Source organism: Indicator indicator, chromosome 16, assembly GCF_027791375.1.
Source record: "Indicator indicator isolate 239-I01 chromosome 16, UM_Iind_1.1, whole genome shotgun sequence".
Classification (NCBI taxonomy): domain Eukaryota; kingdom Metazoa; phylum Chordata; class Aves; order Piciformes; family Indicatoridae; genus Indicator; species Indicator indicator.
The window spans coordinates 17,703,513-17,768,269 of record NC_072025.1 but is presented as its reverse complement, the minus strand read 5'-3'; the positions used below and the strand labels follow the sequence as shown (position 1 = coordinate 17,768,269).

Genomic DNA, 64,757 nt, shown 5'->3' with positions numbered 1-64,757 from the left:
TGCTTTTTTGTCTAAAAATAAATGTGTAAATTTACTACTAGAAAAACTCATTTTAATATTCAGCTTGTCTGAATAATAGCCATAACAGCCATTTCCTTCTGTAAAGCATTCCTGTAGACTTTTTAAAAGTACTGTACATATTGGAATTTACATTGTGCATAGATTCTTAATTGGTAGTTTTAATTTAAAAGCCTAGTTACAAGAAACTGCAAAATTCCAGTTTGTATATGATTGAATACATTTTGTTAAGATATGTTTTTATCCCTACATTATTTTGCTATTAAAGTTTTATAAAAGTTTCCAGGACAAAAAAAAAAAAAGGTAAAAAAAAATTACACATTTCTGTTTTGATGAATTTCTGTAACTAAATTTTCATTGAGCTGATCTTTTTAGTTGAGAAGTAATTTGATTCTCTGACACTGGAATCGCACAGCTGAAGCATCAGAAATGCAAGACACTTACCAATTGTTACACTACTAGCATAGGTCGGATTTTTTTCCAAATTTCAAGGCCTTAAATGTACTGTAAAGCCTCAGATCGTTGTATAAATTGATCATGGTCGACTGCAGTTTGTGTCCTGTTGCTGGAATGCAACATAGTGATTGTAATGGAATAAAGGATGCATGGATTAGAGTTTGCCGAATGTTTGGATTTTCTTTGGGCATGACTTCTGTACACAAGGAGAAATGTTTAAGTACAGCTTGGCAGAGTAACTTGGATTGCATTATTTAATTGCTTTGTTTCAAGGAAAACTTCCCTACAGTGCAGAGCCACGTTTTGGTGAAGCTTGGTATGTAAATCAGATGTAAAAAAGATTTGCTTTTCAGTGGTGTTCAGCTGGTTTATGCAATGAGCGACCGTGATTCACTGCCTAGAAGAAATGTTGGCGCGTTGCTGTCAGCAGTCCTCACCAGGCCTGCAGTTAATTTCCAGCACAGTGTCTATTGTCTTTGACTGTTGGCTTGGCCCCATCGCTGTGAAAGGAGATAAATTGGTATTTGCACTTACAGTGGGGGCAGATGAGGACACCCCTCCTACTGCAGGGCATCCAGAGCCTTAGGATCTGGATCTGTGCTGTCCAGTTGTCACTTTGCAAGGTCCCAAGCAGCAGGCCCCCAGCTGTTCTCGTGGTGACTGTTCAGACACGACTTGCAGGTTTTGCCTAGCCGTGGCCTCAGAGTTGCAGCTTCTGTCTGCTGTGTTGTAAATAAGCAGCTGGGTGCCTGCCTCATGGCTGCTGTGATTTGCCATCTCTGTCAGCTGCTGCAGCCGGGTGATGCCCTGCTCTGGCAGGAGGGTAGGATGTGGACAGCTGTGCTTCTGTCAGCAGCTGTCTACTGTTTGCACTTTGAAAAAGCCAGAGGAAGATACTTGTTACAGCTTTCAAGGCAGCATTTTCCAAGGGTTTTGATCAATTTTGTTTTTCTGTAACTGTTACAAATTTGTGTTCACACGGAGCCCTGTTACCTGTGTCGCTGCTGCTGCGTTTTCTGTGCTTTGTTCTTCGGTGTCATTCCTGTAACTTGTGGCAGTTCTGCTCTGGGTGCCAGGCCTTCAGCTTTCTCAGGGCCCAGAGCTGTCTTTACGCTGAGTGGTGCAGCTTCTTTTATGCACTCTGTGTGGTGGTATTTGCTTTTTCTGAAGGATGCTAAAGATGGGAGTAGAGGAGTGATGTACTTTCTGCACCTGGTTATTTGTTTAGCAGGGAAACATTGATTGTTCTCCCTTGGAAAATGTTTTCTTCCCTGGGTCTGTTCTCGTGTATGTCAATTGGTGATCTTGTTTAAGTCCATTTAACTGATTTCTTGATATCCCTCTTTGTGGAAGTCAGCAGGCTAGTTTTAGCTCAGGAAGTTCTTGTGCTGGAAAGGCAGCATTTTGTACTTGCAGCTCTGGTTAAGGGTAGGGTGGCTCTTTGATGGTGGGCACTCTGTTCCTGGGAATGAGGTCAGGTACAGAAACTGCCTGCTTAGTATTTATTGCTTTCAAAGTCTGGCAGTCATTCTTAGATCAGGTGGGTGTGAATTTCAAAGCAGGAGGTTGTATTTCAGCTGTGCAATATTTGGGTCTCTTAACTTTGCTCGTTCTGGGCTGGTTCACTCTGTCCCCTGTGCGTCCCCTGCACTTGTGGCTTTGCCTGGGGGCTGCTGAATCTAGACGTGTGCTCGCTCTTCTACTCGGCGTGGGACGTGGCTCGAGTGTTTCCCTTCGGCACAGCCCAGAGCATCTCTCCTCCTCCCGTGCCACGGGGCAGCTTTCGACGTAACCGGCCCTGGTGTCCAGGTGAGGAAATCCCTCCCGCCTGGGCTCCGCGCTGAGGAGAAGCCGGCCTCGCAGCGGGACCGGGCAGCCGAGGGAACACCGCCAGCGATGCCGCTCCACGGGGCGCAGCCAGGTAAGGAGCTGCCGCAAGCGGCTGTGCGGGCACGGGGGCAGCCGGGCGAGAGAAGCTCTGCGGGGCCAACCTCGCTGTTTGTGTTGCAGGTGCCCTCCCCGGGCAGGGCCCCCCGAGGAGCTCCGCCGCCGCCCGGCTGCTGCTGTCGCTGCTGCTGCTGCTGGTGTGCGCCCGGCGCGGGGCGCAGGCGATGGGCGTCAACAGTCAGTAGTGACACGGTGGCGGTGTCCCCGCAGTGGCGGGCGCGGGGTGGACAGCGCTGGCGGAGGGGAGGGGACGGGACGGCCATGCTGCAGCCGCCCCGGGGCCGAGTCCCGACTCCCGCAGCCTTGGTCCCTGGGATTTGTAATGGCGAGGCTGGGGCCGCAGGGCAGCCGTCCAGGGGAAGGGGAAGGAATGTGGCTAGGAGGGCGCAGCCTTGCTTTTCTTCGAGGCGCGACCGGAGAGAGAGCACGCCTCTGCTTCCCGGTTTCATTTCAAGACATAGATAGCATGGCTTGGCGGTGGCTTTGGCAGTGACCGTATGCTATGGGCCCTGAATTTCTTTTCTCCTTTAGATCCTTAAGTGTTGTGGGGTTTTTGGTGTGTTTTTTTTTTTTGGTTTTGTTTTGTTTTGTTTTTGTCCTTTGAAGACAAGAGATTGATTCCTCAGTTGTTTTATTTATTCTAAATAACGTTTTCCACAGCAGTTTTGTTCTCTAAAGCTTGCAGACCCACTCAAAGACCAAACCTGCTTTTCAAGCTATTCTGCTGTAGTGGTGCAGTTAGGGACACTTGGGGTCTGCTCCAGAGCCCTTTCCCTTTGGCTCAGTCTGGCACCAGTCAGACGGCAGTGGCATGTGCAGTCCTCTTGCAGAGACCTTCTGCCACCCTAACGTGTCTGTACAGGGCAGGTAGCATGGACCCCATATTAGTAGGGTCTTCCTGGAGCAGCTCCTCCATCCTCTCTCCCTGTTCCTCCTGAGGATCTCACACTCTCACACAGGCAGTTTGCTCCCCTCCACATCAGCCCATGAAGGGCAGAACTGCACGGGGCCCTTGCAGCAGCTGTTGATGGCACTGACAGCCACAGTCAAGGTGCAAAATGCTGCTTTCACTGTGAAGTTCCTGAGTTATTTGCTGGCATCTAATCCTAGGAGTAACGTTTTTCAGTTTCTAAGCAATTAATTGTTACATTTCAGGGGTGAATTGCAGCCATGAATGTGCATTTTGATACGTACAATTCCAACATAATAGCAGAATGCTTCGTACAGTTACAATGCATAAGCAATCCCCCAGACCGTAAATCACAACTACTTGCAGCTGATCATCTTGAATCAAATTTCAAAACACATACCTGAGGCTTCTTAGGCAAGCTGGACTGGGCTTCACCTCTGGGAAACAGAAGAACATTCTTAAAAATCTTGTTCTCTGCTTAAAAATGAAAGGGAAGGCTGTAGGCACATTCCAGGGCTCCCATGAGGTGACCTCCAGCCTTTAGCTACAGCATTAACTCTTTCCAACACTTTTGGCAAGATGCACTTAAGTGTTGGGTTCTTTGCCCCTTTTAACTGTTCAAGCTTTCTTGTGTCTTTGCAGCCCTACTTATCAGGAACTTGCAGCTTACTTATGTTGCATTTAATTGTTTTATCGATCAATTCTCAAAGTGGAAATTGAACCTTCAGGCACAGCCTGGATGAAGCAGAGCTAGGTAGAGCCACTAACTTAGAGGCAGATTGAAGCCCCAAAGTCCTGTTTCTCCCAGACTGGTGCCTTCTTGTCTGCAGGATGAAGCTACTGTGGCCTTCAAGCAGCCACAGCTTAACCCTGTCACACCAGGCTGATGGTTTAAATCAGCAGGAAGATCACCTAGAAATCAGCCTTTCACTTAAACCCAGCTGATACCCACTGGAAATCTGGAGGCTCTGCTGGGCCTTGGGGCAGGACCCAAAATACGAATGGCCCAGCAGGAGTGTGAAAGTTGCCTTTTTTAGTAATGTATGGAAAAGGCTTTTAGAGTCTTCAGAAAGAGTCATTGTTTTTGTTAAGCTTTCTCTGAAAAAGGTGCTCCTTAGGAATCTCTGTACTCTGGAGTGCAGAGATAACTAAGAGTTTTCCTGAGCGTTAGAGGAACTATTAATTGAACTAAAAACTTGCAAATACCCATTATTACATTGCAGCCCCTAACCCCTGGCCTATAGCACATCTGTTGTTTTGGCCTGCCAGGGCGCTCAGCAAGTGCAACAATCTGCACTGTATCCAAGCTACAGCAGAGCACTGATAGATGTGAGATATAAATATCTTAAAGAAACAAAGCCCCTGGGATCCTTTGCTGTTTATGTTTCATGTCTTTTACTGTATTTATCTGATTATTTCAGAATATAGCCTGAATCCCAACAGTTCTTTGTGGGACATGGATTATGAAAGGCTGCTGCACAGTAAGAAAACCTTTCCTGGGACCGCAAGCTCTTATGAACCCTCCAGCCTGTTCAAGAGCAGCTCTCTCCTGAGTCGCCGGGGAAGAAGTTTGCTAAGTCAGAGCCTGGGCCAGAACCCACAAGAAAAGCAGTTTTCCTGTGACATGCTCCTTAAACTTTCCAGATACATATTAATGGATACCTTCAGGCCTGGCCTGGCCTGGAATCTCTTCCGGTTTTATAACTGTGATCGAGAAGTCAATTGGCCCAAAATTCAGATCAGTCCTCTCAGGCTGGTCCAGCACAAGGTAAAGCCAGTCCTGCTGCGCAGGGTGCTGCAGCTCCTCAGGAGCAGGGGAGTGTTGTCTGAAGCACAGCAGTCCAAGGCCTTCTCTCTGCTCAAGGAGGAGATGTTTAAACCGAGAAAAACACCATTAAAGCCCAAAGTGGAACAAAGTGGTAGGTATACAAGGAGAAGATGTGGTTTGGGTATTTCAGATGTATTCCAGTGCTGGCTGAGTGATAGGACCAGGCTCCTTATTGCCAGAGCAAAGGGTGCTGGCAAGGTTGGACATCACTGGATGCAATTCAGTATGCAGTGGTCCTGTGCTGTGCTGAGAACTGTCACCAAGCGTACAGGCTGAGCTAGGGCCAGGTCTGAGCCCTAAGCAGGTGGTCTGTGGTGAGGCAGGGAGGAGGCAGCTGCTGTCTGTGGAAGGGGAGATGCTAGATGAAGGCTGGTTTGGTGTGAGAGGGCAGCTGCCACAGATGGGCCATTATAGAGAGACCTTCTCTGGCAGCTGAGCACTAAAAGCTGTGTTGTGGTAATGAGGTGCTCAGCTTGGTGAGGCTGCCAGACACACGGCAGCCCTGAGCACAGCTGTAATGCCAGCATTATCAGGGTGTTGCTCACTGCTCCCCAGGGCCAGTGTTCCCAGCTCCCACCAAAACTGTAGAACTCTAGAATCATTTCCAGTTGGAAAAGACCTTTAAGATCATTGTGTGCAACCATTATCTGCCAAGCCTGCTGCTAAACCATGTACCTTAGCACCACATCTCTGAGTCTTTTAAACGCCTCCAGGGATGGGGAGCCTGTTCCAGTGTTTAATAACCCTTTTAGTAAAGAAGTTTCTTCTAATGTTCGATCTAAATCTCCCTTGGTGGAATTGAGGCCATTTCCTCTTCTCCTGTCACTTGTTACTATGGAGAAGAGACCAACCCCCACTTCACTCCAGCCTTCTTTCAGAGAGTTGTAGAGAGCAATGAGGTCTCCCTTCAGCCTCCTCTCCTCCAGGCTGAACAACCCCAGTTCCCTCAGCCACTCCTCACCAGCCCTGTTCTCCAGACCCTGCAAAGGGTCGTTGCCCTTCTCTGGACCTGCTCCAGCCCTTCAGTGTCCTTCTGGGAGTGGGAACCCCAAAACTGAACCCAGGACTCCAGGTATGGCCTCACTAGTGCTGAGTGCAGGAGGATAATCACTTCCCTACTCCTTCTGACCTACGCTATTGCTGATCCAGGCCAGGATGCTGGTATCCTTCTTGGCCACCCGGGCACACGCTGGCTCATCTTCAGCCGCCCCCAGGTCCTTCTCTGCCAGGCAGCTTTCCAGCTACAGAGCTGATGTGCTCCACTGCCCTGCTCCGTGCCGGGAGCAGCCGGTGGCCGTGTCCTCTGCCGTGCTGAAATCATAAAACGGATGCAGAAAGCAGCAAGGCAGAGCACTGGCGGAGCCGTGGTTGGGGAGCGGAGCACAACCCAACAGAAGCCCCTGGACTGCCAGTCAGGGCAGCTGGCGCTCAGGGCCTCCCAGCTGCCGGGGCCGCAGGCGCTGAGCAAGGCTGGGGAGGGCAGCGCCTGTGCAAGGGCGCCACCCCCCGGCTCGCTGCGGCGCCGCAGGAGCCGGTGTGGCCCTGCCGGTCGCTGCCCGCGGGTGTGGGGAACGCTCCGGGCAGCGAGGGGCAGGGGCAGCCGCTGCTGCGGGTACTGCAGTTGTCCTACTGTGCCGCCAGCTCCCTGCGTGGGAATGGGATGTTCCTCGGGGCATGCTGACTCCGCGTCTCCTTCCGTCCCTTGTGGGTGAGAGGGAAACAGGAAAGCTGTTCGGCGAGGGAGTGTGCCCGGGAAAGGCACCTGCGGAGGAGGAGCCATCCTCCCTGCTCCCGTATGCGAGATCAGTGGTCTGGGAAGAGCTGCTTGTGCTCTGCGGCTCCATTCGCCCACCGCTGACTCATCCGGAGTAGATTCGGTTTTCTGCCCTTGCCTTGAAACGAAATCTCGCCAAGCGAGGGTGTTTGTTACTGAAGCCGAGGGTTGTGTGTGTCGGCAAAGCGTTAGGGGCATTGCGACACGCTGGGCGAGGTTGCCTCATACCTGGTAGCCCATTACAGAGAATGACCCGGGTTTGTGTGTGAGGAAGGTAAATGTCAGTTTATAACCAGCAATAACACTCGAAGGAGGGTTTGGGTTAGTTATTTTTGCGAGGAAGAGTTACACCAGCTCTGTATTGCAGACGGCAAGCGTTAGTCATGGTTTCCCACTTGCAGATGTGAGGATGTTTGGGAATGTTCTTGTGCTGTGGTTGCATCCTGTAACTGAGTGGTGAGGTGTAAGCTTCAATCTGGTGCTGCTGCAGAACAAAAATCATCTTGAAAAATGGCATTTGGAGAAGAGTGGAGGGGGAACAGTTCAGCTCCTGAGCACCAGGCAACAGATAGCAATAGGTGCTTTGGTGTTTCCCTTGAACAGAGACAGGAATCTTTATGAAAAAAAAAAAAAAAACCAACAAAAAACCAGAAGAATATGTCCAGCCTCATTTACTCTGAAATGGTCTTTCTCAGGCTACTGAAAGCTTAATATGGGAGTAAATGGCACTGAAATAATTCACCTGAAAGATCTTTCAGGAAAGGAATGGTACCGGTGTATTTCTGTGCATCCTGAGGCTACAGGGGGGCAACAGCTTTGAAGGATTTAAACAGAACTCACACCTTTTCTTGTTCAGGAAAAGTCCATGGGGACAGAAGTGACTTTGGCTTTGCTAGTAGTTTCATGAGGCCTGCGCAAAGTTCAGCCCTAAGCAAAGCCTCTGTAATGTTCCTGTGTTAGTTTAGCCATTGCTGCCTTTATTTAGATGAGTCCATGAAGTCTTCTGCATGGAGTAAACATTCTAGATAAAAATGTCTGAGATTTCTAGGGCCCTAGCAGGTGTAAAATACAGGTTCAAGTCCTCTTCTATCTCAAATTTCACACTTTTAGAATCACCGAGTTCAGAGAATTTAGTGTGTTTTTAGACAAAATGCTCCTGTTTGTCTTGTCTTGCCTGAAACTTCCACCAGTAGATAAATCTTTCTTCAAAAAAATTGAGCACAGCCTCCTATACCTCTGATAACAGCTCTGCTTTCCCATGACCTGCATTCCTATATGTCATACTCAGATAAGAAGGAGGCACAACGCTGACTAATGCTGTTTTTTTGGAAGGAAAATGACAAAAGCTATTTGAGACAGGAATAGAAGTGCCAGCACTGAATGATAGATGAACAGCCGGTAGCAAAGGTGGCAGCTCTAACATTTCCCTGTATTTATGGAGCACTGAAATGACAAGTGTGATCCGGATTTGTTTCTCTAGGCTGGATGCTTATCTTTAGATTCAGCAATTCTCTGGGTCCTAGGACAGGGTGTAAGAGAGTAGATGGGTTTTGTTTAGCACAAGTGAGTGTTGCTGCCTCTCTAGAGTCTGGGGTGTGGGGTATGCTGTGTCCCTCACCAACCTCCCTGCTTACAGTCTGTTCCCATATTTTGTCTGACAGCCCTTGCTCCTTATTAACATGACTATAGCTTCTTTGTGCCCTCTGTCAGAAAAAATCCTGCACCAGAATAAATTTCAGAGGTGACAGATTGGAACGATTTGACCAGATGATGGCACACAAATGTCTCTGAGACTGGCAGCACCTGTGGCTTTGCCCCTCTTTGGCTTCAGCCCTGGGCAGGGGCAGCATTTGGCACCATTTCTGTCCCACTGTGGGACAGATGTCCTCTCTGGATGTTGGGCTTTGGAGTGGAGATGATGTGCAGACTAGAATGGAGTGGACAGTGGCCACAATAAGGAGTTACCTGTCTGTATGTCACCTGGAAACTCAGTTATTAGTGTAGTTTATGTGATATTCAGGTTCATGGAAAGCAAACTAGTGTGTGCTGGTTCTTCCATAGGTAGTGCCTTGTCCACTGAGACTGGAGCTCAGACAGGAACCTGCAAAAGCCAGGAACAGAGTCCCACATAGGTTTATTTGAGGCTGTGTCTTGTCAGAGCACCTTCTAAGGCTTTTCCACTGCAGGCTCTGATTACAGGTTGATTTGGCAGGTGATGGGAGGTGAAGTGACAAATACCTTTCTGCTCACCTGCTCTTAGGGCAGCTTTTGCAGCCACTCTGTTGCAGTGTTCTCTGTAGATCTGCCAGATGCAGGACAACACAGGGCCAAACAACTCTTGCTGGAAAGGCTGGAGGAGCCATCTGCCTCCTAAGAAGGACCGAGGTATGCCAAGCCCTGGTGACCACATCGGGGTCTGGCATGCCACATCGCCTTGCCCTTCTTGGTAAGACAGATGGCACCCCATCCACATGGGGCTGCTGAGTCCAGCTGGATGCTGTGCGGATCTGCAGAGTCCCCAGTGCTGAGACTCGCCCCGTTCTCCATGACCGCCGGGAGCCCAGCGGGGAGCTCTCAGTTCCCAGGGGCTGGGAGCTGGGGAAGACCTTTGGCGTGCGGGCAGCGGGGCTCCTCCCGGCCCCGGGCATCTGGGCGCCGGTCGCAGATATACGTCCAGACTGGAGGGATCGTCCCCGGCTGGGAGGAGCCAGAAGCTCCGTTGCTGTAAACAGTGCGGGCAGCGCCAGCGGTTGGAAGATGGATATAAATAGGGAGGCGGAGGGGAGGCAGCCGGAGCGGAGGAGCGGGAGCTGCCTGCGCCTGCCTGCCCCTGCATCTGCCGCCTGCATCTGCCGCCTGCAGTCGGGGTGCCTAGCAGCCCGGATCAGGAGCTGCCGAGAGGCAGCGTACAAAGTTTGCGGCTCGGCGCTGCCTGGGATAGGTAAGCGAGTTTTTCAGCTGAACTTTGAAACCCGCCGGTGCTTCTCTTCGATCTGCTGCCGGGTTGCCTCCTCGCCGGCTCGCTCTTCGTACTGATGTTGTGGTTGCCTCGTCGTGTCCTGGGTTGTGTGGAGTCAGGGGCGGGGGTTTTCTGGTTTCGGTATTGCTACGTTAAGTGGAGGAGGGAGCGGAAAAAAAAAAAAAAAAACAAAAAGAAAAAACAAAAACCACCAACAACAAAAAAAACCCAAACAAAAAAGGAGAAAACCCCCGAACACATCAAAAGTGAAATGTGCTTTGGCGCCGTCTCCGTGCACAGCCGCGGCCAAGGAGCCGGCGCGGCGCACGTGTTGCGGGCAGGGGCTGCCCCGCGGCTGCGAGCAGCAGGTAGCGGCTGCGGGAAGCCCCGGGGAGCCGCGGCTGCTCCTGCCCTTTGCGTCGGACTCGGACCCGGCTCCTGTCCCGGCGTCGCCGCGGGACGCGTCGGGGAAGAGTGAGCGGCGGCAGCTCATCAGGTCGGTACCGATCCTCTCCGCGCCCTTCCGCGCCCCTCCGCACTCCACCGCCGCTGCCGCCGCTGCCCGTCTCTTGCAGGGCCCTGCCCGGAGGCCGCCCCGCACCTCGCCCCGTGGCGACCTGGCTCTGACACCCGCCGCGCTGTCGTGGTGGGCCGGGGGGTGGCTCTGCGCCTCGAGAGCTCCGCCGCCTTCCACTCCCTCGTCATCCGCGACGGAGGTAAGCGAGGCTGCCTGCCCCTTCTTCGGGGATGCTGGCTGGTCCCCGAGTTCCCGGAGCCCGGGCTTTGAGGGAGGGTGGCCAGGCTGTGCTTTGCAGAGGGTGGCAGCTCTCGATCCCAACCCCACTCCTTTCCCCTCGCCCCCCAGGGAGGCTGGTGTTCGCCGACCGCCCCCACGGGCCGCCGATCTCTCTGCGGGTCCGCTACATCATGATCCACGACGGCGGGGAGCTGCACATCGGCTCGGAGCGCTGCCCCTACAGCTCACGGGCCACCATCTCGCTGTACGGGCGAGCCACCGAGGGGGTGGCCGTGGAGGGCTTCGGGCAGAAGTTCGTGGGAGTAGGTCGAGGCGGCGTCCTGGAGCTGCACGGCCGACGGCCCCGCTCCTGGACCCTCCTGGACAAAACCCTGCACCCTGGCGGGCTCCGCCACGGCCCCTACTCCTCCGAGAAGCGGTGGGGCAGCCGCGGGCTCAACCTCCGTATCCTGGACGCCGGCACGGCGCGGATGCTGGCGGCGGGCCGCTTCGACACCCACCTGCGGCCCGGTGAGTGCCGGCGACTGCTCACCTTCCTGGCTCAGCAGCCCCCCGGCGCCGTGGTGGCGGCCGCCGTGGGGGATTCGGCCGCCCGCAGCCTCACGCCGGAGACGCGGCAGCTGCTGCGGGACCTCCTGGGCAGCCGGTTCATCGCCCGCCTGCGCTACAGGTGAGGTGCGGGGGAGGAGAGGGGGGGCCGGGGCCGGGCCCGCGGCGCCACCATGGACAGCTCCGCGGCGCGGCCGCCGCGGTGCCGCGCTCGCCCCCACGGAGGGGCGCGACCCGGGGCTCGGACAGGGGTGGAGGGAGGACAGGAATGGCGCGCTGTGACCTCTCCGTCTGCTCAAGCTCTTTGTGAGTGGAGGGTTCGGATTCTCACTTGCTTTGCTCCTTCCCGGTCTTCTTCAGGCAGCCCTGGGCGCTGGTGGGGGTCCTCGGAGGGGATCATCTTTCCACAGCAGAAGACAGACGGGAGTATGATGGGAATGGAACAACGGGGTTAGCTGTAGCCCAAAGAGACTTCCTCACCTACGATGGCACCTGCTTTACTGTCACTGCTTTCAGTGGATGGTTGAAAGGTTTAAAGTCTTCCCTGACAATTGCTTGTCTTCTATTGCTTTGCTCTTTTTCTTTTGTTTTCCTGGCTACTGGGAATCAGTGTAGTGATAATACCATCCATACTCTTTTGCTGGTGTGGATGGTGACCCAGCTAACAGCTCACTCTCACCAAGTAATGCTTTAGCTGCCTGCACAAGATGGCACTGACACATTTAATGGCTCGGGCACTTCTGTCAAAACCACAGTTACCTAGACAAAAATGAAAGTGGTGTGCTCTTCAGCTAATTGCATGAGGCTGTCATGTGCAACTGTAAAAGTAATTGATTGCTTCATTTTTTTCAGGGGTGCCTCATAATGGATTTAAAGTGGAAGTGTCCAAAGGAATAATTCTTCATTTGGTGGATGAGGTTGCAAGTTGGTTACCTGGTGACCGGATTGTCATTGCCAGTACAGATTATTCTATGCACCAGGCTGAAGAGTTTAATCTCCTTCCTTGCCCTGAATGTAAAAGTAACCAAGTGAAAATTGAGGGTATGAAACGTTTTTATCAAGCTGCTCATTTGTGGTAAATATTTATATATCTTGTTTTTTTACATCCTGCGTTTCCTTGTCTCTTTAGCTGCTTTGTTTTGTTTTGTTTTGTCCCATGAACTCATAAACACATGTGAGAGCTGAAGGGCTCAGTATTACATTGGAACTTGAAAGTTTGGCCAGAGGCAGCAGTCCTTTGTAGAAGCCGAGGGAAGAACTGATCTCCCCTGGGATCCGACACCAAGCACTGGGCACATCCCCAGCCTTGGCTGACTGCCTGAATGAGAGGTGTGCTCTTGCTTAGAGCAACACAATAACAGAGATGTTGTGCTCACCTGAATAAAAATGTTTCTGATTTTCACAGGCAAACCGCTTTATCTTCACATTGGAGAAGTCATTGATGGCATAGATATGAGGGCAGAAGTTGGTCTTCTGACTAGAAATATACTTATTCAAGGAGAAATGGAAGACTCATGTTATGGACAAAATCAATGCCAGTTTTTCTCCTTTGATACGTTTGGAGGACACATTAAAGTGAGTAATTTTTAATGCATATGCCTGTAGGTGCTTTCAGATAGTTCCTTTCCTGGTTTGTAAGCAAGTAATATAATGCATGAAAGTACAACCACACCAGGGGGAGAAATACACTTTTCTAGGAAGAAGGGAAGATTTTGATGGCCTGCTAGACTTGCAGTGAGTCTGTGCCAGTTTCTTTACTGGTTATGCAAAGATCTTCCTTTCTCTGGGCCAGAGGGAATCCTGAGGCATCACTGCCAGCAGGGTCAGTGGGAGCTTACAGAGTTCACAAGGTATCACTGAAGAAATTGTGCTTTCTGTAGAGCAAACCTGCTCCCTTCATGGCTCAGAGAAGATGTGGGTCTTACACTGTTGTTCTTTGCCTCTTCTTCATTGCTTCACATCTCCTTTGGTCTTTGCTGCTTCAGGGGCTTTGTGGTAAATTACTCCTCTACCAGCTGGTGGAAATCGAGGAGCTGCGCATTTTAGGTCTGGCCTAAAATCACTTGACAGAGATAGAGCTACCAGGAAACAGAGCTGGGTGGTAAATGCCATCCCTTTCTGCAGCTGGCAGGACTACCTTGCCCATAGCTATGTCGCACACGGCTGTTGCTCAGTCCTGCCCATGCTGGTTGGCAGCTGTTCCTGGACAGCCCCTGGCTCTTAGGTGTGCAGCAGTTGGCACACTGCTCTGCAGGTTCTGGGCTGCTGTGAGTCAGAGCAGGGAGCTCACACCTCCTTCTGGGATCAGGCCCAGTTTCACTCTGCAAATGTATTGCCTAATGAGAGGGGAAAAAAAAAAAAGAGAAGTGTTTTTCCTTTTGCCTGTGTTTTTCTTGTAAATGCCTTACTTGGATCTGCATTTGTCTCAACAGATCCTAAGGAATTTCAGCTCTGTGCACATGTCAGGAGTGGAATTAAAAAACATGGGGCAGCAAATCCTGGGCAGTTACCCTGTGCATTTTCACTTGGCTGAGGATGTGGATGGGAGAGGAGGATACGATCCCCCAACATACCTTGACAACCTGGCTATCCATCACTGCTTCACTCTCTAGGTGTGTTGCCATACATGGAACTCATGGCCTTCTGGTAGGAAACCTTTTATTAGTACCAAGTTCATGTCTTTTTCTTAGGCTCTGCTGAACAGTAGGAGCCATTTGTGATGCAAAGATTATTGAAATGAGGCATCTTTTCCCCAGGAAATGTCCTGACTTGTCAACTTCATGTGGCTGGTGTTCAGGTTAGGACTGTTGCTCTGCTAGTGCAGCTCTTTGAAGTGAGTTTCAGGTTCTTAGTATTGCCTAATTAATATTATTAATGGTGTCATCAGATATGGTGAAATCTTTGCCATGGCTATTCTGGAGGATTTGTGATAGTAGGAACTTTCATTTAAAGCAGTGGATTTTAAGTGGACCTGACTGAAACATTGGAACTTTAATTTGCAGAGGGGATAGAAAAGACAGGGGTTGTTTGAGTCAGAGCAGTGTGAAATATTTCCAAAAATATTCACATGACAGAGGGAATGAAATATGAGAGGGTCAGACCCAAATGGCCACTCCAGTGCCAGGAAAGCCCTCAGGAACTTGGTTTTGGCCTAGATCCTCATAAAGGCATTGTGGAGAGGAGCTTAGGGAAAAAAAAAAAAAAAAAAAAAAGAGAAGAGAAAACAAATAACCCCAACAACAGAATAAAGCCCTGCAGGTCCCAGCTGGGAAAGAGAGATTACTGCTCCAGTCCTGACATGTCCAGTTGCTGTGTGCTCTGCACGACCCTGAACAGTGCTTTGGTGTCTGTGAGCATTTCCTCATTCACCTGATACGTGCTCAGACACTCCCTGAACTGTCCATGACCTCCCATGGTTTTCCTGATCCTGGATATACAGCTGTGTCATACATGACACAGATACACTCTGGAGCAAAAGGGTCCTCCCAAAAGGATGTGTCTGTGAAAATGTGATACTGGACTTGTACACTAGGGAAGTGCTTTTCAGATGTCCTGAACTGGATCTTTATTGTCCAGATGACTCAGAATCATTGATTGCCTTCTCATTACGTGGTGTGCTGTGGCTGGAGACCCTGCTTTTGTGTAGAGTGCTTGCCCAGTGTGGGTGGATGTAGTTTAATTCACTTTCTCCTCCCTTTGATATTAAACCACTGGAATTGAAGGAACCTGCCTGTGATGGAAAAAAAAGTAAGCCTTTTGCTAATATTTGTCCTGAGAGGAATGATGCACTTTACCCAAAGTGAGGTCATCCAGGGTTTGTCTGCATAGGTGAGATGTAACAGTTGTGAAAGCAAGAATGCAAGTGTGAGATCCAGTCCTGCCACCTGTGAGTCCGTGAGGCAGTGAGCAGGTTTTATAGCAAAGGTTAAGTATGTGGTTCTGTGGAAGAATTGTCTGGGTTCAATATGGTTGTTAAGACAGAGAGTAGTTAAAATGGAATAAAAAGACTTGCTTTAAAATAAAATAATTTACACCTTGAGAGAAGAGCCTGTGTATGAGAGCAGGCAGCTGAACAATATGGATGGGCACCTGTTTGAGCATCAGATGATGAAACCTCAGCCCTTGAGGCAGGGTAAACTAGACAGTGGGGTTTTCCCCCTCCTGTCCTGACAGTTTAGAAGATGTAATTTTAGATGTAGCTAGAGTGCTGTGGGTTGTGCCTTGCTGTGCAAGGCTCCGGCAGTGATGACTGAAGGCCTTTCTCCCATCTGCTGCTCCCCTGTGCCAGGCTTTGCTGCTCCACGAGCCAGCGGCAGTGGCACTCCCGGCTTGGGTTACTCAGCGTGGCCAGGATGCAGGCTGCCACATGTCTCTGCTGCCCTGGCACATGCCAGGCATACACAGACTGCTGTAGTCTCTGATGTCTGGTGTTGCCGTGGGTGAAGGTCACTTCTCTTGTGTTGCTGAAGTATATATAATTCAGTGTTTAGAGGCATCTCAGTCACCTGCTGTTGGACACCCTGCTGGGGCTGCAGCCTGTGTTGTGCACCGTGTGTCATGCTGGCACACACAGTAACGCACTGCTGCCATCGTGCCACAGCTGGGCTCCTCTCCAAGCCTGTAGCTTCTGTCTGTGGCATGTCAGTTATCAGTGATCTTGAAGGTAGGCTGTGTCTGATCAGGAGAGCAGTCACCAGAGTTTCCAGGCTGTAAGCTTTCAGGGCTGCTGTCTGATTCCGAAGCTGTGATTAGTCCCATTAACTAAAGCTAACATCTGGGTTTGGATAGAGGGCTGGTTTTTAATGCAGCTGTCTGAAGCACAGATTAGCTAAACCAGCTCAATTCAGAAGCATTAAACTCCACAGCTGAAATGCTGTTTAGAACAGGCAGCCGTTTGTTGTTGCAGTATCTTTCCGAAAATAGCCTTCCAAGGCCTCCTTAGCGCAGCTTGTGCCCATCACTTGGAAGGGTAGAAGTAGTCAGGCTTACTGTTCTTAGCAGATTGGCAAGGACACTTGCATTTTTATCTAAAGCCTTTTCCTATCTGGATTTCCAAAGCTCAGCTGGTAGGGACATGTTCAGTGTAGCTAGCTGCCTGTAGGTTCTTTGTTACCCTCCTTGTAGCTCACTGTGAGCTACTGTGCCTGTGTGCAGGGTCTTGGAGGGTTTCCAAATCTGTATCAGTTAGGAGCTGAGTACCTGGTTGTGTTGTGCCTTGTTTTTATGTCTCTCTTGAACACCTCATTAGGGCAAAACCAAGAGCAGCAGATGACAAGTCTGAGGAGTGACTGCCAGGAAAACAAGGAAATCCAATAGAGATATACCTATGGGGACTATATCATTTGTGACTCCAGATGCTATGTACAGTTGAAGCCTATTAAGGGGAAATTACAGGATATGAATCCGAAATGGATTTAGCTCAAGTACCCCTCTCTATACAGAAATAACCAAGAAGGTTAATATTGGTTAATCTTGCAGTCTTACACATACATAACTCTGACGTCAGCAGGAATTTTGTGTGCCTGAAGAGCGAATAAATATGCTGACAAGGGATCACTTGGGTACACAGTTAAGGTTTCAGTCAGATTTAGTGACAAATTGCTGGCATTTTAACCATCCTGCTAGCATATTTACATTTAAAAGAAGGATTTCTGAATTTATCTTCATAAGACTTTACATCAAAGGAGGCTTGTGCTAAGTCCTCTTGGTCAAATTAGGTTTTAAAGCAGTACCCCTCTGCATGTCAATTAGTATTAACTAGACTGAAACAGTCAAATACCAGCCATGCCTGAGCTGATTGTTACAGGAATTAAGTGGCCCTGCACCTTCTGAGAGTGGAGGAGAAAGGACAGAAGTCTTGTTAATAAAAGTTACTCCACGTGGTGCATGTTTTTTAGGGCAGGTTGGATGTGGCTCTGAGCAACCTGATTTAGTGTGAGGTGTCCCTGCTCATGGCAGGGGGGTTGGAACTAGATGATCCTTGAGGTCCCTTCCATCCATAACAATTCTGTGATTTCCTATTTTATTGAAGAAATGTTGCAGTTGTGAAAATGCCTGGATTAAGCACCCTAACCTTTTAGTCTATGATGTGACACACACTTATCTTTACTGGGATATTGATTCCATGACACTTAGTCAAACACTCTCTCTTAGAGCCCAGGGCAGCTTTAAAACCCAGTATTTTGCAATTTTGCTGTAATTATGCATGTGATCTTCCACAGAGTGATTTTAATAGCAGCTCCCTATGTAAGAGGATCAGCCCACAGTTATGCAAACTGTATGCAGTTGGAGTTGGCTTTGGGACTGGTGGCTGTGGAGGCACTGCTGGCTGTGCAGAGGGGTGGCAAAGCCACTCCATGAGTGTTTTGGGGGTGTACTGATGAGCAAAGCATGGCACATAACCCAGAGGTTGATGGATTGAAACCATCCTCTGCTACCGAAAAATCTGTGCTGGTTTGAGGCCAGACAGATCCTCTCTTGCCCCGAGATGGACAAAAGAATGACACTCACACAAACGGATTGGAGAGTGATGGCAAGTTTAAATGAAAAAGCAATTGGTGAAGCTACAGAAAAACTACAAAGCATAGCGGCAAAGAACATCCTAAAGCATACAGAGCCCCTTGCATAATTCCCAAAGCTTCCCAATCCTTCCCTTCTCCCACCTGAGGGTATACCCAAAAACCCCCAGGGCTCTTTCTTCCCCCCTCCCACTGCTAGGCAAGTCTCAGGCTGGCCAGGTCTGAGACTGCCCCCCCACCATTCTCCTCCTGGCATTAGGCCTAGACAAGCCCAAGAGGCCTGAGATACTCCCCCGGCGTTACCCGATAAGAGAGCATCTCCCATGGGAGAAGAGAGGGAAGAAAGAGGAAGAGAATGACTTTGCAGATGGCTTTATAGGATGCAGGATTTATGGGTAGAAATACGCCGTTTCCTGTGTCCGCCCTATTGGGTGGACGCTCAGGACACCAGAGGTGTATCTCATGCGGCAGTAGCAGGGGGCACCCAGCCTAAACTGCCACAGTTATAGATCCTGCTGCGGTTGCCATTGCCAACCCGCTCCTGTACACTTTCTTCCAGGTCAAAGACACCATTGGCTATGACACCCTGGGGCACTGCTTCTTCCTGGAGGACGGCACGGAGCAGCGCAACACATTCCAGCACAACCTGGGGCTCCTGACGCGGCCGGGCACGCTGCTGCCCTCTGACCGCAGCCAGCCCATGTGCCTGGCCATCCGCAGCCACGTCCACGGCACCTACATCCCCGTGCCCAGCACAGACTGCATGTGAGTGCTCCAGCAGCTGTGGGCAGGCTTTGCATTTGGGGTGTGCTTCACAGCTGGCTCCCAGGGAATGCTGGGGTGAGCCTTTTGAAAGGTGCTGTTTGACAGCAAATGACTATTTGCAGCTTTTCCTGCTGTTTCTCACTTGAATATGCTTTAGCTTCTTGGCCACGTTTTGCTCGTGGAGATGTCTGCCTGAATCTCAGCAAGGAATGTTTGCTGCTGGTTATTCCTGTCACTGTATCTTGAGAATCATAAATACATTAGACTGGATCTTAGGAAGAAATTCTTCAGCAGGAGGGTGGTGAGACTCTGGAATAGGCTGCCCAGGGAGGTTGTGGCTGCCTCCTCCCTGGGGGTGTTCAAGGTCAGGTTGGATGAGGCCTTGAGTGGCTGAGTCTAGTTGAGAGGTATCCCTGCCCATGGTGGGGAGGTTGGAGCAGGTGATCTCTGAGGTCCCTTCCAACCTGTGATTCTGTGTTAGAGCATTTTGCTTGTTCCTGAACCCCTTTTGATTCTTTTTAAAGAAGGATGTTGAAGGCTCTGTGAAATCCATCTGATAAATGCAAATTGCTTCAGCCCTAGTATAGGCTGGTAAAAAATTGGCACTTACTGCAAAGGGAGGTTGTGCCATTTCTTTCACCAGGACTGAATTGAGGCTGGAGCATCTTGGATACATTGGTCAATAGTCCCTGAGGGCAGGAACATTCAGAGTGGATCAGGAGATTTAGTGAGCATGCAGAGGTTAGCACAAACTACAGGGAGCATCATTTAGCAATAAACAATCTCCTGACACAGCTCACCCCAGTTAGCTCCTGTTCTGGAGACTAATGAGCTGTAACATGGGCACCTGGGACCCAGGTATTGTTCTGGTTCATGTTTGCAAGGAAGAACATAGTTTAGCTAGATAAATATCTATTGTCATGCAGTCTGGAAGAGGATGCAGTGGCCAAACTCTGCTTATTTTAATTTGCCTAAATAATCCAACCAAACTAATTAGAACTGTTGCTGCTGAAATGCTGTGGTTGCTGGTGTGGTTAATACAGATTTGTTTTCAGCAGCTCTGTTAACCCAAAGGAGTGTGGATTCTTGAATGTGATAATAGTTAAAGTGGAGAAAAACTGGATGAGACTTTCTGCTTAGAATGATCAAATTAATTGGTACAGTCATGAGAAAAGATTTACAGTGTTTTTACATGTGGTCTTTATTACTGCAAAAGATGTTATCAAATTGTTGTGGTTTAACTCAGCAGGCAGCTAAACACCACATAAAGACAGTTTAATAGGGGAGAAAAAAAAAAAGAAGGGCAAATAATATAATGATAAAAGAATTAGAATGTATAAACCAAGTGATGCATAGAATTATGCACTGAATTAGAATATGTAAAAGAAGTGATGCACAAAGCAATTGCTCGTCACCCACTGATCAATGCCCAGAGAGTTCCCAAGCAGTGGCCTCCATCAGTTTACCCTCAGTTTCTATGCTGGACATCACATCATATGGCATGGAAGCTGGAGCCAGCTGCCCTGGCTGTGTCTCCTCCTGGCTTCTTGTGCCCTTCAGCCTGCTTGCTGGTGGGGTGGGGTGAGAAGCTGAAGTCCTTGACTCAGTGCAGGCTTTGGTTAGCAGTAACTGAAAGGTCAGCAAGTTGTCAACATCGTTCTCATTCTCAGCCCAAACCCCAGCACTACTCCAGCTACTGGCAAAAACACTAAACTGCCCCAGCCAAAACCAGGACATGCTGAAGTAAGACAAGAGATTAGAGCTTTTTCGTAGCTCTGTCTGGTTTCTGTTTGTGCCACTACTGATCTTCCCTCGAAGAAAAACTCCTTATTTGCACAACCACCGGAATAACATCTCCCTCATCCGCTGCTTAACGAGCCCTTTGCCTCTTGCAACGACATTTGTTTTGTTTTCCACATAGAAGCTGCATAAATCTGGAAGGAATCCCCTGTCTCCTGTCATTGCCCCTAAAGTTCTGAAAGCCAAACCAGAAGTTCATTTTTCAAACATCTTCCAAAGCCGCTTAAAACAAAAAGGGGGGAAAAAAAAAGGAAAGAAAAAAAAAGGAGGGAAAAAAAAAAGGAAAGAAAAAAAAAGGAGGGAAAAAAAAGGAAAAAAAAAAAAGGCTTTGGATTTCCTTAAGCTGCATTTCACAGAGCATGGGTTTTGTGTTAACAGTCTCATATAATTTACAATAGGTTCAGCATGTGGCTCCACGAATGACCATGTCTGATGGTTTCTTTTCCTTAAAGAGCATCATTAAAAGGTTGTGTGGAGTTTTAAAGTCGATAGGAGAGTTGTGGCTCAAGCCCAGTACAGGGCTATGAAAATGTATCCCTTCCTGTTTGGGAACTGTTCAGGATCATTTTGATTTTGAGTTGTTTTTTTTTTTTTTTCCAGGGCTGTCAGCACGTTCTGGATTGCAAATCCAAACAACAACTTAATAGAGAACGCAGCAGCTGGTGCTCAGGTAAAACCATTTAATGGCAGGAGCTGTGCTGTGCCTCTGGTTCCCATATATTCTACCCTTATGGATATCATTAGGTGAGGGCAATGAGTTCTCAGTAAGCCACTGTGAAATTTAGATTTGTATTCTGCAACCTTTGGTAAGAACAAGTTTTGCCCACAGTTTTCATGCTGATTTCTCTCACAGCTGGGGCTAGCAATGGTGCATGATGTCTCCCAGCAAATGCTGGGTTATAGTGGTAGTTAATAGTTAAATGACCAATAAAAATGATAATTGTGTATATTCTCTTCTTATCTTTGATGCTCACCCAAGTGTTGCTTGTGTTAAATGTGTCTTTATAAAGAGGGCTCTGTTTCTCTGCTAAACCACCTGAATTTCAGCCATGTTTCTAACCCCCACACGTGTGCCCTGGGGACTCACTGTGCATGGCAAAGGATAACCTGGGAGGTGTAAGAGTATGAGCTGGGCTCTGTCCCCTGGGACTCACAGGCTGGGCAGGCTCAGGTTAGAAATCTGGCCAGCACAGTGGGGAAAGTCCCCAGGGTAACCTCTGTCAGTAGTTTGTAGTGTCCCATTTCTTGGACATTGCCTTTGTCTTTTAGGATGTTGGGATCTGGTACATCTTCCACCGGGTTCCCACTGGACAGTCTGAGGGGCGGTACCCAGAGGGACAGGCTGAGCACACCCCTCTGGGAGTGTTTTACAACAACAGAGTCCACTCCAATTTCAAGGCACGTGGATGTTTTTTTCTCTCAATACAGTAGCAGGGCATAGGGCTGGCTGCCTGTGGTGCTCTGGAATCCCATGGTCATGAGCATCTTACGTTTTGATCACAGTATCAAACCACAGTCAGCTCTGGGGAATGAGGATCCTGCTGATATTAAAGAGGGAGCTGGGCAGAATGGGTGTCCCATTCCAGGCACTTCATCTGGGTGCCTGTGTTAGAGGGGATGTGCCCAGACCATAGGTACACTTCTTGCTGAGTCAGCTTTAAGGAGTGGCCATCAGAACACTGAGCTCTGCTGTTGGCCACATAGGTGCAAGGCTCTAAGGGGACGAACAAAAGTCCTTTGTGCCAGGGCCTGCTCATCACCTTTGAAAAATAAGACCAAAAATTCAAGGGTAATTCCAAGAAAACCCCTTAGCCCCAAATATAGTGTTGACAGGGAAAATGTAGCCTGTAAACTATAAAAAGCATTTTAAACTTGTTTCTCAGGATTCTAGATTGAAATGAGTGCTGCTCTCTGCTCCTTGAATGTTTTACACAGTGGTCTATGACAGCTGCTGCTCTAGCCCAAAGCCTTGAAGCTGGCTACAGCATCTGTGTTCCCTGCTGCCTGCTGGGGACTCGGCACCCTTTATTCAGAGCCTTGATGCTTACCAATGCTCTTTTTCCAAGAAGTTCTGAAGAGCTTGGCACAGCCTCTTGCAGCTTCCTGCAAGGGAGAGAGAGTGGGAGTTCAGTGCCTTGCTCTGGGTCAGAAGACAACCCAAGATGCTGATGCATAACATATGGCAGAGCAGGCTCTGTCCTGACTTCAGCGTGCTACATCCTGTGCTAATGTCATGCTGAGCAGTGCCAAGTGACACTGAAATGGAAGAGGAAGCCCAGGCTGCAGGCGCCCACTGTGCCTGCAGGCACTGGCTGCCCACGCTCATTGATGAAAGGCTGGGATCCCTGAGCTCTGCTGAGTGATCTGTTGACATAATTGGAGCTGTGTGCATTTCCAGGCTGGTTTGTTTATTGGAAAAGGAGTAAAGACAACGAGGGCCAGCGCTGAAGATCCTAGAGAGTATCTGACTGTCGATAATGCCAGGTAAGCACATGCTGTATGGCTAAGTAATTTGGACAGTTAGATTGCATCTTGGCTTCTGCATTGTGTTTAGCAGATCATTAATGCCTCATTATGGCTGGAGCATCTGAATAAACCAAGCTGTCATCTCTGATGCAAAAGCCTCATAGCTATGCACTGAATTGTTTGTGTCATTGCTGACCAAAAGTGATACACAGGCACTTGGGGTTATGAGGACTAAGCAGTGAAGCATGTGGAAGGGGATCCAGATCCCATTAGTGGGTTTGTAAACTCCAATTCTTCTTAATTACTTGGAAGAATTTACATCTGAACGATGATGTAAGAGACTGGCCTAGGATTAAGGAGGAAAATGAAGTAACCTCAAAGCTTTTTGTGAGCTGCTTTAAAGTCTCTGAGCTGACTTTGACAGAGTGGCAGCAGGCAAATTAAGGCCACTTCCTTGCTTGTTGCAGCCCTATGAACTGTGTGAGGAGGCTGTAGGAGAAGTCATCCACTGCTCCTGGTCAGCCTTGGCTTTCTAATGGCTTTCACTGTACCCTAATGATGCCACATATAGAGCTCTCATATGGGAAGAAAGGGTGACTGTGTCTGTTCATGAGACCTCCTTGCCAGGGTCACCTCCCTTAGAACATCAGCTGCAAGAAGTAGGAGGTGAGGTTCATCTCAGCAAAAGCAATGGTGATTTTTTTCCAAACACAGCACCAATCTGCCCTTAACAACCAGTGTGTCCTGCAAGTAATTGAGAAGCACCCAGTTCCCAGGGTGGATCCTTTTTTCCACATGCCAGCTTCTCTTTCAGCAGAGGCAGAAGCATTTTGGGGTCTGGTCTGTGCAAGCAAGGCAAGCAGCTCCAGTTACTGTGTTATCTTTGCTGAAAGAGAAGCTGGAAAGTGCCTAATGGATTTTCTAGCATCAACTCAGGGATTCTCAGTGGACCTTGTAAGGACAACTACAGAAGGACCCAAGTGACCTGGGAAAAATGTTACCTGTGCCTCTAAATCACACAGAATCAAATTCAGGAGTAGCTGTGGGCCCACTGAGGTCTAGTGAGGGATCTTCTGTTGACTTCACTGGGAGCAGAATTTGGCCCTTATGAATGTTTCTGGGTTTCTACTTTGTACCAAAGCACAGAAAGTAAATCAAGCTGATAGCCTGACTGATCCAGGGCATACCACCTCTTGAAGCCCAGGGTGCTGACACTTGGAAGCCAAACGAAGTCTGCTAGGCACAACCTCCTCTGTCTGAGGTCAGCTCCTCTGCCTCCTGTGTCACACTAACCGAGCTCCTTGCTTCAGGTTTCGCCCTCACCAGGATGCTGACCCTGAGAAGCCACGAGTACCTGCCGTGATTGAGGGGCTTATTGCTTTCAAAAACAACGACCATGGGGCCTGGGCCAGGGGTGGTGACATTATCTTCCGCAACTCGGGGTAGGCTGCGCTGGTTCCGCGTCCATCGCTCCCCTCACTGCAGCCACAAAGAGGTCTGCAGGCCACATTTGCTGCAGGCATTCCTCGTCCTTCACACTGCTGTATTTCTTCTGTCCCAGGTTTGCAGACAATGGAATTGGGCTCACTCTGGCAAGGTAATTTCTGAAAATGGACCTTTTTCCCACTCCCCCCAGGGTAACAGGCTTAAGAATGGATGCTGAGGTACTCCCCTGAGTACTGTAAGACTTGAGAAAACCTCACACTTCCTCCCAGATCACATCAAGTCTTCCCTGCACAGCCATTAACGCAAGAGGCAATTTAGCCTTTCATTCTCCTGGCCACAGCATGTCTGGGGAATGCCTCATAGCTGCAGAGTATTTCCTTTTGGACAGTAGGTGTACCAGGTGCACCAGTAGACTAAACATCTGGCTCTGCCTTCTGAGAGACTTTTCTGCTCTAGCCCAGTGGGGCCATGCTGCCTGTAGCTCATGTGCTGCCTGTAGCTCATGTGCTGCCCGTAGCTCAGGTGCTGACCATAGCTCACGTGCTGCCCATGGTTCATGTGCTGCCCATAGCTCACGTGCTGCCCATGGTTCATGTGCTGCCCATGGTTCACGTGCTGCCTGTAGCTCATGTGCTGCCTGTAGCTCATGTGCTGCCCAGGCAGGGTGGCTGGGGTGGTCCCATGTGGTGGCACAGCACACCTCCTGCCTCCTCTGCTGGTGTCTCCCCTGCTCCTTGTCTCAGCCCCTCTTGCAAAGGACCTGCAAAAAGAAACCATGAGAATCAGTGATACTTGGCTCTTGCTTCAGGGATGTTGCTAAAAACTTATAAAGCAGCTTGTTGTGGATAAATTACCTAGAGACACTTCTAGGGTAGAGGTGGATTTAGCCAAGCCAAGGTGCCTGTATCACTGATGCCTGAGCACTAAGCTACCTCAGCATTAACTTACTCCTTTCTGGAGAGATTTTAAAGCAGGGTGTCATACTTTGTTTTCCAACTTGAGGAAGAAATTCTTTTGTGCTGTAATTACAAGTGCTGGTTACTTGTGTGTGCTGTGCTGCACAGTTAGCTGGTGTTTCTTTGCTTGCAGTGATGGGACTTTCCCAACAGATGAAGGCTCCAGGCTGGAGGTTACACGCTCCATTTTTGTTGGAGAAAGCAGCAACTTTGGTTCCCAGGGAGGCCAAAACAGCTACTGGGGAAAAGGGGCAAATGGAGAATACAGAACACTGCCCAGAAACAAGTGAGTTATTCTTCTCCCATTTCTTCTTGGCATTAGAGTAAGCTAGAAGAAAATCCTGGGGAATTAATGGGACTACCAAAGAGTAATTTATACTGAGTGTTTGAAGTACTGTACAAGCCAGAAATAATAAGCACCCGAATAAACTCACTGCTCAGGCCAACAGCTTGGGAGCGTTCTTGACTGAATGTGTTTGATTTAATTTTCTGCTTAATTTATTGGTCACTGGAGAATGGATTAGAGAATGTGAAAGATCCCAAATGGCTTTTGTGCAGCACTTCAGCGTCAGGCTGATGGCACAGCTCCCACACGCCATGCCCCCAGCCCTCCTGCTGGCATGGCTGGGCAAACACGGCTGGCTTGACAAAGGAGAAAGAATGTTTCATTATTGCATCTTTATTTCTCTCCCAGTAGCTGTGTGCTGTTTTCTGGTTTGGTAGCAGCACGGCCTCCTGGCTGGCAACCACAGTGCCCACCCCCATCCCCAGAGCAAGGGGTGCCTTCCCCAGCCTGAATTTTCCCCTGAGGTGTCTTTTGGGTGATGCTCACCAGTTGTGGAACCCTCTAGGAGGAACATAAAATTAAGTGGTAAGCAGCACTCAGCAGACATTCTGTGCAGGCAGCCCTGGCTGTAGATACCTCAGCCATAAGTGACAGGAGTGGGATCTGTGTGGGACAGCAGGAGAATAATCAGAGCTATCCTCAGCTATTATTAGCAGTGTCGTTGTTTTAATTACAATTGCAGAAAGGCTCCTTTCCAGTTCAAAGGAGCTTTAATCATCTGTGACATTGTTAAGCAATGTACTCTTGGAAAGGAGAATGCCAAAGGTCTGAGATGTGTCCTCTCAGTTGCACCACAGTGCAAAAGGGGAGGTAGCAGCTGTACCAGACCCAGCTACTGGGGTGACAGCTCTGGGAACAGAACAGTCATTATTTGGTCAGGAAGCACTGCTTGTGCCTCCTGCTGTTTCCAGTTGTCAAATTGCTGCTGGATCTCTGGAGCCAACCACTAAGAAAAACCATCAAGGCTGGGGAGAGGGAATCTAGGCCTTGGTGACCCCCATACTGGAGAGAACCTGTGTGCCCATGTGTCCACTTCGTGGCTTTCGTGTCTGAACAACTCTCTCTGGACTCCGTAGGCACAGACCTGCCCTTCCATGCCACTGCTGGCCAGCAGCATTGCCAGCTGTGAAGCTGAGGCTTACCACCCTTTAATCAAACACAACTGGAGCCAAGCAAAACTTGGCACTTTCCCCAAACAGCCTACGAAAGGAGCAGGTCCTTACCTGTGACTCCAGTGGTGTCTCCTTCAACGCTGATGTCTTGACAACATGTCCATGGGCTGGTAGCACAGAAATGGCTTTTCTGTATAAAATATTGTGGACTAGGTCCTAGGGAATCTCATGCTAAGTGACTTGTAGGGAAAGGAGAAACTGTGCTGTCCCACTTGGTGCTTGATTCCAAGGAACCTTGCCTCCAGGGAGTTTGATTGATAGAGTTGTTGAAATCATGCTGATGTTCTCCTGAGAAATCTTCTACCCCAGAACAAGGAACCTGATGGCAGTGTTGCCACACAGCCCTTTGGGTCTTCCTTGCCTCATGGTGATGAACTCCTGGGTGGGTTTTGAACTGCTTTACCCCAGCTCACAAGCCTTAGGCAAACTTGTGAGTCCTTTTTTTGACTCTTGAGCCTTACCCTGTAAAGGAAGTTCAGCAGAGTTTTCTCCTTCATTAACCATGTGGTGTCTGTTCAGATCCCACTTCTGGGAAAGGAAAGGTGGTTTAACTACTTGTTAATATTTTTCTGTGCCTTCAGGAGAAGACTCAAGGGTTTGGCCAAGGTTTTAATGCAGGACTGTGTTTGCTTTCACATCTCACAGGACGTTCCCTATCCGTGGATTTCAGATTTATGATGGGCCTCTCAGGATGGCCAAATGCACTTTCAGGAAGTTCACCCCAACTGCTGACAGATACTCAAGTGCCATCGGGTTCCTCATGAAAAACCCCTGGCAGATAAGCCCCCAGAATAATGTGTCACAGATCCTGATGGAGAAAAGTGTAAGTAAGAAAAGCAGAAATGTGTGCTGTTGAGTGTGCATGGCTTAGAAGGTTTCACAAGTGATGAGAGATCTGTCCTGGAGCAGGAACTCCCAAGCAGTGGTGCATTGATGGATGCCATAAATTAATTTTGAAACACCTTTTAATTTTTTTTTCCATTTAAAAAAAAGAAAGTTATTTATTAGCCAGTAAAATGTGAGGGCATCTTATGCCTGGGCAGACATACATACAAAAATCCACATTAAAGGAGGGTTTCACCTCGTAACCAGAAGAGCCAGAGCACCACTCTGAACTGGTGCAGCTGATACAGGCTGAGGACCTGGCCTGAGACATTGAGAGGGACACAAAAATGATGTCAGGAGACAAAGCTGCAATACAATTCGTGTACAGAAATAGCAATTGAAGTTAGAAGCAAAGCCATGACCCAGTTTCTGGGGTCAGCAGTGAAATTCCTGCTGAGCACAACAGGGATTTCCCTTGAGCAGTGACAGCAGAATGGGGCTCTGTATCTCTGCCTTGGCAGGAGCAATAGGATGCTGAGCAATTCCAGTCCTTGTCCTGGATTCCTGCAGGGATCATGGCCCTGCACACTTGGCTTGGGAAATGATAGATTCCACCTGGCTTACTCCCAGGGGTCATAACCTCTCCTTAGCTTTTTTCAAACAAGGTCCATGCTTGTTAGGATGTCCATGAACTGCAGTGACTTTGGCCTGAGGTTTGGCTTTATCTTGGGGAAAATTTCCATTGCTCTGGGACTGACCAGTGTCACTCCCTCTGCCAAGCAGTTAGTCTGTCTGTCCCCTCTCTGGAACAATTAAGACCAACAACAGGAGGGTATTTCATGAGAGAATGATGCTGATTGCAGTCACTGAACTGCTCTCTAAAGAGAACACAGTTCCTGGGCATTTCAATAAAGGGATCTCAGTTACCTTAGATGCTGTAGGGAACTTGGGAATAAGAAGGGGGGCTGATTTTCCATGCCTCCTTTATGTCCTCCCTTGGCAAAATGGAGGTCATGGAGAACAAGAATGGGAAAATCAGCCTGGCACTGGGGAGGGGAGCTTAGAGAAACATGCATGGTGAAAAAGTTTGATCAGTGGAATGGGAGAGAGTGAAATCTGCCTGCAGTGATGGCTGCAGGACTCTGCCCACAAGAATGGTTTCAGGCAGATGATGTCTGTGCACATCAGCAAAGGGGATGAGTACATCTGAAGGGTTGCAAGTGCAACTCTGGGTACAGCTGGACCATCTGAGGCCATTGAGCCTTTTGCATTCCCCAGCAGCTTTTGTGAGAAGCAGTTTAATGCTGCAGCACCTTTCAGACCCGAGTTTTTCAAGGGAAAGATGATCACAGGACTTACTAAATACTTCTGCAAAGCAAATTCGAATAGTCCTGTGTCAGCCTGCTGCAAATGAGCTGATGACATTATCCCAAGAATTATTTATGTCCCTTTCCAAGAAATACTCATTTCTGAAGTTGGTATTTTACCAGCTTAGAGCCAATTTGTGTTTGTAAACACCTGCACCTCAGCACTTTGCACTTGGGTTCTGTTTTCTCTGGATTGAACCCAGATGTATTAAATCAAGCTTCAGACTTGAAAGACCATGGTTAGTTTATTGTTTTGTTGCTAATTGCTCTATGGGACAATTTGTCTTGCACTAGTTAAAACAGACCCTGTGGACTGTTTTAATTAATTTTCCATCTCCAGGCTTAATTTTGTTACTTCTTGAAAGGTAACTAAGTGCTAATTCCCTAAAGGACAATCGTTCTGCAGTTGTTTTTTAAAGAAAAAAGGAAACATTACTGCAAGTTGCATGGTGATGACAAAACTATTAGCCATGCTGAAGGAATAATTGCATCATTAATCAGGCCAATCAGCAGGTTGGTTAGACAACAAAATAATAAAACCAGTCAGGTCTTATTTAATTCCAGCATAGAAATAACTGTCAAGGAGAACAGAAGGCCTAAGGCATTGTGCTTCACAAAAAGTCTTCTAGTTGCCTTTCTATTGACAAACCTAAACCTCACATCTGTGCCTCAATACAAATATTGTTGCTGGGCTTGCTTGTTGGTTGGTTTGTTTTAAAAAGAATGCTGTCTAAAAGTTCTTTCAAAGTGGTGGAAGCAGTAGTTGGTCTTAACCCATCCTAAGGGCATGACTGACAGCTGTGGTCTCCTGTGGATCTGGTTGCTGTTGATCAGTGGGACTTGGAGAGCCAAAAGGAGGTGGCCCCAGCTCAGAAATGAGCCACTCCCAAACAGGACACTTGTGCATCCAGGCTTGGAGAGCCAAAAGGAGGTGGCTCCAGCTCAGAAATGAGCCATTCCCAAACAGGACACTTGTGCATCCAGGCTTGGAGAGCCAAAAGGAGGTGGCTCCAGCTCAGAAATGAGCCATTCCCAAACAGGACACTTGTGCATCAGGACTTGGAGAGCCAAAAGGAGGTGGCCCCAGCTCAGAAATGAGCCATTCCCAAACAGGACGCTTGTGCATCAAGAAGACATGACCTGTCTCTGCAGCCTCTTCTTCTAGCTCCTTCCTCGCTCCACATGGCCACACCTGATGAGCTGAGCCTTTGCTCCTGTGTGTTCACTTAGAACAAACCCAGCTGCCATAGCTGCATCTTCAGACTCAGGGCACCTCTGTGCCAGAAGGTCCCCTTGAGCCTGATGAAAGAAGTGACACTGCTCATTAACAGTTCCATCTCATGTCTGACTTTCAGTCCTTTGAGAGGAGCGTGTTGGAGATCAGGTTAGTGTTAGCCCAAAACTATCTGCTGCTGGGTGGAAGCACTGGGGAGTGTTAATCAGATGTGAGCTGTACTGGCTGTGCCTTGGTTTGTTTTGAAGTAGAGCTGACTTTGTTCTCCTCCCTGGTGAAGTGCTGTTTTCATATTCGGCTCCAGAAGTGCACTGTCACAAAGTGTTGATAACAGACCTCTGAGCTGCAGCTCAGTGTTTACATTTTTTTTTTTTGATACCTCCTCTTTCATCAGTTAAAATGAAAGAAAACCCCCAGCTTTGGATATCTTCCTACTTTGCTAAATAGTAGCTCTTTGGGCAAAAAATTCCTGCAGCACAGTAAAAAAAGAGAAGAGAAGGCTCAGGGGTGACCTCCTTGCTGTCCAGAACTACCTGAAGGGAGGTTGCAGCCAGGTGGGGGTTGGTCTCTTCTCCCAGGCAACCAGCAACAGAACGAAGGGACACAGTCTCAAGTTGTGCCAGGGGAGGTATAGACTGGATGTTAGGAGGAAGTTCTTCACAGGGAGAGAGATTTGCCATTGGAATGTGCTGCCCAGGGAGGTGGTGGAGTCACCATCCCTGGAGAAGTTAAAGAAAAGCCTGGATGAGGCACTTTGTGCCATGGTCTAGTTGATTGGATAGGGCTGGGTGATAGGCTGGAATGAGTGATCTTGGAGGTCTCTTCCAACCTGGTTGATTCTATGATTCTATGAAACCACTCAAAAATGCACAGTGCATTCCCATGTCTTTGAGCCTCCTTTCAATGAGGCTGCTTCAGGTGTTTGTATATGAGATCTGGACAAGAAGGGGACAGGAAAATGGTTCTAAGCTGTAATGGAAGTTTAAAGGACTAAAGTCTTGTTTTCTGCAAGCAGTCCTTGCTGCACTGACTATGTTTTTTTAACCAGGGGGGCTTTCCATCCAACTCAGCATCACAGAGACCCTCCTATTTCCCTAAGATGTTCTGTTTATTAGTGTTAAAATAAAGCCTTTAAAGCCCTTAGTAAACTTGCAGCCTAATCCTGCTGACCCTAATTCTTAGCCATGTGCACAGTCCAATTAAAATTATTTGGGATATTTGGAACCAATTACAGTCCTTTTTGTCCAAGAGACCCACTCACTGTTTATGCCTTCTGCTTCTGTACACATGGCTGCAGGATTCACTCAGAGTGCTTGACCTGGAGTAATTCTTTTCTTGATTACTTCAGAATTTAATTGTCACACACTGTAATGACTTTTTTTCTGCAGACATTAAAATATTCCATGTTTGGTTGGTTGTTTCTTTTTCCTGAACATCTGCAGTTTCCTTGTTTTGCTGGATTTTCATATTAGGACACATTCCTTTAGCTACTGAAAAGTCTTGAAAGCAGAGCTGTGCATAATGAGGATAATGCTGCTTCCTGTTAGTTCTCTTTCCTTGAAAAGTTCTTCAGGGGGTGTATTGGAATGTGCACAGCAGCCAGTTCTGAGAACTGCTGTCACTCTTAGGAGTTCTGTAAGGTTTCAGGAGAAGATGGCACTCAGAGCCACTTACACTTACACTACACAACAGCCATTGAAAATGCATGAGAGAAGTCACCAAAAATCCAGCCATTGATCACAGCTGGGATTTCAGAATCTTCCAGTACTTCCCTTTGAATCATCCTTTTCCTTTTGCCACCACAATAATTTATTGCTGTATGATTTCAAGGAATCTGTGGTTGTGTGGGCACTGCAAAGAACCAAAGGGCTAAGGTTTTGTGAAACTGTCTCCTGGAGGGGGAAACCCAGTACAGCTGGAAATCTGTGAGGAGTGGCTGAGGGAGCTGGGGTTATTTAGCATGCAGAAGAGGAGGCTCAGGGGAGCCCTTATTGCTGTCTACAACTACCTGAAGGGAGGTTGCAGCCAGGTGGGGGTTGGTCTCTTCTCCCAGGCAACCAGCACCAGAACAAGAGGACACAGTCTCAAGCTGCACAGGGGGAAGTTTAGGCTTGAGCTTAGAAAGTTCTTCACAGAAAGAGAGACTGCCCATTGGAATGGGCTGCTCAGGAAGGTGGTGGGGTCAGTGTCCCTGAAGGTGTTTAAGAAAAGCCTGGATGAGGCACTTAGTACCATGGTCTGGTTGATTAGATAGGGTTGGGTGATCAGTTGGACTTGATCTTGGAGGTCTCTTCCAACCTGCTTGATTCTGTGATCTTTCTAAATAGAGGAGGCAAACCAGAGGTCTTCCTCAGACGACAGGGCTCTGTGGTTCTGGCTGTGTCTCTGTTTGGGCTGCTCAACCACTGCACACCTCGGAGCTAACCAGCGACGTCTCTCCCTCTTTTCTCCGCCAGGTTGGGCTGGAAGTGTTTTTCGGCAGGCCAGGCCAGTGGTTCGGAAGCAACGACGAGGACGGGGACAAGACGTCCATCTTCCACGACCTGGACGGGTCGGTGACAGGCTACGCAGACACCTTCAGCGGCAGAGCAGACAACTCCCTGCTGCAGCACCCCGGGTGCCTGACGGTGCCGCGCTGGAACGGGCGGCTCTGCACCGGCAGCTTCGCGCAGGTAACGGCGGGCGGCTGCCAGCAGCGTCCTGCGCTGCCGCCCGGTGACCTCGGAGAGGCAGTGGAGCGAAGCCTGCTCAGCGCTGTGGGATAAGAGCTGAATGCATAAACCTGGGATCATTTTACTCCTCCCAGTGCCATCCACCTAACTGGGACTACCTGAAAAGGACTTGGGGGTGCTGGTGGATAAGCTCAGCATGAGCCAGCAGTGTGCACTTGCAGCCCAGAAAGCCAATCACATCCTGGGCTGCATCAAGAGAAGCACAGCCAGCAGGTCGAGGGAGGTGATTTCCCCCCCTTTACTCTGCTCTGGTGAGACCCCACCTGGAGTACTGTGTCCAATTCTGGAGTCCCTGTTACAGAAAAGATCTGGACATATGTTCCAGGGCACGAGGATGAGCAGAGGGCTGGAGCACCTCTCCTATGAGGACAGACTGAAAGAGTTGGGGCTGTTCAGTCTGGACAAGAGAAGGCTCCAAGGAAACCTTCTTGTGGCTTTCCAGTACCTGAAGGGGGCCTACAAGAAAGCTGGTGAGGGACTTCTTAGGGTGTCAGGGAGTGATAGGGCTAGGGGGAATGGAAATAAAGTAGACATGGGTAGATTCATATTGGATGTCAGGAAGAAGTTTTTCACCATGAGGGTGGTGAGACACTGGAGCAGGTTGCCCAAGGAGGTGGTGGAAGCCTCATCCTTGGAGGTTTTTAAGGCCAAGCTGGAGGTGGCTGTGAGCAACCTGATCTAGTGTGAGGTGTCCCTGTCCATGGCAGGGGGTTGGAACTGGATGATCCTTGAGGTCCCTTCCAACCCTAACGATTCTATGATTCCATGATAATTCCAAGGAATTGATGAAGTTCCTGTTGTGCAGCTGCCTGCAGCCTGTGGCTGTAAGGAGCTTTGCCACTTGCCTGCAAGAAGCTGCAAACTGCAGCTGAGTTGAGGGAAAGTTCAGTGTTTGCCAGTTCTCACTTCCAGGCATTTGTCTGCTCTGTCCTGGAGCTCTAGTGGATAAGCCTGGTGACTCAAGCTTCAGTAGTGGAAGGTGATGTGTCTCTGATAGATTCTGCTGTGCTCAGGGTAGGGAAACACAAACCCATCTTTGAGATTTCTAGGTGTAAGTAATCTGTGCACAGTCCAATCCAGGTTGTTTGTGTCTCCTGAAGATATAGGAAAAAAAATCCTATGCATTTGCTGTAGCTGCACAGCAGAGAGCAGGAGTTGCTGTTTAAGTGTCTAGACACTGGACTTATAAGGTCTGTTTGCTATTGACTAGGCAGAAACAGGACTGGGCTCCTGTGTAACACTCCTACTGAATTAGGGTTTTGTCCTTGGCACTTGCTTTGTGCCTCCAGAGAAATGATCCTCTCTGCTCTGGCAGCCTAACAGTTAAATTCAGAACTTTTTGTAAACAAGTGGACATTGCTATTTCTGTTCATACCCTCCTGGTTATGGCACTCTATGTGGTGAGACACTTTTTCCACCATAGAAAATTTCCTTGGCTAGGTTTAGGCAAGCATAAACATTTGCTTCTCTGGGATCCGTTCCTTACCAGCATTTTTCAACTAATCAGCATCCAGCAGGATGAGGAAAGTTCAAATGAAATGCTTCATTTTGTGAACTTTGGGTAGGGAAACATACATACATGCAAGGCAAAAGGACTGGTGCCATGCAGCAGGATTTGATTTCATTTGGAGGGTGCAGTTGTAAAGAGCGTTGCAGCTGAACTCTGACTCTCAGCACCTTGACTGGAGGTTTGTTTGTGTGCTACATCCAGAGTGCCACACACTTCAGATCAAAAGCCTCAGGAAGTGAATCTGATGATGGAAAAAGATGGCTTGATTTAATCTGAGAACTCTATTACAAAATCTGTTTCCCCTTTCATGTAGCTCTGGTATACCAGAGCTTTTATTCCTCCCTAGTGCAAGCAGGTGAAAATATCCTTTCAGTGCGAGGAAACTGTGACTCCTGCATCACTGCTGAGCTGAGCCCCAGAGAGTCAGTCTAGGGATGGGCCACTTGGCATGCAACAGTGAGATGCAAGCCCTTCAGCTAACATTGCAGGAAAACCCTTTCTGTAAAAGTGCCTAGATTCAGTGAATTCCTTTCTGCTTGGTTCCTTTTGTTCCCTTTTCATGCTCCTCTTCTCCTGGGTGTAATTTGCTCAGGAAAGGAAATGCCTGGGGAAAACCAATTTCTCTGGCAGTGTTTCTAGCTCCAAAAAATTCTGGGGTCAGACTTCCCTGAAGTTGTTTTAATCTGGCAGCTTAGCTGTTCCCACCTTCCTATGGTTGGTTTATGTTCCTTCCTCCTCGCAGTCTCCAAGAAACGTCTTGTGGTGTCCAAGCCCTTCCTTCAGCAGGGAGCACTAAGAAATGCCTCATGCTTTGGCTCCAACGTTGCCTTTTGCTACCAAAGCAGGATCCCGGGACTAGTTTGACCTAATGAAATTTACACAAACAAGAACTGTCAGGTTTGTCCTCCCCTTTTGATTCTGGAGGCTGTAGGGTTGCTGTTGTTGTCCAAACAAGACCAGCCCCTTTGGTTTTTGATGACAGCTGAAACTCCTACGTTGTGATGTAAATACAGTGAGGCTTTGGGGAAGAACACTAAATAGAGGAAGACTCGCAGGGAAATCACAGGAGCTGGCAGCTTTGCATCTTCTGGCAATCTCTGTAAGTCAGCCAGAGCACTAAGGTCCTTGGTGTCCTGCCAACCTGGCTTTCAGCTGTTATGGAGGTCAGTAGGAGAAGAAAAATGTAGAGAGAAGCTCATCCCATAGTTCTCTCCATGTAGGTGGGTGAGATTTGCAGTGGCACTGAACTGGAGGCTCCCCAACAGCTGCATTCCTTGTTAAAATGCAAATGACTTCTGATTTTCATATAAATGATCAGAGCAGTGCCTTGGCTCCCACTGGCACTTGAAGTCTGTGTAGTTACTGCTTCCTTGAAGACTTCACAGCAGCTTGGAGAGGGTGAGGCTGTGAAGCTTCTCTGGGTTTGGTATTAGTCTTTATTAAAACAAGCAGAGTTTTTGGCAGTATGTGCTATTTCCTTTTGTAAGCTTACAAGGTGTTAGAGTCAGAAGGGTCTGCCACACAGCTACATTAGTGTCAGTTCTGAATTCACAACACTTCAGTGCCCTAGGGAATGCTGCTGGGTTTTCACCAGTTCACTTAGTCACAGCCTTCCTGCAGGTGGCTGAGACAGGAATTATCCCACTCCTGTTAACTCTGGTTTGGCAGTGAATGCTTGCAATTGTGCTGAGCCTGCACCACCTGCAGCTGCTGTGTGCTCAGTACCTATGGAGCTGGTTCTGGTACTGATGCTTCTAAAGGCAAAGCAAGCCAGAGATGCAAGAGATAGTGAGTGATGCTTTTCTAACCACAGGCAAAGCTGCACAGTTTCAGGCTGTCTGCTTAAGGATTCTCAGCACCTCATGGACTGGGAAGAAGGAAAAGCCTGCAAGAAACTTGTCAGCACTTTGAACAAAGATGTCCAGTTTTAATGTTTGGTGCACACCAATGGAACATCAAAGCAGTTTTGCTGATGTTAATGATGTCCTAGAATGTCCTAATTTGCCTTAGAGAAAGAAAGATTGATGTTTTTTTTTCTTTTCACTCCAAAGGAATTTTCAAGTCTTCACTTGGAATTTCACAGCCCAGGTAAAGTAACCTTCATTGAACAGCCAACCAGAAGGGTAGGAGGTATGCTTTGAGCTTCTCATTTTCAAGGTATTTTGCCTGCCCTTGACAGCTGACAGCACAGCAGGACAAAGGCAACGTTAAAGGAAGCAGAAATCAAACCTTTTCTCAGAACCCAGGGTTTTCTATTCCAGTACTTTGCATGTGGCTTATCTCCATACTGGCTATGCAGTTGGGTAGCAGATCCCTCATGAATTGTAAAAGGCCTTATCTTCTCACTTTCACAATCTACTGGGGAAAATTGCCATGTAAGCACAGGGAAATCTGACACATCTCTTCAGCATGAAGTGTTAAGCAGCTAAAATGACAACTATGTCCATTAACCATCCAGGCAAGCAGAAGAATCATGGTTTAGGATGTTTTAACTAGCTCTTCTTCTCCTACTACATTAAACTGTCACCACTTCTCTTATTTTAAAGTATCTTTGTGCCCCACTTTCTTCCCAAACATTTTCATAGAGCTAACTAAAAATTCTGGAAGGTGTTGCTAAGGGAGATGGATTTTTCATTCTAGAACAAATTCTTTTGTGACTCTTCTTCTCTCTCCTGCAAAGACAGACACAAGGAAGAAAAGTGATGAAGGTTTTGGGGTTCACTTTTGAGTAACAGTGCTACAGAGTAAAGGCTGAGCAAGAGAGAGGCTGTGCTGTGTTGTGGCATTCTGAGAGCAGTGTGCTGGCACAGTGCTGCTTCACCTACCTGGGGCCAGTGGAGCTCAAAGGCTTCTTTTTGCTTCATTCATTCATGTCATTGGAAATTAAAAGCAGCCTTTTGAAGGGTAGCTTCTATGAGGTTTTGCTAAATCTGTTGGTCTGGACTGCAGTCCTGAAGGGGTAACAAAACCCAAATAACTAGGACTGACCTGAGTCAGCCAGGAGGCCAGGATTTCATGGAGAGAAAGAGGATTTCCCTCTAGTCCCTTATTCCCTCAGCTGAGGGGTGAGGCCCGGAGAAAGAGATGAAAGGGAAAATGTGTGATGCTGCCTCCTGTGCAGCTTGGTGTGCTCAAGGAGGACCAGGCCACCAGGACTGTCATTCCAGATCTGAGCCCAGCTGCTGCAGGAAGCATCTCAGCTAGTCCTCTGCTCCCAGTCAGAGTGCTTAGATCACTAAGTGACCTGGGCACAAGGGTCTCCTCTTGCAGAATCTGGATGGCTTGACCAGGGCATTTACCTGCTGTGGCCTCCTGTAGTGATAAACACTGTGCAAAACTCCCCAGGTATGCTGCTGCCTGCCTGTGGGTCTGCCAGTCACATCCATGGTGCCTTGCAGTTCTTGGCTTATTCTGTCATTGATGGATGTCACTTTGCAGCAAGAGCACAGCAGCTCCCACCCTGATGTTCTCTGCTTGCTGAAGATGTATTAGAAGGAAGTAATGTCAAAGTTTAGAGTGCTAGGGCAGAAACTCTTGCCTTTTATCCAGAAGGACACAAGTGAGATCTTATTTTGCAGTATCAGAGTTCATTCCAACCATTCTTTGTCAGAAGGTGCTGGTTTGATTGAGAATAATTAGTACAGTGATGGGATTTCAGCTCCTTACTGATCACCTGCTCTGATCTCAGCACTTCTCCATCCAGGTGGGGACAAAGGAGATTGAAATGTGGTTTACTGCATTGCACATCCCTGACCTTCCAGTCATGGCTTGAGTGTGAAGGGAAAATGGGTTTCCCTCCTTGGTTCCACAGATGAAAGAGGTCTTTTATCAGACTGTAAAAATAATTTATTCTTCTTTGATCCATCAAAAATCATCCAATGGGCTGCTGCTCAGAGATTGTTTGGAGTGAATTACTTCATCAATAGTTTTGGCCATCAGGAAAAAAATTCTGTTTAATGCAGTTCTGGGATCCACTTTAATCTTTAAGGGTCTGTAGACACCATTTAGGATTGGTTCTCGTGATGAAAGTGCAATGGTGTGAAAGGAGGGATGGACTGAATATCCAGGAGAATCTGCAGCCACTTTTGCATTGCTTCTTTGATATGAGGCTCACATATTTAACTTGAGCACTCAGCATGAGGTTGTGGAATTCAGAGGTGAGGGATAAGCAGGAATGGCCTGCCTTGGAGGTGTTGAGGAGTTCAGTCTCAACACCAGGAGCAGGCATGAGCTCAGGGTCCTTCTGAGAATGAAACAGGAACTGTGAGCTGAGCTGGTTAGAATAAGCCCATATACAAACCAGGGAGAGACAGCCTGGTCCTGCAGAGCTTTCAGTCTGCACAGACCAGAGGAAAAGAAGCAGATGTGGAGATGTGAGGGACCAGCCTCTCACAGCCCCGCATTAGAAGGAGAGTATCTTGAGAGATGGAGTCTTGCCCTCTCTGCTAGTCTTGGCCACACTTGTGTCCTTGCCTGCAGTGCTCAAATCCATTAGGAGAATGCTGTCAGGATTCTGATCTACTGCAAAGGCAGAAATGGAGTCTAAAAATCACTTGTCTGGATGGATGCTCCTGTAGAAGCTTAGGCACTTCAGACCCAACAAGGATTTTTATGGTTTAAATCCTTGATGTGAAGAACACTACTCTACAATGTAGGACAGTCAAGGAAGCAGGATTAAACCTGTCCTCACCTTGTCCTGGGTGCATTTGAAGCTCTTCAGGGAATGTGACAAGCTGTCTGCTACAGCCCTGGAGCTTCACATGGGGAGGAAAGCATAATGCATTCACCCTCAAAAATAATGTTCACCACATGAATTGGCCTTCAGCTGAGTGATAGCAGGACAGAAAAACAAGAGTGTAGTTTTGTGAGTGGTCAGTAGTTTGTGCACAGAGGAGCTCTCTTGGAGCCTGTGGAACAAAGTGTTTAGTCTATAAGGTCATATAGTTAGGCCATCAACTTTTAGCCCCTGGAATTTTAGCCTAGGCTGCTACTTGAGAGCAAAGATGTGGATTCCATTAGATAGCTGGACCTAACCCAAAGCCCACTGAAAAGAACTTCAGAACCTTCTGTTTTTCCAATGGAATATGCTGGCTTTAAAAGTACAGTGGTTTGAATTCATACAGGAGAATTACTCTGCAACATTTCCTTGATTATTATTCCCCCTTAAGGTTGTGAACAGTGGACATTTTTATGGCCCTGCACAATTCCTATCTGACTCCATGGTGTCCCCTTGAATGGCTGCAGATGCTATTTCTGTTTTACCTCTTCACCTCAACTGGCAATGTTTCCCTGCCTTTCCAAATGTTTTGAGCTCTCCTCGTTGGCAAAAATGATTTACAGGGAAGGATGATCAAATGCACATGTTATTGCTGAGCCTGGCTGGGTTCATGGATGCCTTTGTCATTTTCCTTTCACCCTCAGCTTTACATCCAGGCCAGACACCCTGAGAACCTGACCTTATCCATTGCCAGAGCAGCATACCAGTCCCATCCCCTGAGGCTGCGAGGCGTGAACAGAGCAGCACCCTACCAGCAGTACCAGCCCGTCGTCATGCTGGAGCAGGCTTATATCATCCACTGGGATGGCAGAGCACCTGAGGACCTCATCCTGTACCCCATCAACTTCAACAGGTACTGCCCTACGCTGCTAGGAAAGGTCTGAAGCTTTCAAATGTCTCAGCAGGTTTTTTTTTCTGAGAGAGTGGAGCAAGGTGTTAATGGCTGGCACTTCCTGATGCAAAGAGGTGCCTCTGCTTTCCCTTCAGTGCAGCTTTCCTCCTCTGCAGAGACTTTTCTCTTTTCAGAAAGTTTTGAAATAGAATCCAACTAAGTCCTGGCCTGCTGTCCCTGAAATCCCTCCAGAAGAGCTCTGGCTCTTATTGCTTTGTTTGTACTTGTTGCTGCACACATAATTTATCTCCCACATATATAAAGTGCAGAAATACATCAATATGTGCACAGAGCTTTGCATCTTCTGTAATCCAAACAACACTGCAGTCACTCTTCCTTTTCACATCAGTTTCTACACTGTTAGGGCCCACTGCAACAAAATTCTAGGCTGTGCTGTATTTATTCCCTCTGTATAAAAGCAGAGTATATCCATTGCAGATATTGCTTTTTTCCCCCTTGCACTGTTTCTTCTTGCACAATTTCCTTTATGGGTTTGAGTCCTGTTCTTCTTACTTTAATGAAGCTACTCATGCACTGCAGCAGTGCAGTCATTAGGAGAGGGGCCTGCAATCCAGCCAGCTTAGCAGCTGCAGACAGTGCCATGCTTTGCACAGATGAGGTGCTGCAAGAGGGGAGCACCACATAACCAACCTGACCATCTCTTGGTGTTCTGCAGCTTCTGTGCCTCCTCAGCTTTGATAAAAGCATAACATGATACAAGGGCAGAGGCATGCAAATCAGCTTCCCATGACTACACACAGCCCAGCCCCATGCAGGCTCAGGTTTGCTAAGCAGGTTTTAGGCAGCTGACAAGAAGGAAGTCAGAGGCACGGAGAACATGAGGCAGCATGTACTGCTGGTGGATCTGGCAGGCTCCCAAGTCCATCCACATCCCCCAAAGCTACACTCCCCCACTGCTGCTCCAGCAGAGTGTCACTGCTGTGGCTATAGTTTAGGGTAGTTTCAGCAAGAGCTCAACCTCTATTTGCTTGCCCTGAGCTTTGGAGTTGAAGAAATTTGGGGGAAAATGCTGTCCTTAGTTGCCATGATGAGGCCCCATGGGCATGTAGGTGAGAAGGGCAATGGTTCCTGTTTCTACACACCCATTAGAGCATGTGAGATACCTGGTCCTCTTGATTTAAAGACACAGGGGCTGTAGGACCATGAGCAGCTCACTGGAGGATCAGAGCTCAGACACTCTTGTCACAGAGGAGTTCCTAACATTACATCTCTGCTTTCTGTAGTGAGATGTCTTTGTGCACCTTAAGGAAGAGGAAAACCCATCAGACACTCACAGACAAGCTGAGCTTTGCAGTTATTGCCTCTTACAATGAGCAGCTATTTCCTTGTGACTGCAGAGCCAAGTGGGGCAGCTGCTGCTTACTCTCTCACTTGTGCCAGTTGAGACTTGCCAAAGCTTTGGCCCAGGGTCTTCAAGCACAGGCTCAGATCTGAAGGCAACATTTGGGTTCTGGTAAAACTCAGCTTGAAATTTAGCTCTTTTTTAAAGCAGCAACTTAACTACATTTTACTACTGCAAACCACAGTGTGGTTGTCTCATGTGAAACAAGTTATGGGAACAGGGCAAAGGCTTGCAGGTTTCTCTGACCCAGAAAAAGTTGGCAAGGTTTATGTTTTGGAGAGCTACAAACAAGAAAGATACTGTGACAAAGGAAAACCACAGTTCTACTTCACTTCATTCAGAGCATCTTGCTAAGAAATAATTGGGAATGAGATGTGTGGCTGCTCTGTGTGCACCTCAAGCATGCTGGCTGCTGACTAATGTGAGGGCTAAGGCTGCTGACTAATGTGAGGGCTAAGGCTGCTGCCATGGTCTTGGTGAAGTGTCCACTGCATGCAGAACCATGGAGGAATGGGATTCCTGTTGAAGGGTAAAGGCTATGCAGAGACATCTGGACAGGTTAAAGCCATGGACTGAGGTCAAAGGAATGAAGTTTAACAAGACCAAGTGCTGGGTCCTGCACTTTGGTCACAGCAACCCCAGGCAATGATACAGGCTTGGGACAGTGGCTGGAAAGCAGCCTGGTAGAAAAGGATCTGGGGGTTCTGGTGGGTGGCTGAAGTGTGCCCAGGTAGCCAAGGAGGCCAAGGGCATCCTGGCCTGGATCAAAACCAGCGTGTCCAGAGATGGTGCCCCTGTTCTGGGCACTGGTGAGGCCACAGCTTGAGTACTGGGTTCAGTTCTGGGCACCACAGTGTGGGAAAGACATTGAGGTGCTGGAGGGTGCCCAGAGAAGATCAAGGAGGCTGGAGAGGGGTTTGGAGGGCATCATATGAGGAGCAGCTGAGGGAGCTGGGGTTGGTTAGTCTGGAGAAGGCTCAGGGGAGATCTCATTGCTCTCTACAGCTAACTGAAAGGAGGTTGGAGTGTGGCTGGTGTTGGTCTCTTCTCCCAGGTAACCAGCAACAGGATGAGAGGAAATGGATTTGAGTTGTGCCAGGGGAGGGTTAGGTTGGACATGAAGAAAATCTTCTTTAGTGAGAGGGTGGTGAGGGGTTGGAACAGGCTGCCCAGGGAGGTGCTGGAGTCACCATCCCTGGAGGTGTTCAAGAAGCTGTAGATGTGGTGCTTCAGGACATGGTTTAGTGGTCATGGTGGTTGAGTTATGGTTGGACTTGATGATCCTGCAGGTCTTTTCCAGCCTTAGTTGTTCTTATTCTACAAAGGAACTGAGGTGCTAAGGAGGATTTAGCAATCTGAATGAAAACAAGAGTCTGCCTAAGCAGTTCCATGTTTGACCTTCATTAAACACTGAACTCCAATCATTTCTGGAAGAAATCTCAGATTGTGGAGCCCAGGGTAATCAGAGTTAGAAAGTCAAGGAAGACTTTTACCTGTCTCAAGTAGCTTTGAGTTTTGTTTGTTCTTTCAAATTCCCAAACACTGAATAACCTGCCAAAAAAAGCCATAACCTGAGAGAACAATGAAGCTCTTTTTATTCTTGTCCCTGTCCAGTGATGGATGGAGCCATCCAGAATGCTGCCCTTGCAGCCAGGCAGCCCTCATGCTTCTGGAGCCTTTTGCTCTGCACTGGCTGAAGGAAGGTCAGAGGGGAAATAAGGAATTTGACAGGGAGATGTGTACCAGGATTTGGATCTCTTCGGAGGTCAGGCACGGCACTGATGCTGAATGCTTGCAGGGTTAACACTCTGCCTGCCACTGAAGCACTGCAGGAAGAGGCAGAAGAGGCTCTGCCAGTTCAGGTGTCTGTGAAGGGCCTGGAATGTCAGGATTCCTGGGGTGGGGATGGATTCACATGACTCAGCTGAAACTGGCAGCACTGCTTTCTGCCAGCTGCAAATCTAGGCCAGTGAGTTCAGAGGCACCGCTAGGGTGGATTTACTCAGTGGAGAAGGACACCAGGCACAGCACAGTACCTGTGTCCTCTCTGCACTGATCCCAGCTGTGTTTAGAGGCATTCTTCAGCTCCTTCACTTCCATCAAAACATGCAGATAAACCAAACTAAACTGCTGCATCTCCCCTTGCTGCCATCTGCAACCATCTGGTGCAGATGAGCTCTGTAAGGCACCCAGCTTGCCTCAGACGAGCTCTGTAAGGCACCCAGCTTCCTTCACATGAGCTCTGTAAGGCACCCAGCTTGCCTCAGATGAGCTCTGTAAGGCACCCAGCTTCCTTCACATGAGCTCTGTAAGGCACCCAGCTTGCCTCAGACGAGCTCTGTAAGGCACCCAGCTTCCTTCACATGAGCTCTGTAAGGCACCCAGCTTGCCTCAGATGAGCTCTGTAAGGCACCCAGCTTGCCTCAGATGAGCTCTGTAAGGCACCCAGCTTCCTTCACATGAGCTCTGTAAGGCACCCAGCTTGCCTCAGACGAGCTCTGTAAGGCACCCAGCTTCCTTCACATGAGCTCTGTAAGGCACCCAGCTTCCTTCACATGAGCTCTGTAAGGCACCCAGCTTGCCTCAGACGAGCTCTGTAAGGCACCCAGCTTGCCTCAGACGAGCTCTGTAAGGCACCCAGCTTCCTTCACATGAGCTCTGTAAGGCACCCAGCTTGCCTCAGATGAGCTCTGTAAGCCACCCCACTTCCCTTCTAGTGCTCATTTGCATTCCTCAGGGCAGCTGTGTCCCTAGCTGGCTGATGGGCAGAGGTAAGGGTGTGGTGGAGAGCTGCAGGCTGCTGGGAACGTTGCTGTCTCAGCTGAGAAGCCTCTTTCAGCTACAGATAGGGCTGGATGGCTAATGGCTGGGAGTTTCCCTGGGAGGATGAGAAGGCAACTGGATATTGATGCTTCTGGAGAGAGGTAATGCAGGATAAGTAGCTTCTGAAGTTTTGGCAAGTGAACAGAAGGAGAATGCCAGCTGGAATTTTAATGATGAGGAGTGAAGTGTTCCCCAGAGCCACTGCAGATCTGCTGAGGGTTGGTCTTGTGAGGCACAGAGTGTGTGTAAAGCCTTCATGAGCAAAGACCTCAGACACTTCTCTGTGGACTTCCTTTCTTTGTTGGAGTGGTTTGCCCCCCTCAGAGCTTTGTTTGTATGTTTTCTTGGCTTTTTTTTTTATTTTAATGAGAATTATCTGTCAGACTGAGTTAAGGGCTTTCCTCAAAATCATTATCCTGAAGCAGAAGACATCAAGCTTGTTCCAAGAGGGGTGAAAGGATGGCAAGAGGATGCAAAACATTATCTGTTTGCAGCTAAGCCTGTCCTTTCAAGTGCTGGCAAAGTGTGAAAAGATTGGCACTTTGTGCAATAAGCAAAGTCAGAAATGAAGTCCTTCAATGTAATGACCTGGGCTTTGTGCCTGTGCAAATTTTCTAATCACAGCAGCAGCAGCAGCAGCTCAGCCCAATGCTATTCTCCAAGCAAAGTGCTGCTCAGCAAACCAGCCAGGCTGCCTTCTGCTATCAGCACATCTGAAGATAAGAGTCACATCTCCTCAAAGCACATATCTGAAGTACAGTGTAATAAGCTGTGTTGCTGAAGCAGCCTGAAAAGCAGTGGCAATTAGATTAAACCCTTCCTTGTTTTGAATGAGCACAGGCAGATATCCTCACAGCTGGCCTGTTAAGGCTCAGAGGGAAAGGTTTTCCCATGGTAGGGCTCTCTCTGCTGTAGTTTAGCAGAGAGGATTCAGGGAAATGTGAGCAGCTCACAGTATGAAGAGGGTAGGTAGATTGCCACAGCCCTGTGAGCAGGGGCTGCCCTTGCTGGCAGATGCTGGCTTTGAGGCCAGCTCAGGGCAGCCTTCCCCAAGCTCTCTTTATCAGCACCCTCTCAGCTTCACCTGGAGGGGTACACTGAGGCTCATATTTCTTTGGTGCCTCATTGCAGGAGTTGGATCTTTGTGAGAGCTGACTTAAAAAAAAAAAAATAAATCAGGAAAGGGCCAAATTTCTTGTCAGCAGCAAGCCAAAAGGGCAGGTGTCCATGTGTGTGCCTGGGCATGTGTCCAGCCTCTCCCCTTTTGTGGTGTTTATGTAGGGACAGGCACAGGTGCACAGCTCAGCTCCTGGGTTTGCTAGGCTACAGTTCTGCACTAGGGCTTATTGGCAGATTTATTGGTGAATAATCTGAATTATCTGAACATTTGAGAGCCTGGAATGAGCTTGTGTCTGAATTCTTCACTAAAACCAGTGGAGCTTTTGGCTGCTGGGTGATACGAAGCCTTCAGGATGCTGCAACCCATCCAAAGGGGGAGATGTCAGTGCAAGCAAACTTATGCAGCTCATGTCTGCACTGAGGCTCTGGGGAACTTGTTCTGGTTGTGCTGTGCAGTAGGTGCTCCTCCTGCAGCTCTTGTTCAGTGCCAGTCTGATTCATACTTCTAACTACTTGCCATTTTTGTGATTAAATTCCTTAGCAGTCATAAGGTCTGGAGGAAAACAAAGATAACAAGACAAGGATAGAATGTGCTTGTTGAAGACTTGTCCAGTTTATGGATATTTCCTAAATTGTTGGTTGTTTGGTTGGTTATTTTTTCTCAGAGTAGCTCTAAATGAGCTTTTTCCTCTTGTTTCCCAGACTGATAAATGCACAGGAAGGCAAAATTAGTATTTCAAAGTGGAGCTATCAGTTTAAAGCTGTGACTGCTTTCTTGTTCTTACAAGTAAAGGAGTTCTGACCTCCATCCCCAGATCTGGATCCAAGACAAGTAACACCAGCACTATTTCCAACAATAATAAGGAAAACACAGCTTGGGTTTCACAGGCTGCCCCTCCTGATAGCATCTGTAATGCAGAGTTGATCATCTGCACAACACAGAAGTCAGCAGATATATTTGAACTCCCTTCTGTCAGTTTAAATCCCTTCAAGACCCACAGGTCAGCCTGTGGAGAAAAGCCACAAGATTTTTGGTTTGGTTTGGTTTTGTGTTGTGGTTTTTTTTTTTTTTGGTTGGTTTTTTTTTTTTTTTCAGTTGGGAAGAAGCTCCAACAGTTGTCTGAACACCAGGCACCAGGTTGCACCATTTTAGCAGAGCTGGGCCAAAGTGGGTGCTGATGTTGCCATGTTTGAGTGATCCTAAAGCCCCATCTTTGACTGCTCACCTTCATCCCTTGCTGCTCTCTGCCCTGCCTGGCTTGTGCTTTCAGCTGGCTTGATAGCAGTGGCCAGGTTTAACAAGGTGGCTCTAAGCAGAGATATCCTTTCTGACCTGATCGATTTACAGCACGAATCAGAGCAACCTGAGCATCAGACAGTCTCCAGATGCCTGTGGCAAACCAGGCTGCTTGTCACCCTAAAGCCTGGCACATTACACCTGAAGGCTTTTTGCTGCTTTCACCCTTCCTCTGGCCTGTGGAGTGAGACTTGGAGCTCCTCAGAGCCACCAGCCTCTCCTGACCTGATGGCACCACAGCAGGAAAATACAAAATCCACAACAGTCAGCAAGAGAGCACTTGGGAACAGGAGTGAAATCTCCATGAATGCATGTAGGGTGGGGAAAAAGATGCTAAGATGATGTACTGCATTGAAATGCAGGAAGCTCTTTCTTTTTTTTTTTTTTGTTTTGTTTTGTTTTGTTTGAATACAGTTGTCTGTGAGCCAAATGCTGTCTGAGTCAGACCCTCCTTTCATAAGTATCAGCAGAAATGTACCTCAGGGCTGGGTCCCTTCTCTAATTTGTTGAGCTTCACAAAAGGAAAGAAAAAAAAAAAAAGCTTCGTTTGGCCTAAGGAGGCACATGAGTAAACCCAAGTCCTTTAATTTCCATCAGGAGGTGGCCTATGCTTTTGTCTTTTTAATAGCATTTCCTAATGGCAGCACTCAGGAAAGGCAGTGAAAAATCCCAATGCCCATAACTCTAGCTAGTGAGCCACTTAAATCTCTTCCTGTCCTCACAGCAAGTTGTCTTCTAGAAGAGTCTGTCCTTAACAATAAAGTCCTGAAAAACTAGCAGGATGTTCCCCCAGTGTTCGTCATTGTGGAAGGTTTAGAAGTGTCAAATGGTCTTGAGCTGAAGGCAGAAAATGAAAATCTAGAGAAAAGAAAGAGTGAGTAACAGCTGCAGAGAGCCAGTGGGAAACATGGGTTCAAGGAAGAGTCTGAAGTGGGAGAAAGTGCTAATGATGTGGCCAGGTCCCTTGTAGCCCTTGCTCCACTTTCCTCAGCACCTGTGAGATGCAGGAGTGTTTCTGGCTCTGTTTTCACCACCAGTGATGCTGGTTAGAGAGGAGGTGGCTTGTCCTGAAAGCAGGTTGTGTGGCAGAGGAGATTCAGCCCAGTGCTTGTGAGGCTGGGAGATGTTCTTGGGGAGAGAAAAGGCAGCCATATCCTGCAAGGAGCTCTGACCTCTTGTCATGTGTTCTTGGGATGGGTTGGAAGCTGAATGGTGGCTTTGCTTTTTTTTTTTCTTTTGGTCTTGTGAAGTTCAAAATTTAGCCTGTGAGAGACAGACCTAGCAAGGCAGCACGTGGAGCTTTCTGCTTGTTTCCTATAATGTGAACAGGAAAGTTTCACATTTGTAGCTATCTTACTCCCTTTGAAAGTTCACCTCACCTAGATGTTGACCAAAATGTCAGAGGGGGGTTGTTTTGAGATGTAAGTAATAACATTTGGGGGGGAGCCTGACTCACTGCATAGAAGCTTCTTGTTTGTCTGAGCCCAAAGAAAAACAAAGTCATTTTCAGTTGTAGTCTGCAGCATTCCCTGATCAGCTTAGCCCAGGTTGTCATCACTGAGCTCAGGGAGCTGGGCTGTGCACTTCTGTGGCCACCAGCTACATCGCACCCCACGTCCATTAACGTGGTGGAGCTGTTTTCTAGAATGATATTCACCAGCTTAGAGGTGCCCTTTGCTGAGAGACAGCCAGCAGTGCCACCCAGCACAGCCAGCAGCCCCAGCTCTAGATCCTACCCACTGGCCCAGGCCTGATGCTCCATCTGACGTGGGCAAGGGGCATGTTCACAATGCTGAGCAACTGTCATTTGTCCTCTCCCAGGCAGTGAGTCCCAGACTTGCACTCTTTCTGTGTTCACTCCAGCCAAATCTCATCTCCAAGTTACATGACTCACTTTACATCCCACCACCTGCAGAAGGCTCCCCTCCTTTTGCCTGCTTGATCACATTTCTCTGAGTGCCTTTGCCTTTGGGAGCCTGAGGTTGAGGTGGGGGAATGTTCTGAGGGTTGTAAATGAGGTATGTGTGTGTGGACGTGCAGATCTCTATCTCCACATGGCCAAGAACAGGAAACCTTTTGCCTGCTTTTTTTTGCCTTCCCCTCATCCTTTTTTTGTTTCGCTTTTGCTTATCCCAGCAAGCCTGTCCATTGCCAAAACACAAGAATACTTTTTGAATGCTCTGTCTGATGTTTTTGCTTCACCTGACAGAGCCAGAACTACGAATGCCAATATCCTGGTGGGGGGAAAAAAAAAAAAGAAAAAGAAAGGCTCCTTGGGTTTGTTTCACCCAGTCCTTTCCAAAAGGAAATGCACAGGTTGAGTACATTGATGAAAGTGCAGGGGATACACCGTGGGGACTGGCAGTAACAGAGGGGCAGCAGTGCCAGCTTTTGTACATGCTGGTGGCAGCAGACTCTCAAAGACTTTCCAAGTGGTGTTTGAAACTCTTAGGACCCACTAAACATTGACATTTTGCCTCTGCATTTTAGCATTTTCCCCTTCAAATGCTAATTTTAATTTTTATTTATTTATTTTTTTAAATAAGAACACATAGGAAAATGTTGGTCTGATTAAGAAGAAGAATGACAAAAGGAAAGAAGAATGCCCCTTTACTGACAAAATTAACCAAAAACCTTTGCAAACAGTTAATTTGGGGGTAAAAATACCATAGATGGCTCAGGTTAATTGTCTCCATGCAACAGTATGGCTTTTGCTTAAGCTGACAGCTAATTCCCAAGCCACACTTTCCACCTGGGAATTATTTTTATTTGTTGCTCTTGCAAGAAGCACCCAAGAATGGAAGTTGAAAGGAACAAGTCCTGTGTGTTGCTGCACTGGACAGCGTTTTGTTTGTCCGTAGTCTGACTTCTATCCCTTCTGTTTCAAATGGATTTTCCTCTTTATTTGTGCTGTGCTTTAAGCATTAAGAGTGTCTAAAGCTACAGATGTTCCCAGGGCATTCAGGCAGAGGTCTGAAATGACTCTGAATTCCTCATTTGGGATCTACTGTGAGTTCAGTGTTTTGTCACTAGTGCTGTGTGTGTCCCTAAGCCCCTGGGGCACCTGTGGAGATCCATCTGATGTGCTGCTACTGAGAGGGGGCAGAACAAGAGAGTTAGGCTGGTTCAAATATATATGTATATTTTTTTTATTCCACCTGAAAATATTCACCCCAGACTAGCAGCTGGTAAATAAGGCAGAACTGAGAAGTTTAAGCACAGAAGTGAAGCAGGAATTACAGTTTATTGACCACTCTGAAGAGAAGGAAGGCTTCCTGCACCTGAGATCCAGCCAGGAGGTCCTTGGTGGCCAGCACAGTGGCTGAGGAAAACACACACACATCTACTCAACTTAGAATGCAATGTCCAAGACATCCCACACCTGATTACTGCTTGTTGCCTGGGGCTGCATTTCTCTCTCTCCATTATGGCAGTGGCTGGAGAAGAAGCACCTAACCCCCATCAGCTGGCCAACTGCAAGGCAGAGTCCCGTGGATCATCCTGCAGCAGTGCTGATGTCTCTCTCTCTGATTTTCCTGGAGCTGGTGGAGTGCAGCTCAGCCACCCAGCCAGGTGTTTGTCGGGGTGTCCAGAGGATTTTGTGCAAACTGAAGAAACAGAACTGAAGTAAAGAGCTAAACAGGGAGCTGTCAAAATAGGGCTAAATTAAAGAGACCTGATGCTCTCCTGTATTTACACAAGGGATACCTTCTACAACCTCCCCTTCCTACATCTCCTCCCAAGCCCTTTGTTGTGGGAATGTACTTTTTTCCACCTCCTCCTCCTCCTCAGGCTCTGCAGTAGGTGCTTTTCATTTATCTTTTCAATCTCCATATGATTTATTTGGGTGTTTGGCTCAGCCTGCTCACATGCACGCTGGTCTCTAGCACGCCTGTTCCCAAACACCCTGCAGCTCAAGGTGGCTGCAACTGCAGGCTTCTTTTTCACACCTTTTCTTTCCTTTTTTTTTTTTTTGCCTTTCACCCTCCAGTTTCCTTTTCTGGTGCCTCTCTTATTCCCCAGGGAGGTGGCAGTCAGTGTAGCGCAGCACCAAAGCTGGTTCCCAGCATCTGAGGGAGATGACAAGTCCTTTTTGTGGCGGTGTCTTCGGGGCATGAAATGTGCTAACGCAATGCAAATCACCCTTATGAAACAGCCAAATGTCTTGGGACTCTGTCCTAAAAATATTCCACAAACATGGCTCTGGTGCATTTCTTTCATTTCCTCCAGTTGGAGGCCAAATCATCTGAAAATATATCCGTTCCTCTAGCCGTGCTGTGTTATGACACAGCTGGAGTTGGTTAAAATCTAGAGGGCAGTATCTGGCTTAAGCTTGAGGGGTCTTTGTGCAGCTTTGATTTATTATTCTAGAACAGCCTGTCCCCTCTTCCATCCTGCAGATAGCTCTGTTTTGGTTTAATGAGAAAACCAGAAGAAGGCTGGAATAGCTTTGCTTTTGAGCTCTCCATGTGTAATGCAAAGTAGAGGTCTAGGCATGGCCTTTTCCCAGATTTCTCCAAGTCAAACCAGTTTCTCCCCACCTACTGCTCTGCAGGCAGGATCTTCCTGGACTCTGCAGGACCCAGGAAGAGAGCTGGTGGAGGTGGTATTTTGTCTTTCTCTAAGCCAAATATATATTCTTCTATTTTAACCAGGAAGCTAGGCAGTTAAAAGAGTACATTTAAAGCCTGGCTGGTTTTGGTAATAGAAGGGAAGGTAACTACAGCGCTGGGGCAGGCACCTTGGTGTGGCACACTGAGCCACCTCACAGGGTCACAAGGTGAAAGGAAAAAAAATTAATTAATCTTTGTATTCAGTTTTTCCCTGCAAGTGTAACCTTCTTGTGGCTTTCTGCTCTGCACAGGACAGGTGCATCCCTCAGACAGGAAAGGCTGTTGGGATCTTCTTCCCATCAATATCCAAATTGCACCATGGCTGCAATTTGGCTCTGAGCCTTGTAAGAAGGATTCCTAGTCTGGAGCCAGATTTCATCTCTGTGAGGGTGGTGATGCAAATCACAGGATAAAGGAAAGCCATGGGTGGCATTTTTTTTTTTTTTTTTGACATACCACAGTTGTGGTGGACAACAGTTAAAAGATGATTTAACTTTACCCTTTGTTACTGTAAGCTGAAAGAGCTTGGGAGAGGGAGATTTTATTGGAAACCACAATAATAAACTTCACTGCGAAGTGGAGGAAGCAGAGGTCTCCTTGGACTGTGGCTCTGGTTCAAGTCAGAGATTACTTTCTAATTCCTGAATCCGTGCCCCTGGTGAATGTCTGCTGGCTGCTGGTTCCCTCTGCCCCACTGGCTTTGGGTGAACTAAACCAGGCCATGGCTGCCTCAAGAGCCATCAGTGGGTCTATGACTGGCTGTGCCTCAGCCTTACCAGGCAAGGGAGAGGAAATCTCTGGGTTTAAGCCATCCTGGCACCTGACTCAGAGTCCTCTGAGGTCAGACAGAGTGCCTGGATCAGATTTTCCTAATAAGCAGCTTCTCTTTCCAGACAAAGCAAAAAACCTCTGCTTTTCTTTGGCTTTGGGGCTTTGTTGTGTTTTGGTTGGGTTTTTTTTTTTTGTTGTTGTTGTTGTTGTTGTTTTGGGTTTGTTGGGTGTTTTTTTTAAAGGAGGAAGAGAACCTCAAAGGCCATTTCTTTGTTTTTGCCTGAAGACTGTACTTTTGGCTGCAGACCGTCTCTTTTGTGCTCAAGCCCTGAAGTGCATTTTTGCTCTCCCTCCCTCCCCTGGTTCCCCTTTTTGTCGGCAGAGGAGACTGGCTGCGTGTCGCCCTCTGCTACCCCCGGGGAGCCGTTTTCCAGGTGCTGACGGACATCTACCAGCGGCGGACCGGGACGGTGCACAGCGTGCGGCGCTACCTCGCCGCTGCCTCCCGGGCCAGCGCTCTTAGCCGCACCGGCGAGCGGCTCTTCTACTTCGACAGAGCCTCCGGGTGAGCTCTGCGTTGCCCCTGAGCGGGCAGCGAACCCTCGGCGTCTATTTCTTACCAGCCCCAGCACCTCCTTTCCCTATCTCAGAGTTAAAATTCACGCCCACCATCCTGCATGCACTTTTCACTCATTTCAGGTCAAAATGCACTTAGAGGCTGGAGTTACAATCATGGAATCATAGAATTGTTAGGGTTGGAAGGGACCTCAAGGGTCATCTAGTTCCAACCCCACCTGCCATGGGCAGGGACATCTCACACAAGACCAGGTTGCTCACAGCCACATCCAGCCTGGCCTGGCATAGGCCACTTAGCTGGCATGGGTCTAAGTCTGTATCACCAAGCAGTGATTTGCATTGTTGTTATTAAATGGATGATTTCTTGGCTGGATTTAGCTCCAGGAGGCATCCCTGTTGCCCAGGTGGCTGATGGTATTTGTTAAAATGCATTGCACCCCAAAAGGCCATGAAAAGGAGCCCTGTTGTGACTGCTGCAGCTCCCACACTGAGACAGTTTGGGAAGTTTCCCTTTCGTCATGTTCCCGAGCAGGGAGATTTCTAAAATCATCAGAGTCTAAAAAATTGGCTTTTTTGAAAAAAGAGGGAGAGCAGCACAGTGCATCTCTTACTCTGAAGGCATGAAGAGAAGCCAAGGATCTTGCACCATCTTTGTAAGACTGGAGGACACCTTTGGTTAAAAAAACATGTTATGAAACTGGCTCTCAGTCAGCTAAAAAATAGGGAGGAAAAAAAGTGTTTTGTGGTCTAACCATGGGTCCCATGATTCTTCACCTGACTAAGCAGCTACTTCAGGAACCAATCCACAAATACCAGATTTGAAAATAAGATGGGATATATTTATTCATTCAACCATAACACATGAGCAATCAAATCCCAGGATGCTCACCAGGCTCCTTGCTGATGGCCAGGTCTCTCTCATCACAGCAATTGTGAAATAACAATTTGCTAATTAAGCTTCTTTTTTATTTTTGTCTTTTTTTTTTCCCCAAACCCAAAACAAACCCAAAAGTTGCCCCAATTCTGTAAACAGGTTGTTTACTACTGAATAGTGGGGAAAATGGTTACATCTGTGGGTCTGTGGGGGAAGAGCCATTAGCTGCCAGCAGCCATCTGGACTTGGTACATGCAGCTGGAATGGTTGTCTGAGCTAACAATTAAGTTAGGCAGCATCAGCTCTAACTCAGCCATGACTTTTTTAGCCTTTTAGAGCACAGAAGTTAAAGGATTAGCTTTTTTCTTTTCCTCTTGTTGTTTTTCAGACTTTATTTCATAATGAGTGGGATGTTTCCCCCCCCCTTTTTTTTTTTTTTTAAATCCCACATACTGGAGCCAAGCTTATTCTTTCTTCCAGGCAAACAGACACAAATATTTAGTTTTAAAAGAACTAGAATGAAAAATCCTTTTTAAAGGTCCTGTATCTTTTTGATCTGAAGCTGAACTGAGCTGTTTATGTAATTTGCTCAGCCTGAATTGCAGAATGGACACGACAGAAAACATGCTTAGGAACAACTAGGGTAAAAAGAAAGAGCTCCAAAGGCCAGGAGACCTTGGCTGCCTTTGAGTTTTTGTCATGCATGCCTAGGGCTGAGCTCTGCCACGGGCCAAGATCACACAACTCAGAGAACTCAGCAGCCTGAGCATTGCTGCTGCTCTCCCTCTGCAGGGATGCTACCGTGCCTGGGGCAGCATTGGGTGCTTGGGGTGGGTGTCTGCCCCACATGACGCTTGCCTGGTGAAGGCAGCTGCCCGAGGTGTACCAGCTGCAAGTGCTACAGGTGTCCTCATGCAGGGTGAGAGGGGAGCTCAACCTACATCCTTTCAGGACCCATTTTGCAGGGGGTGTGCCATGGAGTTGGTTTCTGAGGTCGGGCAATGTGGGGGGTTAATGCAATTCAGCAGTTTAGCAAGAATTCAGCAGTTTAGCAAGACCCCCTGCTCAGCTTGTCCTCTGAGCACACAGGGCTCTGATCCCTCTGTTTGCTCTCATTTGTAGGTACCTTTTTGTTCACCTGCAAGCCCGGGAGGCTCGGACAGGACACAGTTACTGCTCTCAGCAAGGCTGTGAGCGTATTAAAATCATGGCACATATGTCCCCAGGGGACCCTTGGAGCTGTGACACCAACCCCTTCCCAGAGAGGCCAGCAGCTGCCCAGCGCCCTGTGTCCCAGCACCCCTCTGGACCATGCAGGGCCTGTGGGGCCCCACAGGTACTCACCAACCCAAGCAGCCTCTGTGCTCTCTGTGTGCAATCACAGAGGTCAGGTCCTTCTCACTGTGTATAAGGAAAAGCCATAAGGAGTTCTCCCTCCTGAGTCTGCCAAACATCACAGCACCTCTGTGAACTTCTGCAGCTCCTTGTACAATGCTTCAGAATTAGCCTCAAAGAAATTGCCTGTTTAGAAGCCACGTGGATGCACATCCATGGCACCTTCCCCCCACCCCATTTCTTTCTTCCAAACAAGAAAAGAAAAAGACTCTTGAGAAGGGTCAGGTTGATTAGCTTTGAATTCCAAAGTATGCCATTGCTGCTGCATTTCAGACTGGGGAGTAGTAACTCTGGCTAATGGGAGTAACTGGAAAATCAGAGCAAGGCTCTCTTCTCATTGACTCTAAATTTGCCCCACTCCGAGTCCTGCAGAACTGTCTCAGGCTCTTGCAAATCTGCACTTGAGTTGACAGCCAGGCAAAACAGATGAAGTTCAAATTAATTTTTTAAACTTAAGTGTCAAGGTGACCATCAGACGTAACAATTCCTTGATGAATGGTGTTCTAGTAATGAGCACTCACTTGTGAACCAGGCTCACAGTCTGATAAATACAAGTCTTACCCTGAGCATTGGTACCTGCTGTCATTTTGCTGATGAGGGCCAGTTGGCAGGCCAGCTTTTCAGTCTCTCTCTGGTGTCATTCCAGCTTGCCATCACTAGCACACCCTCAGTCCAGTACGTCAAGGTCCAGATCCAGTCTCTCAGCAGCATGGACATCCAAAACCACACCTTGGCATCTGCGTTCATCAAGGTATGTTGTGTTTTATTGCTTCTGCACTGGGGTTTGAACAGGGGAAACTTCATCTCCAAGGCAAGTTACTGCAAAGTCTTGCTGAGCCCTGGCAGAAGGGAGTGGGAAGTTCCTCTGCAAGAGGCAAGTGCGCTGTTCTGCCTTACAATTAACTCTGCTCAAGTCACTGGGAGCTTGCATTCTATTCAAATGAGGATTCAAGCTCTTGGGGGAAAAAAAGCATTTTATCACCTGAGAAGAAGAATTAACACCACCATTCCAATGTAGAGGAAATGGGGGAAAAGCATGCCAAAAGTCATTCTTCACAGAGGGGAAAAAACAAGTTTGTGTTTCTGATTTTTTTTCTCTTCTAGCATTGCCCTGAAAGATAAAAATAGCAACATTTCACTACTGAAGGGGTTTGGAGCTGTCGAGGTGTTGCTGTCTGTGCCTTGTATGTCTGTCCAGGTGGTGAAGGGTGACTGCAGTCATGCTTGCCAGGATGCTGTCCAGGCTTTCCTGCTGGTGTGCTACTGAATTATGATTAATGCTAACAAATGCCAAGCAAAGCTGGTACAGCATCCCTAAGGAGTCTGAGCAGCCCAGATTTCCTGCCACGTATACTGACTGCATCATCAAAAATTGATTCAGGCCCATTAGCAAGCAGGTGTTACTGGAGGCAGCATCCTCACCTGTGGAGAAGTGCAGAGACCACTGTGTGCAGCACACAGGGGCAGGTGCAGTATGCTCAAAGCTCCTTTGCCCTCTCCCCAGCTCTCATGCAATGCATCACTTTTGTTTCCAACACATGTGCTCCCAGCTGAAGAAGAGGTGAGGATTGTTGCCTTAAATCTTAAAAGGTGCAGGTAGTTTGGAAATTAAGAAGTGAAGCAGAGGCACCCCCCACTACCAAAGCACCTTTTGTCCTTGTTTTGCTGAATGAAATGCCAAAAGTCAGAAATGTTTTAGATTTCTAATCCCAATTTCCCCAAGGACTGAGTGACACTGAGTGGCAGTGCCCTGCTCTAGCTCCCATGGGGCATTGTGAGCTCTAGTGCTGGCTCCTCAGCAGGTCTGCAGCATGTGGATAAGGGCAAGACACACCACAGGGCTGTCCCATTTGACAGCAGCTCACTGCAGACCAGTCTGCAGCAGTGATTGCTCTCTGCTCTGTGTGCAGCCAGACTTTGACACACTTCCCAGACTGGGAAGTATGAGACAGCCAGGACTGGGTGATTTAATCTTTGTTCTTTGTCATTCCCCTCTGCCAACCATGCCCAGACATTACTTTACCTCTGCCCCCCTGTTGCATTCAGCATCCTCTGACATCTTGCAGAAGCCACTTTCTAACCATGGGCTCCCTCATTCACTCTGGTCCTGTATTCCCTGGAGGCATCCACACATCTCGACTGTTGGGATATATCTGAGCTCCTTGGTGCCTGGGGGCTTTGGACAGCTTGTGTGGATTGCAGTCTGTGGTTTGTATCCTGAGCTCAGCTTTCTGTCAGCCTGACCTTGATGTGCTGCTGCTCTGCTTGGTGGAGGTGGTGTCCTTGCAGACTGGGCTGTCCTCAGGGATGCTGGGGAGATGCACCAGTGCCTGGCACCTCAGGGTGCAAACATGGTGGCACATCCTGAGAGGTATAACCTAGGGAAGGAGCCCTTGCTGTAGGAAAGGAGGAGAGTTGGAGCCACTTGTCCTACAACTTCTTTGAGGGACTGGGGTAGCCCTACCAAGAAGGAATTTTTTTGGGGTTTGATATTTACATTTCCAGGAAAAGAAGAAAAGGCCACATGGTGCCTCTGCTCCCCTGTCTGCTCTCTCAGCACCTCTCCCTTGCTCTGTGGTCAAATCTGCTTTGCCAAGTGACAGTCATTTCCCACACATGGAAAGAAACTGTATTAAGAATGAACGAGGCATTTTACTCCCAGGATTCTTGGCTTCCCCTATGGATCATCCTAAGATGAGCTCATTTCCCAGCTTGTGTATGCCACTGACAACTAAGGGGCTTGCTTCCTCCTGCCACTGAGCGTCCCTGAGTGCTGTCACTCCACCTGTGCCAACCACACGTGTAAAATTACAGGGTGTACACCCCTGATGTCCTTGCTTGTCACTGCTTTCTGGGAGAGGCAGGGAGAGGGTCTGCAGCTTCCCAGGCCTGCTCCTTGAGCTCTGCTGTGCTCTCTGTTGCAGATCAATGACACCCTTCTCCTGTTCCGCCGCCGTGGCATATTCTTCGTCGTGCTGGATGCATGTTCAGGAGCAGTCGTGAGCAGGCAGCACTTTGCCACAGTTACTGCTGAAAATGCTGCCAGGGCAGTGACTGATTATGTTCAAACAGCTATAAAAGAGAGGTAAGCCAGTTGCTGAGGACCTAGTTCATGTAGCCACCCATGGCTGATTGGAAAGTCTCCTAACTTCCATAACTATCCTGTGCTCTGAAGAAATCTGGCGCAGATTAAATAGGTAGAAATCCCAAATGTCAGCCAGGTAATAAGAGATGCAGCACCTTTCTCCCAGGAGTGCAGGGATTAGAGCAGAGGAAAACAGGTTTTCTGGAAAGCTGGCAACTCCTCCTGTGCATTTCCCAGCATGGAGTAGATAAGGTCCTTGCAGTGACATTTGCAATCCTGTGCACCTCTCCCAGCAGTTTCCTGGCAGCCCGTGATTCAGTTTTCCATTTCTGAAGCGAGTTGTTTTCTGTTTACTCTTACTGATTGGCTTTGCCTCTTGTGTCAGATGAAAACCAGAGGTGTGCCAGATTTTCCAGAGACCAGATCTTGCCTGCCTGTGGGCTCTCTCACCTTGCATGTGTCCTGGCGATGGTCTAGATCATCTCCGTTTGTGTCTGTCCCACATTCCTTGTGGTTTTATGTGTCGCCACACAAACATGGAAAAACAGAAATTTATAGATAAATTCTTGGCTGCTGGCAGAAGCAGGTCAAATAACCAGAAAACAGACTCTCCCAGCCCAGGATGTTTCTGAGCAGTCCATGACCAAAGGTTTGAACGCTCCTGAGTTACTCCATCTGCAGTTGTGCACATGAGCATGGACACAGGTATCCATCCTGCAGGAGGGGGCCCATATCCATGGGACACCTCTGCATTTGGGATGATTTTCTGGTATTATGCTGTGTGGTTTGCAGTTCTAGGCATTCAGCTAAATGCTAAATTCCAGTTGTGCCTGGAATTCATGGCAGGTAAAATTCATTGGGATCTGGAAGCACATCTATGAGGACCAAAAAAGCCAGGTTGAGGCTTGACTGAAAATCACACCCAGGATCTGGATGGCTCCGAGTCTCAGGACTGCACAGCAGATGAGTGCCATGTTCCCATAAGGGATTCACTCCCCAGAAGCCATTTGTGCTGTGTTGGCTTCCATGTGAAGCCCAGGATTAATCTGGGAACTTTAAACAGAGCCTTAAACTTTAGAAAGCTTGCATGTGATTGAAAGGGTTTTAAGCACCTTCTCAAGCAAGCTCTTTGGTTCTGAATTGGAACTTGCAGGCCTTGCAGATTCTTCATGAAGTCATGTTTTGCAGTCAGCCAGTAATTACTGTCCTTCTTTTCAGGTCCCTAGTTCTGGTGTGCTCTAGAGGTGCTGCAGCCGTGGTGGGGAGCCCTGAAATGTCTGTCTTTACCAGGTTAGGTTCAGCAAAGCCTATTGCATTCCACAAGGAAGGTAAATGGATTTATTCTACCATGTTTCTTTTGCTTGAAGGTAACTGGTGTGTTTCTCCACCAAAAAGTGGTCACATACTTCTGTAACACTTACCAATAGATTTCCTACCACAGTACTCCAGTATCACCTAATTAAAAACCTCTTGGCTTAGGCATGGTGGGAAGCAGGAGAGTTGTTTTGGGGATTCAACTCTATCTCATCAGTGAGAAGCCACATGCTGCAGAATTTTTCATCTAAAAGGAGATTATTTTTCTAAGAAAAAGAGGGAAAAAAGGAAAAAAAGAGAAATAGAAAATAATTTGGTAAAGATTCCATCTCTAAAATTTAACTTCTTTGCAAGAAAAAAAAAATCCTAAACAATCCTAAACTGAAAGATTGATGAAAAAGAAACAGGCAGGAGTGAAATAGGAGCTGTTTGTTTTTTTCAGATGGGAGGAAGGCAAAATCACTGGTTTTGGAAAGTTGTTATTACAATTTTACCTTGGACTGCTGCAAGAGAACCATTGGTATTATTGGTCCAGGAAATCCATGCTGGGTTTCCTACTGGAAAGCTGACTCCAGGTTTGGATAAATAATTTGGGTGATAAGGAAATTAAGGAGACAAGCAGCTGGCTTGCTGCAGATTTCATCTGCAATCTCACATGCAGAAAGCAGATGGAAAATTGTCTCTGTTTCCAGCTTTTCTTCCTTGGGGGTTTGGGGACTCCTTTTTGTCCCTAATGCTTCACTGAAATCTGTATCAGTTCCTGGTTCAAGTTTCAAAGTTCATTGCTGTGACCACTGCAAGGAAGGACAGCAGAGCTGTCAGAGCAGAGACAGTGACTCCACCTCAGTGCTTGATTCCCAAGAAGCTATTGTGTCTTCCATCCTTTTAAAAATAAAAACTGGAGGGTTTCTTTTTTTGTTTTAACCCTGAAACTTCATTGATTCATTACTGCATCAAAGCCCTGACTACTTTTGAAAGGAATTTTTTAATTAAAGCAATCCTTTTTTTTTTGTTTGTTTGTTTTGTCAAACTTTCCTCCCTGAATGTGATGTTCACATGTGTGCAGCACTTCCAGGTTGTTGTGGGAGCTCAGTTCAGCTGCTCCTGGGGCACAAAAAGCAGCAAACAGGGCCACCACCATCCTAGGGACGTGCTGGGTGAGGCCATCTCCTTGAGGTGCCACCTTGGTGGGATGCTGGTGTCTGGCAGTGGCCCTGATCATGTGCTGCCCCTGTTTTGCTGTCACTAAGGGCAGGGGTGCTCACCCCCACATCTACCTTGCTTTCCAGTCTGGGTAATTATGTCCTGCTTCATCAGCTTTCTCCTGTTGGTTCAGGTATGTTCATTATTTGACTTCACAGCTCCAAAAGTGATCACACAGAGGGCTGGTCTGTACTGGGTGGGGAGGGTGGCAGACTGCAGGATTTCTCCCAAGTGCATGTTCCCTCTGCCAGGGGTAATGTGAAAGAAACCTGATCCTTTTGACCCCAATGGGATGGGGGATTTGGGGTCTTGCTGCCTGGCTTTGTAAAACCTTATTTAAATTAGAAGTGTTTACAGGAATAGTCTCCATCCACCCAGCTGCAAATAGCCTTGGGAGGCTTTGCAATGGAAAGCAGAATATAAACACGAGAGATGATTATTAAAATGGGAGAGAACACAATGCCTTTGTACTCTGTGACAGCAGAGACCAGAGCAGAGTCAACATGGGGGTCAGGTTAGGCATAACAGGAAGAAACTGCTGTAAACTAATAAAAGAAGGATTCAAAGTGCCTAACCATTTTCATGCAGTCAAATATGAGCAAGAACCAACCTTATTGAAAAGTAAGGAGCAAAACAATATTCCTGCTAACTGGCATCTGGGAACCTGTCTGAGCTTATTGAAATACCTGCAGGGCTGTGATGCAGTGAGGTTACAGCTGCAGCAGGGCTCATTCCCACTTTTCATCACGTTTTTTTTTTTTTTTTTCCCCCTCTCTCCTAAATGGGGAGAGGGCTTTTTAGGCTATCAGGTAGTGATAGGACTAGGGGGAATGGAATAAAGCTGGAAGTGGGGAGATTCAGGCTGGAAGTGAGGAAGAAGTTCTTCACCATGAGAGTGGTGAGAGCCTGGAATGGGTTGTCCAGGGAGGTGGTTGGGTCCCATCCCTGGAGGTGTTTGCAGCCAGGCTGGATGAGGCTCTGGCCAGCCTGATCTAGTGTGAGGTGTCCCTGCCCATGGCAGGGGGGTTGGAACTGGCTGATCCTTGTGGTCCCTTCCAACCCTGACTGATTCTATGATTCTGTGATTCTAAATGTTCTGTTACTTTAATCCAAGTTAAAAAAGGAAGGGCTGAGAGGTTTCTGTGATGTGTGGAGGGAGTCTGTGCTGCGCTGCTGGTCAGTGAACTGACCCAGCCGGGGTCACTCTCTTTGTGTCTGTTTTTCAGGGAGTTTTGCCATGCTTGGCTATAAAGGACAGGCCAAGCCCTCCTGGATTAAAGTCCTTAATCATGCTGCTTATCAGGAAGCTGCTTCTCTACAGCATTATGTTCCCTTGAAGCTGGAGGAATATCAGTGTCCAGCTAATGCTGCCGAGCCGCTGCCGTTCGCTTTGTCTCAGAGCCGCTCAGGGAAGAGCTCTGCAGAGGCTGTGGTATCCCAGGGTTAGCAGTGCTGGGGCAACAGCAGCCAGGCAGAGCCAGGCAGAGCCTGCTGCTGTCCCCAGAAGCTGCTCCTGTGTGTGCAGGACTGTACCAAACCAATGTGTTCCCTTGTGTATTTTATAACTAATAAATATGCTCTCATCTTACCCACCCTGGCACAGCTTTATTTTTCAAACTGCCTGGCAGGGCAGGAGAGGCAAGGCCTGTGGGCTGCCCTTCCCAAGAAGTGCTTCAGCATGTCAAGCAGTTGATAGCAAAAGGTAAGTTTTAAAGGCAAGAACCTGCTCTGGTATCACAGGGACTGGAAATGGAATTTGGCATGGGAAATTTAGCGACATCTAGGGAAAGAGATGAACTTCAGCAGAGGTAGGGAATGCTGCCTTCAGTCCTGCTTCTCCTTCCATTAATGTCTGCTTTGCAAAACCTGAAGGGTGCATCTGCCCTGGCATCCTAGGTGAACTCAGTAGCAGCTGCTTGGTAAGCATGCAGTAATGCCACAATAATACCTTCTGATGGAGGTGAGGAGGTGGTGGGCCATGAGGAGCCAGAGACATGCTTCTGTCTGTAGCTGATGACTGGTGAAGTGACATTTGTCCAGTTCATGTGAACATTTAACTAAAGACCTACAGGAGTAAACCCAAGGATAAAGTCTGTGCTGCACAGGTTGAAGTCTGGTGTTCCTTTCAGGTAATGCCCACACTGACTGTCTGCTCCCACTGAGGACTGCCAGTGCTGGTGGGGAATTCTCTCATTCTTTTGTTTGTGCTGCTGCTCTTTGAAGCAAAGAGAAAAGCTCAGAAACAAGTGACGCCCTCACTGTAAGTACCAAGATGCCCTGACATGATGACAGGCTCACTTTGGTTTGAACATGATGTCCCTTGGTGGCAGCAGTGACAGGCCAGGCGACTTCAGCCTATCCACACCTGTGTCTCACAGGTTACTCCAACAGGTAGGTGAAGGCTTTGTTGCTAACATCCTGTTTTTCCTTTGGAGCTCTCAGAAATGGCCAAACAAGCTGCTGCAGGGAAACGTTAGTGCTGTGTTGCCAGACTTCTGCTCCCTGCTGAGTTAGTCTCTCTGGCAGCTGCATGCTGGCCAGCTGATGATGTGCCTCTGAGTGGGCACTGAGCTCAGCCAGGATGCTTGCCTCCATCAGACACAAACTACCTGGAGGTCCTTGGATGGGGGGATTGAGAGCATACCTGGAGTATTTACAGGTGAAGGAGACTGTGGCTCCATCCCCACAGCAGGTAGGAGGGATGTGAGCTGGGTTTGGCCAGAGGAGAGGTCCTGGCTTGCTGGAAGGTGTGAAGAAATCACTGCTGCTGCTCAGCAAAGGAAGGATAAAGCCTGATGCGCACAGGGCATCCTGGGCCTGTGTTGGGTTGGCCCCTGTGGGGAGTGATGGAGAGTGATGGCCTCAATGGAGATGAGAAGTGGTACAACAGCCTGAGAGGCTGGAACAGACCATCTGAGAAGCTCCCTGAAGCCCTTTTGAACTCCTGTTAGTGCCTAATTGTTATGATTTCTGAGGCCACGCAGGGGAAGGAAAGCGAGATGTTCTTGGCTTGTGAGCAGAACCCATTGCTGGAACGAGGGCTTGCAGAGCAAGCTTTTAGCTGCTTGGAGATTTATTTGATAATCTGTGACAGGTCCAGACCCTGGATCCCAGTAAAACTTTGCAGAGCTCTAACCCCAGGCTGAGACTAAACAATTGGCAAAGGAAGAGCCTGGTGAAGGAAGGAGAGGAATGTGCCTAAACCTCTGAAAAATCTCTATTCCTCCTCCCGCCCCAGAAGGAGAGCAAATGAGGAAGGCTTGGAGCCGTGGCGAGCCAGATGCAAACAGTAAAGTACCACAAAAGCAACAAGAAAAATATTTACATCCTGATGCAGTTATTTGGGTAGTTAAAAGCAGCAGTTTGAAGAGGATTCAGGATGCTGTGATCCTCTTCAGCCACTGCACACGCTTTCCTTACCTGGGGAGAGAAAAAAGGCTACAAACCCAAGGACTCAGCAGAGGGTACCGTTCCTCCACAGCCCCTTGGGACATTCAGGATGATGTTTCCAAAGGCTACCATTAACCTGGCAGGCACCAGAGGGCTGTCTGTGTGAAGCTGCAGGGGTAAGTGTTGCATGCATGTTGCGTTTGTGGGGAGCTGTTGTGGTCCTCCTGGGGATTTCCTGAGCGGGGGAATCTCTGCTTGAATGCTGGAGTCCACACAGGCTGTGTGTGTCCACGTGGACCTGTGGGTAATCCAACCTAATGCATTCAGGACATGCAGCCATCCTTGTCATGCCTAGGGCGTGCTGCACTGGGAGCACAGGAGCTCTGGTACTCCCTGGAAAGCACTGTCAGGAGGCACAGAAAGGTCAGTGCACCCTGAACCTCCAAAAATTGGGGGTTCAGCTTCCCCCTGCTCCATGCTTTGAGAGCTTCCTGCAGTGGCTGAGGGTTTAATGCAGTGAAGTGCTGAGCACTTGGAAAGCGTGTCAAACTGGGAGCCAGTCAGCCCTCGGATGGGTGGAGTGATGGGAATTGCAAAGGATTTTGTTTTAGCTGAGCCAGAAAATTGCTTCCTTTCTTTTTCAAGGTCTGCAAACCTCTGCAAAAAAAAAAAAAAAACAACACACACCCAAAAACAAAAACAAACAAAAAAACCCAAACCCAACAGAAATCTCAAAAAACCCCCCAAACAACAAATAAACCCCACCAAATTTCAAACCCCAAATTAATTCTGAAATAAAAACCCCCAACAAAACCAAAAAGAAAACCCCATGGCTTTAAAAGAACTTTCTTTGTCCTTTCATTTCTGTCTCAAAATACCTTGCCATTATTACAACAGATCTGCAAACACTTTAGTTCCCTTTAATTAATT

The 64,757-nt window shown here is 48.0% G+C and overlaps 1 protein-coding gene across 1 annotated transcript; it reads left to right on the top strand.

Moving 5' to 3' along the window:
* Window positions 1-6,487: 6,487 nt before the first annotated feature.
* LOC128971985 (cell surface hyaluronidase-like) lies at window positions 6,488-61,884 on the top strand. Its single transcript, XM_054387745.1, is given in 26 exon segments — window positions 6,488-6,771; window positions 9,447-9,874; window positions 10,193-10,366; window positions 10,468-10,608; window positions 10,758-11,319; window positions 11,559-11,728; window positions 12,051-12,239; window positions 12,604-12,773; window positions 13,631-13,804; window positions 13,806-13,844; window positions 18,276-18,481; window positions 20,882-20,951; window positions 21,551-21,679; window positions 22,680-22,765; window positions 24,058-24,189; window positions 24,309-24,344; window positions 25,283-25,435; window positions 27,313-27,490; window positions 32,550-32,765; window positions 39,757-39,965; window positions 52,373-52,555; window positions 54,563-54,776; window positions 55,482-55,586; window positions 57,760-57,920; window positions 59,139-59,248; window positions 61,664-61,884. Coding segments are annotated over 26 exon segments (4,740 nt in total).
* Window positions 61,885-64,757: the final 2,873 nt, after the last annotated feature.